Below are 72,089 nucleotides of genomic sequence, written 5' to 3' on the forward strand. Positions count from 1 at the left end.
AAAGTATGAAAATGTGGTTCCCACAGATGGCGCCAAACTGACAATGCGATAATCGTCAGTCGAGTAGGTTCATCCAGACAAGTCAGCAGCCTTATCCCTGTACCTGCAACTGTTATGAGAAGAATCCTCTTTGGGTGGTCACCGATGTAATGCCTACCACAGAGTCTCCGATGGTCAAGTCAGCATATAGAAGCTTTTAGATAATATGATAACTTAAGATATTCGAGCTACGGTGTATCTGTATATTAGAGTGTGTACCTTATTTGATTTTGAGGAGTGTTTATATATGGCTTCATTGCTTCTATCCGTTGTAACCTTTATTGTGGCTTTAGTGCCTTTTTGTAATGCCTCTGGGCTTAGTAATGTAGGCCTTGATGAGCTTCCAACGGTCTGATAGCTGGTTTTGTAACTACTCGAAGTACTGAATCCTTCATTTAATGGCTTGCCTTCCTTTGTCCATGACGTGGCAAGATGGACGAAGGTGTTTGATGGGTTCGTCTGGGCAAGAAGGTTAGTTAGTCTTATCATATCTTGTATCAAACATCAAAAAAAAAAAAATATTAAAAAAAAAAAAGAGAGAGAGAGAAAGAAAGAAGAAGAAGAAGGTATCATAGGAATAAAAATATGTTCTTTTTCTTTTACTCTAGATAGAAATACAATCTTTCTTAACAAAAAAAAAAGGATCAAAATAAAATAATCTTCTCAGGAAAAAAAAGAAAAGAAAACAAAGATAGAAATAAATAACATAAACTTTGTTATTTATTTATGAAAATAAGATAAACTTGATATGTAATTCTCTGCATGATGAGGCTAGGCCTTCAAGTTACGGGCGGACAGGCAGGAGTAAAAGCAATATATATATATATATATATATATATATATATATATATAACTATTAACAAAAGACAAAGACACAACAAAATGCTATTATTTTTTACTATATTAGAGCATTTGTATAAGCTAGTGCAAAATTTCTATCTATTTTAGTATAAGAACCTATTTTTTCTATTTTACATACTCACTTTTTAAAACATCCCCACATTTATTTTTTATTTTTTTTATTTTACACTACATTCCATTAAAATCTATTTTCTAATCAATTTTTTATTATCTCAAATCATATCTCTCTTTTCCTTAACCAAAACCACTTCACTCAATCTAAAGAATTACTAAATTATTCATTTGCATAACTACAATAATTGTGCAAATATCATTGCACAAATGTATTTTTGCACAATGATACATAAACTGATCTTAGTATATTTTGGGGTTAATTAGATAAATTTGGAGTTTTATAACATTTTACAACAACAAATGCAAATGCTCTTAAAATAAAATTAATGTAAAATTGTAGAGGAGATGGCCAAATATAAAATTGTAGGGAATATATATACCTACATCTTTTTTTCCTTAAGGTCAAGTGGGCTTGGCCCCATATTGGCTCCATTCTTGATTCTCTAATATTATTTTTAGTGTTAGATCTACTGTTAATATGAGTAGTTTATATATATATATATATATATGTAAGGTTGAATTTTATCAACCATCATGTTGGCTTTATTTTGTGCCAAATTTGTTTGTATTTTAGCAATTAGTAACCTTGTATTTATGTAGGAATCATGTAAGGGTAGTGTGTGAGAGAGTGTGAAGAAATGTTCAAGATTGTGTAAAGAAGCAGGGACTCGTGACTGGATCTCGTGAGTGGCTCGCGGCTTGCAAGCCGCTAGAAAGTTGCACAGGTGCTAAGCATGCCAAAAGCTGAAGAGTCGCACCAGCTGTTGCACTACAGAACAAAAGTCCCAGGCTGGCCAGGCCATTAGCTCGCGGCTTGAACTCGCGACTCAACCCAGTCGCGAGGTCAAGTCGCCAGAACACCCTGTTTGGGAAAAACTGACTTTTCACATTCCTTCTCACCCTACTATATATATACCTTTATACCCACGATATTGAGAGAGTTTCCAGAGAGAATTTTGAAAGAGAAACCCTAGAGAAAAATAAGATTGATTCATCCACAATTTTCACATAGAGACTCTTCAAATTCCTCTACTCTCTTCCTTTCTATTGTCAAATCCTTGAGAGGTACATTACCAAAACCTTTTCTCACCTTACCCATATCTGTGAGGAGGCCATTTGGTGTTTGGGAAGCAGTTAAGAAGGGACCAATTTCATATTAGTAGATGCTATGGTCAAGTAGCGGAATCTGGCAAGCTAAAAAAGAAATAGGTTTGGCGTAACCTCGTTGGAGTAGGAGCTTGGAGGGCTTAGGTACATTGGGTAGATTAGGCTTGGAGGGTCTTCTGCTGTTCATGTATCCCAACTACATTCTTTAGTGGATTGTTTACCGCTTGGAGGGCGACGGAGAGGTTTTAAGCCGAGGGCTTCGGTTTCCTCTTCGATAACACATCGAGTGTTGTCCTTGTGTTTGCATCTCTCTTCCCTTAATCCCTTCCATTTAATTTCTGCTGTAGATGTGATTTTATTTGGTTTAGATTGTTTATCAATTCTGTGTTAAGCTTATGTTCATTTTCCGCACATTAATTGTTTGATATTAAGCTTGAATTGGTAATTTGTAAATTGAGAGTCTAAATGTTCAAGGTGTTTTATACACTTATTGAACTTTCAATATATATTCAATCTATTTCTTCTTCCTAATTATTGACTTTTTTTTTTTTGCCTAACATGTTATATTTTATTTTTAAACTCTATGAATCTAATTGTTTCAGTTTGATCATTTAACTTTATTAAACGTTTGTTGAGGACCATTTTTTCAGCCCATGTGGCATTACTTTATTGGCAACCCATGTCACATCAACATATTATTGATTTTTCGGGTAAATCTATTTAAAACCCAAAATAAGCTCATATCTCATTCAACAACATGGATTGGGCTCACATGGCCCACGAAATCCTTATTTCAAGAGGCGAATTCATGGTCCACATTTCCTCTTCATCAATTGGGATCATAACCCCACGACATCATCAACATCAACATATGGATTGGGCTTAAGCAATGAATCAAAGCTCACTGCCCATATTACCTCTCTTACACTCATGGCAAGCGGCTTCTTCAACAAGAGTCCATATTTACACAAAATAACAACAAAACCCGAGGTACGTCATCTCATTTTCTGCTTATGACCTAAGCTCATAAGTCTCTTTGGGGAAACTTTAGGAGTCGTGGTTTGGAGGGCCAAGAGGTATGTTCAGTAAAATTCCAGTGGTTTAAAGTTGATAAAAGAAACATGTTGCTTGGCGTGTCTTCTCCAACTCCCTAAACTCTGACGAGTCCGTGTGTAGCGGGTAACATATGATAAGCATCTCTTATCACATAGCACTTTAAATGATAAAATTCCCCATTACTCTTTTCCTAAAACTTAATATTCATCATGTGACAAATACTCAATATCTCCAGCCATTTAATTGCTGGGTAACTGTTCATTCAATCCCTAGCTGTTGCTATAAAAATTTAGAAACTTCATTATATTATTCTACATAAATCTCATTCCTACTTTCAATTAAAATCCAACTCAAGCACATGACCTAATCTGATTGGCTATCTTTTATCTCAAACTATATACAAAATATTCATGATATCTTTTATACCTAGTTGCTGCCTGCCACAAGCAGACCATATATTTCTCTGCCAGCTGCCAGAGCAGAGCATTAAATACTCTTCTTGCTCACCAAGATTATGTCACAACCCAATGAGGCATTGACTAAATCTCTAAAGCTTCATTAACTTTCAACCTATCCTTCTATTACTTGCTAGAAATGTGTTGTAATGGAACCTTGTACCAAAAACACAAACACCCCAAAAAGGAAACATTTCCAATTAAACCCCAGCAGTGTATTCAGCACTTGACACCAGGCTGGAAGTCATATCATCAACCATTTAATACTGAAATCCCAGCAACCAGCTACTATACCTAAAATAGCAAGATACCCTTGAAAGAGATCTTACCATTTTTCAGCCAAATCCATGAAATGACCTCCCCAATAGTCTGAAATCACCCATTTGACCTCATTGGCTTCTGCCTAAAGCAAACAGTTGTCTTATGACAATTGTGACAACTTTTTCATGATAGTTATCTTAGCTTTTCCTAACAGTTGGGATAGCCTTTTCAGAACAGCTATGACAACTGACCCAGCAGCCTGAGCATTACTGATTTTTCCACATTTGGCTAAAACTAAAACTAACTATTGAAACTACCTTTCTCTTACTAAAATACCTTCCTTTTCTGTTGCTATTTCCCCAGTAGCTCTTACCCGAAACAACAAGAATACTTTAAAGCTAAACATACCTTTTTTGGCCAAATTTTAAGATGGATTCTCTGAAAATTTATTGCTATTTGGGACAAATTTTGGCTGATATTATTTGCTAAAATACCCCTTTAAACTCAGCTAAATGGAACCCTTCATCAACACCTCAAAGGGGGGACACCCATGGAGAAGACAACTCTCTCATAAGCTTCCCCATTATTTCTCCCTCTAAGGATCTTCTTAAGCTCTCAATGAAGTTCTAAGCTTCTGAGTTTTTTAGTTTCCAAATGAGGAACTAAATTCTTCAGCCTTTAACTCATAAATGCCTTCAGAAGCCTTCATACAATCCCAGCAGAAAATCCCAGCAACTTTGCTAAACACACTACAATACTATTACTCTCATATACTCATTATCTCACTCTCCATATTCTAAAAATACATATATCTTGCTGCCCATATTTCTAAACATCTCTTTCTTCACCTCTCTTACACAATCTCATACACACTTACTACACCATTACATATAACACACCACAACTCTTCTAAGCTCTATTTTCATTCTCTCTCACTCTGAAATTCTATTGTTTTGCTACCCATAAATACATCTCAATACTCTTATACATCTATCTTACTGCTCCTATCTCCAAATACCTAAACACATCTCCATTCTCTTCTCTTACAAAATCTTTTCTCTTGGAAAACAATCTCTACAACTTCTCCAGCGGTTATAATCTCATATTTTTACTATTTTTAACCTTCATATCTCTCATACTTCCATATATCATACATATTACAAATACTACATCCGACAAAACATCTCTATCTTTTACCATATCCACACTTCTCAAGAGATATCAAGCACTCATACTAAAAGCCCTTCTCATGGAACGCATGAACTTCTATTACTAAAGCCCTTCTCTTAGAAGGCACCAAAATCTCATATCAAAACCCTTCTCTTAGAAGGCACAACAACTTCTTACGTAAAACCCTTCACTTAGAAGGCACATATACTCCATACAAAAGCCCTTCTCATGGAAGGCAACACTATTCATAACTTCACAACAACTAAAAGAACATTGTCAAAGGGGAAACTCATTTAAGTGCATGATAAGAGGAGCAAGCTTAACCAGCCCCTACACACAGCTGGGCATACTCTCTCTCCCTCCAATTGCACCTATTTTTCCCCTTCAATCTTGAAGTTATCATGGCAAACTGCCTCTACCATTGGCATTCAGCTGGAATCCTATCAGCTCACTGACGCTATATAGCTAGGACTGTAAACCATTAGAGATAAGTGATTTTGCTTCCTTATCTTTAAATTTATATCATTGAATACATGATTACTTTACATTTAAATACATATTACTTTATTCCAACTACTATTACAACTATTGACCAAAGCTTAAACTCATTTAAATGCATGATAAGAGGAACAAGCTTGGCTAGCCTCTACCGCTGGCATTTTGCTGGAATCCTATCAACTCACTGAGACTACACAGCTGGAGTTATAAACCATACAAAGATAAGTGACTTTGCTTCCATATCTTTAAATTTACATCATTGAGTACATGATTACTTTATATCTAAGTAAATACTACTTTATTTCAACTGTTATTACAACTATTAATCAAAACTATTATATCAAACGCATATTACAAGGCTATCATATCAAACACATATTACATATTTATTCAACCATTATTGTGATTCTTAGACTTTGGCTTTAATAGTCTTGTAGGCTTAAAAATACGCCAGTAGCCGTTGGACCACGTGGCCCAATGTTGAGCTCCGGAGGAACTCCCCAAAAAGAATCCGGGCTTAGTAAGGTCATCCCTCCAACGGATCACACGTGGTTGGGCATCTGAAAAAGGCCCCCGAACAACGTTTCACACATAATAAGTGTACACGTTTTCTTTTCATCGTTTGTAACATTATTGGATTAATAGAATATTAAAATTAATTATCAAACTATAAATTTTTTTTGTCAGAATTATCAAACTATAAACTTAATTATTTATGTTTTATTCAACTTTTATTTTTAAATAAATTTTCTTCTTTTTTATTTGTGTTAAAAGAAGTACATAAAAATATTTGAAAAGTGCATTAAATTATTTTTCGGCTAAATTACAAATTATTGCATTTCATTCTTTTTAAGTTACGTCTGTTTCTAATTTGTTCTTTTTATTTGTATTGAAAGAAATATGAAAAAAAATATAGTTAATCTATTTTTTATTTTGGCGAAAAGCACCTTTTAGTCCCTACATTTTCAGGCGATTCCCATTTTAGTCCCCACATTTTATTTTTATCGCTTTTAATCCATATCCTGAAAAACGCTTCCCGTTTTGGTCCTTGCCGTTACATCAGAAATAGAGAAAACTGACGTAACAAACGACAAGAATAAATAATACTAAATTAATATCCACGTGGCCTAAATTAATAATAAAAAATATTTTTTGGCATTAAAAAATGTCACGTCAGTATCTAAATTAAAAAAAAAATTAATTTATTAATTTTAATTAAATAAAAAAATTAAAAACTAAAAATCATATGAATTTAGATCTAAGTGTGTCTTGAACAAAAACACAAACTTAAATTCAAGAACACAAATCCATAAATTTAAAAAAAAAAATAAAAAAAAAATAAAAAAAAACCAGTAAATCTTTGTCAGGGAGCTTTCGGGAACAATTATTGTAGACTCAGTCAAAGCGTGAACAATTATCAGAATCCCATGTGTCCACCATGTATCGGACACGGTCCCGGTTCGTGGCGATTTTGAAAAGCATAGTGGCGGCTGTGATTTGAGCTTCAACATAAATCGACGAATTGGGTTCGTTGCTGTTGGTGTTGTTGAGTAGTTTGAGAAGTGGCAGGACCCCACCTTCATCAGCAATGATGTTCTTGTTCTGATCCTTGTCTTTGGCTAGAGAAGCGAGCTTTTGAGAGTCACGTCGATTCGATCCTTCGACTGACCCATGTGAAGCATAGCAGTGTGGGCCCAAACCCACGACAGAATCAGGTTGTTGCTCGCTATCGGAGGCAGAGAAAGGTTGGTTCGGTTATCGGAATCGTAGATCAAGAGCAGCCACTCCATGTCGCCAATGGAAGACTCAAGAAGGTTCGAGACCTTGCGGAAGTCGGTCGTGGTGGTGATCGAGAACACTTGTCAAAGCACGCCACTGTGCTTGCATTTTCAAACCAAGGTTAGGGCTCGATTGAGATTCTTCGCCACGTTGGCGACAATTCAACGGATGGGCTGCTTGTACAGAGTTTGATGTGACTGTGCAACTGTCCACGGGAGTCGAACTGCGGCTCGAAAGCTCCCTGACAAAGATTTACTGTTTTTTTTTTTTTTTTTTTTTTTTTTTTTAATTTCGGGGTTTGTGTTCTTGGATCTGAATTTGTGTTCTTGTTCAAAACACACTTAGATCTCAATTCATATGATTTTTATTTTTTAATTATGTTTTTAATTTTTTTTATTTAGTTAAAATTAATAAATTAATTTTTTTTTAATTTAGATGTTCACGTGGCATTTTTTAATGTTAAAAAATATTTTTTATTATTAATTTAGGCCACGTGGATATTAATTTAGTATTATTTATTCATGTCGTTTGCTACATCAGGTTTCTTCGTTTCTGATGTAATGGTAAAGACCAAAATGGGAAGCGTTTTTTAGGATATGGACTAAAAGCAGTAAAAATAAAATATAAGAATTAAAATGGGAATCAACTGAAAATGTAGGAACTAAAAGGTGCTTTTCACCTTTTATTTTTTGACTAAATTAAAAATTCACTTGCTAATTTTGGCCTATTTTAATTTTTCATCCCTATAGTTTCATTTTTTTTTTTTCATTTAAATATTTTTACCTTATATATGTTTCCAATGTAGTACTTCCATCCATATTGCACCGTTAAATCGCACTAATCATCGTAGATTGCTATTGGAAATAGATGGTTTAATAGCAATGGAAGAAAATTTGAAAATATATTGGTTGAGATCTTGGTTTTATGAATTAAAATCTCAGAAAATACATTAAAAATATCAATTAAAACAACAACAAAAATCCTTAATCAAGAATATGATATTGATCTTTTGTATTTTTAAAACCACATTAACCATCGAAAAAATAGCCAATAACCTTTAGTTCCAATCACAAATCCATCCCATTAGTATTGGTGGTAGCCTGGAATGTGGTTAAAATCAAAGTTTTCGATTTTTTTCTAATGGCTATTTTGGTATGTCCATTGAAATGAAAATTTTCAAAACTGGTGTATTTTTGAGTTACCAAAAATTTATATATATATAATATGATTGTGTATAAAATTATGTGAGGAAAACTTAAGTGTGTGTATTAAACTCTTAAGTTTTCCTCACATAATTTTATACACAATCATATTATTGTTTATAAACCAAATAATAAACATTTTTAACAGTATTTTATATAATAAGGAGGATTATGATATGAACTACTAATATCTAAAACAACAATGAATCAATTAAATTCAGTAATCTAATATATTAGTATTGAATTTCAAATATCAAATCAAGAAAAAAAGACGTGTCATACTCATATGTAAGTAAAAAAAAAAAAAGTATAAAAAAATATTGCTTTTCAGTAATTAAAAAAAAAAAAATGTATTGCTTTTGTTGCTGGGCTAAAAGAACGAAAGCCGATTACTGCAATTTTTCTCTTTAGGTGACGGTAGAGGCTATGGCCCATTGAATAGCCATTTTCTCAAACAGCTTGACAGCGGTGTTTAGGTGTAAAGTAAAACCCAATACTCTGCCTACACATGGAGTTAACGAATCAAATTATGATTTTGTGGGAGCTTCCACGAGGGAAGAGAGAAACCAAGGTGAATAAGCCAAAAATACTAGTACACTTCTTTAGGACTTGGAATAAAAACCATTCTTTCATATAGCTTATTCGGTGTAAGCCAGGAGCTCCTGTCACATGACACAAGTTATCGTACGTTATGGCCCATATCCAATAATGGTTTTCCCTATGCACATATCCCTTGTTTCCATAATCCCCTTCAAACAGCTATTCTCGTGTTATTCCCATAATCAAGTCACGCCTAACCATAAGGAATAGCGTCTTGATCCCTGTCCAAGGTTAGGCTAGCATGTATGCTCATCTCTGCTAGGGGTCTTCCTTATGCTTAGATGGTTCAGACCTAATCTCATGCCTTCTAGCACGCAGGAAAGGGAACTCCATGGTCATTTCATGGTTCATTAAGGGAGGAACCAAGTGACCTTTAATTGGTGCTAGACTCTCCTCGTTTTGGCTGAGACCACCTAAAGGGAGATCTAATGCTATGTTTGGTTGGAGTGATTTAGGGAGTATGGGAAAAAAAAAGAAGAATATGAGAGAGAAAATGAATGAGAAGGGTGTTTATTAGTTTGAAGGGGAAGGGGGAGGGAGAGGGAAAATTGGTGGAGTCTTGCTGTTTTCTCTCTAGGCCTACTGAAAAATTGGGAAAAAAATGAGAGTGAAAATAAGGCTAGGCATTTTTGGACAAAATTATGCTCTTCATTTTGTACAGAATTTTGTCTATTTCTTCCTCGCTCCACTCTTCACCCATTACCCAACTACTTTACATTACTTTTTTTGTCTTTTCCTCTTTGTTTTTCACCCAATCATGTTCAAGAAATTATCTTATTATTATCAATATATATATATAAAACCGAAGCCTCCGAAGCTCCCACAATTTTCCACATCAGCACAATTAAAAAAAAAAAAAAAAACATAAGCGCAAAAAAAACCTATTCTAAAACCCAATAAACGCAAATATATATATTTGAAAACCCTAACCCAGCTCTGCCGTTCCTCTCTCTTCTCTATTCTCTACCTTCACCTTCCCCAAAACTCAACACTGAAAATCAATCATGCCAAGAAGCCATCCCCACACTGTCAGGTCCGAGATAGAAAGAAGGCATCACCGAACAAACCACTGTCCCAGCCGTGGCAGAGGGTATGTCTATTCTCTTCTCTATTCACTATTCTCTACTTTTTCCTTTTGGCATGATCTTTACTTCCCTGTATTGGTTCTTATATATGCTTCCAAATACGGTCAGTGCTTTTCAAAATTATCACTGTTGTTGACATGGAAGTTCTTCCTAATTTGAAATATGTAAAAATTCAATCTGTACGAAAGCTGTTTATAGCTGAGTGAGCTTTTGGTTTACATATCAGCCTCTGATTTATGACAAATGGGATTAGAATACATGATTAACTGGATTTGTACTGACTTTTTTTCATAATGTGATTAAGGAGCATTTGATGCAAACGTACATGACCATTGTGGCTGAGAAGGATGTTGCTGTCCAAGAACGTGATATGGCTAAAAATTGTGCCCTGTTTTTTATTTCTAAGTTTTTTGATATTTTTATTTATGATTTCTACAATTGAGTGGATTAGGATTGGTTAAATTTGTACTGACTTTTTTTCATAATGTGATTAAGGAGCATTTGATGCAAACGTACATGACCATTGTGGCTGCGAAGGATGTTGCTGTCCAAGAACGTGATATGGCTATCCAAGAACTAAAAATTGTGCCCTGTTTTTTATTTCTAAGTTTTTTGATATTTTTATTTATGATTTCTACAATTGGGTGGATTAGGATTGGTTAAATTTGTACTGACTTTTTTTCATAATGTGATTAAGGAGCATTTGATGCAAACGTACATGACCATTGTGGCTGAGAAGGATGTTGCTGTCCAAGAACGTGATATGGCTATCCAAGAACTAAAAATTGTGCCCTGTTTTTTATTTCTAAGTTTTTTGATATTTTTATTTATGATTTCTACAATTGGGTGGATTAGGATTGGTTAATTTGGTTGTGTCGATGATTAATTGATTTGTTCTAAATGGTGTTATTTATGATCTTTGCTTAGGGGGCGGTCTAATTCCTTTGTATTACATATTACATAATATTATTCCGTTTTGAATGCCTTCTCTTTTGGACAGGTAAATGATCCTGAAAGAGGGTTCAGTGTCCTTGGTAATGGACCTCTTGATATGTGAATGGATCCTCAGGTAACAATAAGGCTCTCCACAGATTTTTTATTTTTTATTTATTTTTTTCACTTTGTTATATTCAGCTGATAGGCCTCAAAGAAGTTTAGTGATGTACAATCAAAACAATTAAATGCATTAATGAAAACAAGAAAATACCAATAGTTGAATTTACTCTTTATTTATTTATTTACTTATTGATGAAATCATCAAATTGAAATTATTCCTTCAGACTAAAAAGGTAGAACTATGATTAGTTTTTTTTTTTTTTTTGGTTTTTGTTTTTGTTATTTGTTGGCTTATAAATTTTATTCAGCTCTTTTATGTGTTTCTCTACAGTTTTATAGGCTCTCTTTAGTACTGTTAGTGGAAGCAATTGGATTTGCTTGGTGATTTTGTTAAAGGAGCTTACAGGTATTGATATAAATTATTATTATCATTTAAAAATTTCCATCAATTATTAATATACAATGAATCATTGGATGCTATTAAAAGAGAATTGGATGTCAAATTGTAGAATAAATTGGGGTGGGGTTATTATGAAATTTATTGACATTATGAGTGTTTGGTTTTACATTTTAAATTTTTGATGAATTGGTATAATTTGGTGTTATACTTAATACTAATTTGGCGAAAAATTAAGTAGCTTGAAGAAGTTGAGAAAAGAGAAGAGTCTAAGAAATGGAGGAAATACATTCTTAAAAAGCATTGGATAAAGCTTGAAGATGTAAGCACAATTGTATATTTATTATATTTATTGGTTCTTTTGTAATACTTATTAAACCAAATGTAAGAGCACATTATGATTATTGTAATATATTACTTCATAATATTTGTATTTATCTCATTTTTAATATTACTTCATAATATTACATGTTTCATCTTATATTAGAGCCAATTTAGCTTTCAATAATTGAAATTTGAGAAATGTTTAAACATAAAGATGTTAACATTTGATTTAAAATAATCCCGTGCATCGCACGGGTTAGCGACTAGTTATTATTATTATTATTATTATTATTATTATTATTTGTTTCTTTTCACATTAGTTTAGTTTATTTTATTTATTTATTTATTTTTTTAAGAAATAGTTTTGGTTCTTGAACTTCTTGTGCCTTACTTTTTTAATGAATTATTCATTCATACACAAATTTTTAATAAAAATATAATGTGTTACTTTTTGTTTTATTTAATAGGGAAATAATAGTAAATTTCCACCAAATCTATTTCTATCCTCTCATTTTTCATTTTAACCAAATAAAAGAGTTTTTTTTTTGTTTTTTTGTTTTTATTTTTTATTTTTTTATCCCTCTACTTTTCCATCCCTCCAACGAAACACTTATGAGGGAAAGTAAATTTTTTCAATCCTCCTACTTTTCTATCCTCCTACTATTTTTTATCCTCTCACTTTTCCGTCTTTCCAAACAAATAGACAACCCTAATTGTCAAGACACACTCATTGGACGAATCTTAAATTAAGCTTGTTCATATACTTAATCGAAAACATCTTTATTTTAAGTATAGGATAACATTTGTTTACCGACTGAATTTAGTACAATTGCTCTAAATGGCCAAAAGGATTGAAATGTATTGAAATTTAAGTTGAGGTATAACATAATTGATCTGTATCAATTAAGAGCATTCACATCAATGGAGTTAAAAATTTTAGCTTTTAGCTCCTCAAAAACGGACTTTATCTATTTTACCACGTCACTTTACAAAACACCCAATATCAATAGTTTTATTTTAACATTTAACATATTAAAATAATATAAACAATATAATAAAATAATATATCCAACACAAGAAACAACAGGCACAACCACCATCACCACAGCGACAACCAACCATAACAACTACTGCCACAGCCACAGAAACCATCACAAAACCACAACCACAGAAACCATCACAAAACCACAACCACAGCCGCTGCCACCCATAATAGCAACACCCAACTATCACAATCCCTCCAAATTGCAACCCACCAAACCCAAAACAAAATAACCATCCAAAACCACCATCACTGCCACCCATAGGGGGCCACAAACCCTAAAAATCAAAACCCCCACCACCCAAATCAAATCACAAACCCCCCCAAAAACCCAGCAACACCTGTCAAAACCCATCACACACTTGCTGAACCACCGTGACACCCATGAATTGAGCATGGTTTTGAAACCCGGATAGTTCGTTGAACTGTAAAAGGGAGAGGTTCAAGGTTTTTGAGGTCGAACCAAGGTTGAACTGAGGTCGAAACGTGATGACATCATAATTAATTTAATAATTATTTTGAATATATATAAAAATATTAAATTAATAAAAAATAGAAAAATTAACTAAAATAGTCTAATTCAGTTAGAGATCTGTCTTTCAAATATTTATTATATCATAACTTTCACAAGACAAATAAGAAATTTCAAATCCTTAGCAAACATAAATATGAATTACTCAATCAATCCATAAAAGTACAAAGTAAAAATGCATAAACAAGCCTCCAAGTTACACATTGTTTCTTACAAAAATACATAAAACTTATTTCTAAAAAACAAAATAGAACTTCAAACTCCAAGTTACACACAGTGGCTTACAAAAAGACATAGAAATTATCTCTAAAATACAAAATAGAACTTCAAAGTTCAAACAGAATTATTATGATCATAAATCATCAATGTCATGAAAGTTATCATGCTCATCATCATTCTCTGGAAATCCAGGAGGAGGGCTTATTATTTGTCCAAATGTTCCCAAATCAACTCTTTCAACCTCACTGCTATCATCTACACACAAGTTCGAACAAAATAAAAAGAAAAATCATTATAATGTTTACACAAGTTTGAAAAAAATAAAAGAAAAATCATTATAGGTTATCAAATTGTTTACATATAAACTAACCTTCAATATTAAAAAAAGGCTCTGCACTAGCTGGATATGCACCCTCTTCATAAATTACATTCTCCAACTCTTTGTAGACACTCAATTTTACACCCATGATTTAATCAAGGAAGATAACTAGAATGACCATTCATATACTCGAAATTCATGATTGCATTAAATGCATTAATTTGTTCACTGCATATCATAAAAATGATCTTGAAATTCTACTAGTCACGATGGAATGCCCAGATTGAAAGATATAGCATGATCAAGTTTGCACAGTCAGCATGCTTTGTGTCTAAGTAAAATCAACCACGCATGATTAATTTAAATTAATTCTGATTGGCTAAACAATTAAAATTAATTAAATAATTTTGTGGTTGGTTGTTAGTGAGTGTCAAAAATAGGCTTGCTTGCATGGGAATAAAGGGGATAATTGGATAACAATAAAATTGAGGATAATCAAGACTTTTTAAAGTATTTATCTACAAGATAATTGTTGCTGAAAAGACCTAAATTATCTAGAAAAGAGTTTAATTTTTAGAATATGGATTAAAAACGCATCTAAGTGCAAGTCCCGACTCAAAAAATTTCAAAAAAGGAGTCCAAAATGGACTAGAAGTCAAAAGTGGGCCTGGCAACCATTCGGCACTTTTGGAGTGCCGATTGGCACAAACTCGGGCCTCAGCCTGAGGGCACTTAGATTGAGATAAAACTCATCCTTTTCGACTTTTTAGAGATAATGACACGTCCCAGTTCGTATTTTGATCATCTAGCTATTTTTTTGAGCCTACCAGCCTCTATAAATAGAGGCTGGATCTCAAAATTTAGTAGACTTTTTTCACGCTCTCTGATTTCCCCTTTTTCTGACTCTTCTTTCTATTATTTTCTCCCTTACGTTAAAGACGTTCTGGAGGCTCTAGCCTTAAGAATTTCTTTTTTGTAAGCAAGGTATTTTAGGTTTCAAAGATAAATGAACAAATTTCTTTGAACCCTAAAAATTCCCTCAAGAAGAAGAGTACGTCCATGCAAGAGGTGGTTCTTTCTTTACCCTTTTTTTTGTTTCTTTTATTTTGATGATGCATGAGTAAATCTTCTTTTAGTTTTAATTTCTAATACTCGTAACTTGTATGGTCAATATTTTTTCGTTGGAATATGTTCTCGATGTTTTTATTGTCATGATCTATTTTTTTAGTTTCAAAAATCTGGTTATCATTACATCTTTTTCAAAAACCATAAAACTGATTTGCATCTTCCTTAGATGTAAATCTGAATTTTTCAAAATAAAAGCTGATTTGCATCTTCCTTAGATGTAGATCTGAATTTTTTTAAAGTCAAAAACTGATTTGTATCTTCCTTAGAGGCAGATCTGAATTTTTTAAAATCAAAAACTGATTTGTATCTTCCTTAGATGCAAATCTGAATTTTTTTCAAATTAAAAACATATTTGTATCTTCCTTAGATGCAATCTGGATTTTTTTAACACAAAAACAGATTTATATCTTCTTTAGATATTGTTGAGGGGGAAATTGATGCCTTTGAATGAAATGTTGGGAAACCAAACCGAAACTCGACTATGGGCTCTTGAGATGCCACCCAAAGGCTTTCGGTGCGATGACAAGCCTATCCAAGCAAGAAAACAGAGGCTGCACTTAACAAAACAACAACAAAAGCCCAATGAAAAATACTTTACAATACTTAGTTAGTACATTTGTGGTCCTGTTCTAATAGTTCAAGAGAAATAAATTCTCCAATGGTAAGGGTGAAGTTACACGTAAGTCCAAAAAGATGAATTGTCCAGCGGTAAGGGTGAAATTACATAGTCCAACAATCAATAATTAGATAAATTTAAGAAAAAAGTTAACTCCTGGGGATCCTTGTATGTCTCGTTTAAGAGGAATTCATTGTACTTTCAGCCATTATTACATTAATGTGAGGGAAGAGTTCGACCGTTATGAATACTTCATATCCTTCAACAGTAAAATAAAAAAGTAAACATTAAAGGTTCCATAGGAAAAAAGAAAAAATGATTAATTGGCATGGTATGAAGGGAGAGAAAGATCCCTAGCTCAGTGCAGCAAGTATTAAGCTAAAATTTTAGTGAGTGTATATTCATAAGGCATGAATAAGATGAATGTGAGCTATTTTGAGTGAGTGAGATGGGACTGATACTGAGATTAAGGCTTTTTGTGTGTGGTGGCCTGTTTTTGACTAGTTAAGAGACATCTATGGACTGTGTTTGTGTGAAAGGGGAAGAGAACATCTAAGATTAGATGAGTGTGGGCTAAGGATGATGAGTGGTGAGCTTGAGGGGGCTAAACCACCAACAAGATAGCAAACAAAACTAGGATTTTAGAGAGGGTGTTTTTTTAGTGGGCTGAAGTGTGTATGTTTTTATAATGGAGCTTTAGAAGCATTAATTAGCAAGAATCCAAAAACATATGACTAGTCAAAGCTAGTGAATCAAGGTTAACTTTCCTAGGACTTTTTATCAGAAGTAGGAAAATCTACTTTAGGGGCTACCTTGCTTCTTTGGGTAATGATGAGATTTTAGAGTGTTTTACATTAAATGCTAGGATTTTGGGGCTGAGCTAATTATTGTGATTGAGGTGTGTATCAAGAGAGAATCCTAATGTTGCAACTGAGATTCGGACCCCTGAGAAGTAAGATTTAACACCCAAAGCCAGGTGTCAAGCTCTAGTCCACTTTAGACGGTTCCGTTGGAGATCCCTTTATGCCCTCCAAACCACATGTTCCTAATTTTTCCCCTTTAGGATTCATGGGCTTGGCACATGAATCACGTCTTGAACATTTTTAACATTTATAGCATCGATTTGTGGAAGTTTGGATAACTTGGTTTTAGCTCCCCTTTCGCTAGAGGTGCAGTCATGAGGAAGATGATGGAGTTCCATCATTTTTTAGACTTCAGCTGATATGACAGCCCTTGGGCACTATTCACGCCAGGCAAGGGGTGGTAGAAAACTGATGGGACAACCCCTAGTTTATCCTTAAAGGCTTGGTTCTCTTGTAGGGGTCTCTAGTTGCTTTTTGGTTAGGGATGAACAAGGGCTGGTTGCCCGTACTCAATCTTTTCCCTCCTGCTGGTGTCTTTTGGGTTGGGCTTGTATACATGGGCTGGTTCGTTTGGGCCAGGTTGTGTGCATCCTTCAAAATGGACATTAACAACACATGTTTGTCATGGGCTTTCATTCCTCGTAGGCTTTTGTTAGTGAATACTTTGGGTTCTTTTCATAGATACTTGCAATGGGCCTTTGGGCAATTAGTTGTAATATTTGAAACAATAGGACAAGCTTCAAAATGCTTTTGTAAATCATTTGCCGTGAATTCCATATTGTAAATAATGCTCGTGGTTTCTAATAACCGCATCATAATTAATGTAAATGTCGAGCTTTATGGGTTTGAATACTTACCATGAGTGTTGATGTTGTGACATAAAATGGTGACTTCACGAGTTTATCACATGAGATCATAATCTCCAAGATAACTCCCAATGAGTTTTTTTTTTAAGACGATTGTCTTAGCAATATTTGAGCAACGATTATACCATGATATATTTTTTTCCTTGCCAAGCGTTAATAATCTTGAGCTTTTTTTATAAAATAGTGCCAATGAAAATTGGGCTTTTGATATTGCCAGCGAGAACTGGGCTTTAAGATTGCCAATGAGAATTGGGCTTTAAATATTGCTAGCGAGAACTGGGCTTTGATGTTGCCAATGAGAATTGGGCTTTAAATATTACTAGTGAGAACTGGGCTTTGATGTTGCCAATGAGAATTGTGCAATATTGCTAGCAAGAACTGGGTTTTGATATTGCCAATGAAAATTGGACTTTTGATGTTGCCAATGAAAATTGGGCTTTGAATGTTGCCAATGAGAATTGGGCTTTTGAATAAATGAATTACCATGTGTTTAAACCATGGGCTTTGATTATGGATTTGAATTCCATAGATAAAATTGTTTTGCCATGGATTTGAATCATGGGCTTCTCAAATATTGCCAAGCATGAGTATTCTTAGGCTTTAGAAAAGATTAGTTTTTATCTCGCTTACTAAATAATTTGGACTTTTACGGGAAAATGTTGGGGTCCCATAACGTTTTGTATTTTGTAGCCCAGTTTTGTGATAGAGAGAAGAAAAGTTGTGGGCTAGTCATAGTAATAGTCAGAAAATATTTAGACATGCCCAATAATTTGTTTGTGACATTTGAAAATAAATAGGTGTTATTTAAATAACTTTAGGTGTAAAGAAATGTACCCTAACAAATATAGATCTGAAAATTTTAAATATAGCAGATTTTGAAATAAAAAGGTCATGAGTAATGTTTTGTTTGTTTTGTTATGCAAGTAGCGTAGGCTTATTTCATGAATGTAATTCTCTTCTTAAAAAATAAAAAAGATTTTTATTTTTTATTTCACATAAAAAACAGATCTGATTTTTTTCTAAGCTCTCTACAAATCTAGATTTTTTTTTATCTACAAAACGGATCTGATTTTTTTTACATACAAACCAAAAACCAATCTTTTCTTTTGTTCCCAAAATAGATCTTATACTTTTTAGCAAAAATTATTTTTTACTTAATAAAAAAGATCTAATATTTTTTCTTTCATCAAAAAAACTATTTTTTTTACTTATACAAAAACGGATCTGATATTTTTTTACGAATCAAACCAAAATTTTTTCACAACAACAGATCTGAATTTTTAACAAAGAAGAGGACACATTCATAAATAGACTTATGCTACTTAGTTTAGTTAAGTGTTTCATGTGTATAACATATCATTCATAACATGCATAAAGAGGTATATTAGTCATAAGAGTCTAGAAGACCAAACTCTGTCTGGGCAGAATGGGTGCCTAACACCTTTCCATTCTGTAACCTAGCCTCCGAATTTAGTGTTTTTGGATAGGTAGACCTAGGCTTTATCTTTGTTTTATTTTGGGTAGATTGTAACTAGGACAAAAAGCCATGTATCTTTGGTAGTTTGTAACTAGGTCCCAAAGCCATGTAATACTCAATTTATCAAGTTTGTATTTTCTTTATTCAATCAATGATAATGGAACATTTTAGTCATGTCAAGTTGTATTTAATTTTTTCTTATTTTTTTATTAAAAAAATAAGTGGCAACTCCACACCACTTACCCAAAAAGAGAGGTATCTTGAACAAGCACCCAAATCTCTTTTTTGAGGGCACCTTTGCGGTCTCTCACACTCTTCATATCCTAGATATGGGTCTTCCTCTTCCACAAATACCCAAAAATCAGTTTTGTCGATACTTGCATAATCAATGGGGTCAAAATTAAACTTTTTGTTGTAAAGCCTGCATCATAAAATGTCATCCTCATTATTGGAATTTGAACATAATTAGTAACTAACAATTACATTATATAAATGACTTTCTAAAAATTAATACAATGACAAGATATAGCATTTAGTTACCTATGTCTCAATCACAAGTTATGATGAACAAACACAAGATCATTGCGCATTTGATGCTCCAACCTATTTCTCCTCTTAGAATGTATTTGCTCAAATAAACTCCAATTATGCTCACATCCAGAAGAGGCGGAAGTTTGGCTAAGGATTCTAATTGCCAATTTTTGCAAGTTTGGAGCATCAGCCGCCCACAACTTCCATCATTCATCTGATTTTCATAACATAACATAAACTAATATTAATCAACATAAACAAACTAACTTTCAATTGAATAATCACTTTAGTTATCTAAACTATAGTGACAAAACTAACTTTCAACATAAACAAAAAAAACTAAGATTTGTTTATAGTATTAAAGTAAACTAATTACTTCTCACATGGATGAGTGGTCTTGCTTGTTGACAATGCAAGACTTCTATCAAAGCTCCCAATACGGTCTCGAAAATATTGGGTTTCCTTAATTACCTTTTCTTGGTCATCATCATATTTTTTCCCAATGTAGTTCAAAACAGCCATATTTATTGCTAGTTACCGACAAAAATTCTCCTCATCATATTGAAAAGCGGGATTTAACCAATATGAAGCAGCATGAAGATCTTTACGCAAATGTTTATCCCAACGGTTTTTTATAATTGAGGTATATGGCTTGTACAAGTGCTTCTCCATTCGGAAGTTCTTCTTGATTCCCAACCGTGCTCTATACATGCCCTTAAACACATATCCAATTGCAAGCCTTTGATCAGAATCAACAATCCGTAACAAACGAATGAGTGGCAATGAAATCTTGACAATAACATTAATATCATCCCAAAAAGAATTATCAAAATGATAGAAACTGCTTCTTTTGCCTTTAATTCTCTTGCTAATCTATTGTCCACAAAGAACTTGGTAGTCACTGAGGCTTACAAGTCATGCTTATGCACATGAATGCTTCCAAATGCAAGGAAAGTAGTAGCAAATCTTGTTGTTCCCATACGTACAATTTCTGTCCAACCAGGTCTATTCCTCGACCATGCAACCAAAGCCACATGATTATAAATAAAAACCGTAATTTTGGAAGCACCTTTTTTGAGTCTATCCACATGAGGCATTTCTTCCATATCCTTCAACCCAAGATTTAGGCAATGTGCTACACAAGGAGATCAACTAATAGTTTTATACTTTTCACACAATAATTTATTAGCAGATACATAATGGGCATTATCAGTAACCAACTGAACTGTGTTTTTTGGACCAACCCAAGTAACTACTTTATCAAACAATTAAACAAGTTTCTAGAACTCTTCACAACCTCTGAAGCATCAACTGATTTTACAAATACCATTCCCCTAGGACAATAAACAAGGAAATTGATCAATGACCTATGTTTAGTATCTGTCAAACCACCAGTCATAAGTGTACATCCAACTTTTGCCCAATGCCTACGTTGTGAGTCAACTAACAACTGAACCTCTTTCTTTTGATCCCTGAACAAAGGGACCCGTATAGCATGATAAGTTCGACCTTTGTAACCAGGACCAATGGCAACTACGGCACCAATCATCCATTGGTAGTACACTCAATTCACAGCATTAAAAGGAATACAAGTGTCATACATCCACCTTGCAATAGCCATATCAATTTGCCTCACATTTTCTTTGCTTTAGAACACACTTTTAAGAGACGGTTGAGCTCCTAGAGTAGTTCTTGGAGCAAAGTAATTTTCCATTGGCTTTGTTCCCTTTCTTTTACCTAAAACAGTTTTTTTAGGCAACCCACTACTAAATACTTCTTGAACATCTTCATCTTCTTGCATATCACTATTTGTGGAAGGCACATTAAACATTTCTTCTTGACATTGTTTGGAAGCTTTTTTCTTCAATTCAAACTCCTTCAAATATTCCAACATTTGGTATCTCACATCCAAAAACCGTTTTACATGATCCAATATCACCTTTTATCCCTACAAGGTGTAGTTTCATCCTATTAATACGCTCACCTTTATATGTTTGCCTACAATACACACATGTAAAAGTATTCCGTCCCTTCTCATCCATCCAAAGGCTAAAATATTCCCAAGCCGAATCAACCTTTTCCCTTACTTTTGAGCTAGACTCCACTACATTGGAATCAACTTCATGTGATGGAGTAGACTCAGTCTCTGTTTCCATTTTAATCTAAAAGACTAAACAACTAGTCAAACACTCATAGACCCATCAATATTTGAAATACAGAGAGTCAAAGAATCACAACTTCATACATAGAGTCAAATTAACAAACTAATGTGCACAGAGTCATAAAGTCAAAGAATTATAAATTCACAACTTCATACAATTTCTGAAATTCACCAATTTTTTACAACAGACCCATCGCCCAAATATCCAAATACACAGTTGACAGTCCACATATAGCTATATATATTCACAAACACAAACACACACACACACACACACACACACATATATATATATACTCTCACATGCAATTATCACATAATATAATTGATCTTGTAAATTAAACTCAATGCAAGTTTAAGGAAATGAATTAATGACCATCAGTAGCAAATATCGCAAATATCTTACACTCAATGCAAAGGCAAATTTTGTGTATCTATAACATATTTAAATTACCAAACTTATGTACTTTGATGTTCACAGATTTAGCTAGAAAAAACAAGAATAAATCACAACATTCACATGTAAAAGATTTATTATTATTTTACCTAATCAACTTTCATAGATGAGAGTGCGGTGGACGACAGCAATGAGGGAGAGAGGCAGAGATGAGAGTGAGGTGAGCTATGAGCCTGCGAGCTACGATCTAGGCTGAGGACTGTGGTGGTCAATGACAACGAGGGAGAGAGGAAGAGATGTAATGAGGGTGAGAAAGAGGCAGAGAGCTCAAAGAGTGATTGAGAGTGAGGCGAGCTATGAGGGTTTCTATTTTGACCCTTTGAGGATCCAATTCCAAACGACGCCATATAGGAAAAAAAAAATGAAGAAGAAGACAATGCTTTGGAGACAAAATGGTGCCATTTAAGGCTTGAAATAAGGGACCCATATGAACTGCCTGATCCGCTCACGATTCACAGAACCGGGCAATCGAACCGCAGTTCGTACGAGTCCCTGCTTTTTTTGCAGGAACGGTTCTTGATGTTAAACAGACTGTAAAAATGAACGGTTTGAGGTTTTCCTAGTCGAACCATACAGACCGGTCTAGGTTTCAAAATCATGGAATTGAGACACCAACACCGTCATTGACTCAACCTCCACGACACGCCCACATTGTCATTGATCTCTATCGTCCTAATTTTGAGTCAAAAGAAGTAGGAGAGATATAGAGATGCTATAGAGAAAAAGAAAGGCAAGAGAGAAGGAGGAGGAGGAGGAGGAAAAAAAAAAGAAAGAGAGAGAGAGAGAGACAAGGAGATGCTTACGAGAAAAGAAAGGCAAGATAAGAGGAGAAGAAGAAAGAGGAGGAAAAAAAAAAGAGAAGAAAGGGAGAGATTGCACAGATATACAGAAGAGAAAAAGAAAGAAAGAGAAAAAATATTTTAAAGGGAAGAAATAAAATATTAGTTTTTCTTTATAATTTTAGAGTTACAGGAAAGTGTCAAAGATGACCTTTCACTATAGCTTGGTTGCTAAAATTTTTAGTTTTAACATCATTGATATAACTTGTTTTTTTGTGTTTTGGTGGCTCTAACATATGCGTACCAAAATTTTTGTAGCTGTGTCGACCAGAACGAAGCAAAATGAACAAGTTAGATCAAATTCCCTTCACCAAAAAAAAAAAGGGGGTAAGGTCATCAAGTCAACAAGAATCGCACACCTTTCTCACACCGTTTCCACGCTATCCTCGTGTCAGAACACGAAGATAGCAAAGTCTTAATACAACCACACTCTTTTCAATTTTCGTGAAAAACACTCTTCACACCGTACACCCAATTGCCCTGTTACAAATTACAACCTTCAAAGTTCAAAGTTCAAACATCATTGGAACTGTATAACATATATTCCAGTACCACTATAAAGCGCGTGAGATTAAAATCCTCGTTCATACCCAAAATTTATCTATTTTGTCTGGTCATAGACCTCATTGTCCTATGGGTACTAAAATCCTCTCATTCTCTCTTAAACTTAAGTGTTGGTCAAAGTTCAAAGTTCACACCCTCTCACCAACTCTCTCCGTGTGTTCCATGTTCAAAGCCTCTCTCTCTGTCTCTCAAACTAGGTCTATTTCTCTTCAACATATCTCTCTCTTTTTCTGATGGATATCCCACAAAAATTAAATGACAAGCCAGCAATACAAGAGCTTTCTCAACTGAGTCTTGGACCAACAATTACTACCCATGATAGTTTTAGGTTAGCTCCAACAGAGCAAGTGAAATTAGCTGCCACTGCTATCAGCCTCAACATACGGTTGAGATCATCTGACATGCCCCTCCACATGCAAGAACGTGCCTTGAACTACACCAGATCACTCCTTGACGATTCAGATTCAGCCCCAAAATCACTCCCTAAGTTCAACCCCACCCACCTAGCTCGAGCTCTCAAAAAGGTACACGTTCTATATATCAATCTATTTTTGTGTGTTTTTACTTTTTACTAGGAAAATTGTTTTTCAATACTCCTTCACGTCCAATATTTCACAAACATAATCTAATAAAAGTGAATGACAAAAGAAAATTCTGAAACATGTATGTGAGAAGATCAAAACCCTGCTGTAAATTAAAGTCGGTGTCATTTTACTATATATAGGAGTTTGACACTTTGTACGGACCGGCGTGGCACTGTGTGGTGGGGACGAGTTTCGGGTCATTCGTGACTCACTCACCGGGCGGCTTCGTCTACTTCTCCATTGACTCGCTTTCAGTTCTGCTTTTCAAGACAGAGGTTCTGTTGGTCAAGGAACCAGGCGCATAAACTTTAGTATATTGCTATTTTCCCACATAGCACAGAGGAAATCAGAGTACGAGACCTGTCCAATTATACTTTCCCTGTGCCATCTAAATTCTCCATCAAATTTGTTCTGGTCTTTATTTTTTTCAACTTTTATTTTAGAAAAAAATTAATTAATTGTTATGTCCTGATTGGAAAATGCAACCACTCCTGAATGGATCAAGGGAAGAACCATGGTTAGAGAGAAAAATCCATGTATTCATGATTATATGATATTCAATGGAAAAAAAAAAGGCTAAAATGTGTCCTGTTAATATATGGCATTAAAATTTGCTTAGAAACTTTTAGCTCAATTAAAATTTATTAGTGTTTCTAAGAGAAAGGTCCAAGTTTTTAAATCCTCTTTCTGAATTATAAAATTATTAAAAGAAATATATATGGCTTAATATATTTAACTATTTTTGGTCCAATATTTTTGTTATAATAAGAAATAAGTCCTGTTTTTACTCATCATTATATGCTGAATGCTCATTATTATTAGAAGCTAACAAGAAACTATTGAGTATAGAACTGAGTGACTTTCAAATATATGACATAGGACAACATTATCATTGGTGTAATTTTTATAAGGATAATTTTGTTCAATATTTAATATAATATGATAAATTATTATGAATGCTAAAAAAATATATGCCAAGCTTTCTTTGACTCACCACCATTATAATTTATAAACACAGTTTTCAATCCCAACAAATTAAGAAAAAATAATAATAAATTTATTTCTGTGGACCAATTCATCATCATTGTATCTAAATCTGTTCATTATGAATAATGGTGTGGGATTTGTGGTATTGTTAAGAGAATAGCAATCATTGTTTAAACAAAAATAATGAATAAGATTGCTTTAAGAATAACAATCATTTTAACTCGTGAAGTAATCATGATCATAGATATACATTCATTTTAGATACATAATCAATTCAAGTCTCATAATCACATTATTATTATTATTTATATATAGTTTTTTATTAAAAAAATTGATAATTGAGAGAGGGTATATAGCAGTTCAAAATATCATTAATTACCGTATGATCTACAAGTACCTGAGATAAAGATGTTACATGATCAATTTCTGCTTGTCCTAAAAATTGATTGATGATAAAAATCAAAACTATAAAAGAAGGGACTCCAAAATTTGAAACTTTAAATAAATTAAAAATATATATATATATTACATGATCAATTCAAATTTCATAGTCATGTAGTTATTTCATTTTCTCGGTTACTGTGGTTTAGTGTTTGTGAGCGTACAGTGTGATTTACAGATGGACAATAGATTAAGTTGGTTCCAGTGAAAAGCCTAGACACTGTCTTTCTGTATTGGTAGGACAAAATCACAAAACGTCTTCTGCTAGATGGGCTGCTAAGCGGTATTATTATAACTATCTGTGTTCCATAAGCACACGCAAACATACCTTCAGAATACCAACAGTGGATATCTGTTCGGATTAGGTGGCTCTTTGAGAGAGAGGCTTTGTCTTTTGTATTCATTCCCCCGAGATTGAAGCATGGTTTCATTTGGTGCCGTATTTCACTGATACATCTTACGTTTGGTGCTTGACCAATGACAAGTCTTTTTAATTGTCTCCTCTCAATCAATGTTCTGAATTTGTCTTAGTACACGCTATTCTCATTAAATTATAATTTTCACCCTTAAAATTTAAAGTTTTTTTTTTTTACTCTTTACTTTTTGACATTTTTGTTTTTGACTCATCATGTTTGATTCTGTTTTCATGGTAATTATCCTATTTATTTTTATTAGTAATTTGATTATTAAGTGTCAAATAAATGGATTTCATTAAAAACATGTTATCCGTATAATATCAAATGTAACTTAATCAATAAAAGTAGACAATATGGTCGCCATAAAAAATAAAAAAAATTTGAACATGAATAACTAAAATGAAAATTTATCTAAACAAAAATTTGAAACATAAATGGCCCTAGGTAGCACCATCATAACTCTTGGAGGCAAGAAGTGTTTGAACTTTGAACAATTAGGAAAGGTGTAATTGTGTAAGATGTTCATAAGTAGTAACACTATGGTTAGTCGGATTGGGATCTGGTACAATAGTTAGGGAGCTGTTGCATCATGCAATTCCTCTCAAATGAATTTCACTTTTTCAAAATTATTAACTTCTTTTTTAACTCTTTAACTTTTTTACTTTTTAACTTCCTTGATCCAATAGTTGATATCAAAAGTTAACTTTTTAACTTTTGGTCTGAATCGTTGAGAAGGTATTGCATGGTGCAATAGCCCTAACTATTGTACCAAATCTTAATCCTATTAATCATCTAACTTTCAGTAAATGAAAGCTATTCACTTGTAGTGTTGAATGTATTTAATGACAATGTTAGGAGGTGTCAAGTAGCATTATTTTCACCACCATTACATTTTGAACATAACCCATACAGTGGTGGAGATAGGATTTTGTTCTTGGGGATATTATATATATATATATATATATATATATAATTATTAGAGCATTAATATTGGAAGGTGTAAAAAATTTGTTGCTATTTTAGCAACCAAGACACTAAAAGAGGGCTTTGCCCAGGTATGGGTACTTAAAATTTTTTGCCACTTATAAACAATAAGGTTGTATATATACAATACAATCATATTGTTCATGAGTTGTAAAAATAAAAACACATTTTAATGGAATAGGAGAGGAAGAGAGGAAAAGAGGAAAGAGAGAGATGGGAGAGAAGAGAGAGAATTGATTTGTTTATATTATTTTAATAAGTTGGATGTAAAAACAGAAAATAAGATGTTAAGTTAGTTGTAAAATGAGATGGTAAAAGTAAAATAGATAAAGTATGTTTTAGGAGGTATAATATACACTTTTTGGCAGCCTAATGATCTATGTCTTCTATATTTCCTACTCCTATTGTAGTATAAAACAATTTAAAAGGGCTAAGACATCCTTTAGTATTATGGCACCTCCCTAGGTACTACCTAGAGAAGAGTGGGGTCTCCGGTTCAAGATGGGGGTTGGGGTGGTGTAGATTATTAATATATTTCTAACCAGGACAAAAAATAAATAATAAAAAAACAAAGAAGCAATTTAGGAAACAAATTAGATATTTTTTTATTAAAGTAAATTCGATACATTGTAACCCAATATGTGTACTACAAAAAAAATATATATATATATATATATATTAACAAAATTATTTGCTATTTGTAATGAACAATTATTTAGATACTTAAAAAAAGTACATAAAAAAACAGTATGCAAAAGCTAAACATTTTTATTTAAATTACAATAAGTTATAAAGTGTAATGACTAAAAAGGCATTATTTGCTTTCCCTTTGTTGTTCCAAATAATTGTTAGGATAACTACATGTTCATTCTATCCAATTAAATTAAGTAATCTTTACATACGACTCATCATATGAAAAAAACTTGTGACCATATTTAAATGAATACAAATAACTTTAAACATTTTAAAATTTAATTTAATTTATAAATATACATAAATTTAATTGAGGTTTAGGTGTCATACCTAAGAATTTTTTTTCAAAAAAATTGTAGCGATGATTCCCCACAAGGGCCACAACATTGCAAGAGGGGAAGGTAGTACATGAGCGACCTAATTTCCCTTATCCTTACTTTTAACATTTAATTAATAGACAAATTAGTTAGGATTGAGAAAGAGAATCTCTGAGCACATGCTTGTAAAGACAAGTCATCTAATCAAATCATCAAAGCGAGTAAATAGTTGCAATTCATACCCATCTGAAGTGACCATATTTTCTAAGGAGCATTGGATTTGCTTGCATGCCAAGTGTATCAAATTATTCATTACAAATATTTAACAATTCCTTAATCAATATACCAATTCACAAAACTCAATCACAAGGAAAGTCCCAAAAAAAAAAATCTCATTGACATTTAACTTTAAAATTTAACCTATCTGTCATGGGTGAAACAAGATCTGCAATCTATGACTGAATCACATAGCTCTACAATATGAAGGAAAGTGGCTCATAAATAAATCTATATCCTATTTAACATGATTTTCTCCCCTTTGGACCAAGCATTTCGTACGCTGAAGAATGCCAATGAATACTATTTGAAATGAATCACAATGATAATGGTAATTGTGAGCACATATGAAGTTATGAACTGGAATCCTTGTCATTGTCAGATATATCTAAGACAAGTTCCTTTCACGCATGTAAGATTCTATCTTTTCTACATCTTCTGGAGCGTCAACACCATGAGCCTCATGGTCTACCTTTATCACCTGCAAAAATAGCATTCAGCAAGAAAATCGCATCAACCTCATATGCACCCATTCCCCCATACCAAAATATTTGGAAAATTAAAAAACTACTGAAAAAGAAAAGATTACATAGAAGAGCAAAAAGTAAAGAGAAAGCAAGTTCATTATTGGCAGGCATATCTGCTATTAAGATTAGGTCAGTCCACTGTAGTATAGATTTTATTCAATTGTGGTGACTGCTTCATTTCCATAAGCTGTCCAGAAACCCCTCTATGTTCACTTTTGTAGCCACAAAACCTCTATCTAATGAAGCCAAGAACATTTAGTAATAGATGCTCTTGCTAGTTAAAGCTCCTATATCTCCAATCAGCAATTTTGCATTTATACCAAAGAGAGAGTTTTTGGACACTTGACCCAAAATATAATGCTAAATTAATTTGATCCTTTTGAAACTACTGGACGATGACATTTCCATTTATAAATTTCTGCACCAAATTAACAAAATCCCACATTTAAAATACAGTATGGAGAAATAAAGCCAATTTGGTAGTGAAGGAAAGGAAAACAAGGTTGACAACTCTCCTGTAAGTTCTTTGCTTCAAATAATTGCAATTAAAAGAGAATAAAATGACTTCATTTCCTAAATGATTCCCAACACCAAAAAAATCTTCAAGGAAGCAGTGAGTGGGAAATGAACAAGCTAGTCAAAAGAAAAAAGAATGGTCAAATTTTAATACCTTCATTTTATACCCATTCTCAAGGACTTTAAGCTGTTCCAGATCCTCTTCTAGTTGCAGTGGCGTAGGTTGAAGCTCTGGATATATCTTCAAAAACTTTGAATCATAGCTCTGGCCAGACATAGAAAACAAAGAACTGTGAACCCACAAAGTGAAAAATAGTGTAGGCAATAGAAATTTCGAACGTTGATGCCACCAATAGCTCTAATAAAAGGAAAGAAGAAGCCAATTTGATACCTGAATTCCAAGATGAAGCAAGTATGGAAATTGTGGATTAACTTCTCCTGACCTGTACCAGGTAAGGAGTACACATTCATCAAGTCTTACTGAGCACTAAATAGGTGTAATATTGCAATCACTTATAATATGTGATGGCGCAGTGATTGCATGGATGGAGAAGCAAAATCCTCTTATTTATTTTGATAAATCCTCTTTGAAAGTCTGCTTAAGGCAAAACCCAAGAATAAGTGTCCATTGTAATTAACTAGTTACTAGGGTTTTCTGTTTTATTTAGTTATTCTACTGTCAAAGTTATTATAGTAATTCTACAATAGTTGAGTATGGGCCATAGTTATGGGTCTTGGGGTTTATTTTATATTTTTAATTAATAAGTCAGTCTTAGTTTATGGGTCTTTATGTGTAGGCTTTACTTTACTAGTTAAAGTAGAGGTCCTACCGTACTAGAAGAAGTTAAGAGTAGGGTCTATATAAGTGTCTTACTGTACTCAAACAAGTTAGAGATGATCTATAAAATATTGAGGCTTTTGAGTATTGAGGCACATTGGCTATATTGTTCTTTTTGTTCTCTTCTTTCTCTTCTTTCTTTTCTTCTTTTATTTCTTCCTTGTATTTTTCACAGATACTATGAACTGTTCACAGATATAACCAAAAACATTCTATTATATTTCTTTCCCTTCTCTTTTCAACCATAAATCAAATTTTTACTCTTTTGAACCCTAACCCTTCTAAAAAGTTTCTAAACTCAAAATCCCCATCTCCCAACCCTAAACCCACCACAGGCACACTCATATGCAAAGTTCTCAAATTTTCCTACTCAATATAGTTTCCAGGAAGCAAAATTTTATTAAAAAAAATAACCATGCAAAATCAACATGAAAAGAGAGAGGGTAAAGAAAAATCCCAGTCATACAAAATCCATAAACTCACTTGTTAAACGGAATCAGCCCCCTTGAAAAATAAATGGCATAACCTCTATTATCCACCACACATTTCACTCGATTTGGATCAAACGCATCTTCAGGTTTTAAAGATGTAACTGCAGTGCTAAACACTGCATCTGGTGCTGCCTGTAGCACACAAACAATTCCCACATGACTCAGAGAAATAAACTTAACAATGAGAGATACCCGAAAACAACAACTTTATTTCAACATGACTTAATAGACACAAAATGTAACAGGGCATCATCTATTATGGACGAGATTTTCAAATGAACTTTTAGTACAAACTAAAGGTATATCCGTACAATGCATGGATTAAGTAAAATTATATGTAAATTTAAAATAGTTTACTCACTAATAATAGTAAACCGATAATAAAAATAAAAGAACAAAGTTATCCCAACTCACAGGTGTTCTGATCTGACCCTTGATGAAAGTAGATTTCTTTCTGAGGATGAATTTGGGATTGCATGAAAGAAGTACATTGTGTAAGAATAAAATTAAGTTTTTATTTGAAAAAAAAAATTATGGTAAAAAAATTTAGAATAAATAATGAAATTTATTTTAAATTTCTTAAAATTTTTTGTTGTAAATTTTAATTGAAATAGTATTTTAAACTTCTTGAAACTTTTATGATAGAGTTTCACTTAAGGCAAACTATCTTAACAATTAGAGAGTCACATGGCAAAAGCATTTTCACAACCTATAACATTTATGTTAAATCACATAGCATAAGCAGGAAGTGAAACTAATTTAAAACAATACAGAAGTTATTTAAAAAATTTTGAAACTTTTGGAAACAAAATTTTACTTAAAGTAGTATTTTAACATTTTTGAAAATTTAGTAATAGAGTTTCACATAAAATAAACTCTCTTAATAATTTTAATATATTTATAGTAAGCCACATGACAGAAGCACGTTATATATGACAATCTGAAGTGTTAAACATAAAGGGGTAAAATGACAGACATCCATTTGGCAAAAAAAAAGGGTATCCACTTAGTGCAACTGCAACATATGTAACACAAATTTTGAAATATAATATATGATTTGAACTCAATGAAGGCTGACATGAATTCTCAGTTCCATGAGGTGGCAATAACAATATATGAGCCAAAAGTTGTTCAAGGAATACAAATTTACCTGCAGGGCTTTAACAACCCCATCTATGATCTCAGGTTCAATAAGAGGCTCATCTCCCTGAATATTGACAACAATGTCATATTTCTTTTCAAGCTTCTGAAGAGCTTCATTGCATCGCTCAGTACCTGTAAATTTATCCGACAATATGATCTATTAGAACAGTTATAATATAAAATTTGCAAGAAATTCAAAACCAAGCTGACTACCATTTCGGCAAGATTCTGATGTCATTATGACATGGGCACCAAATCCTCGACAGCATTCTGCAATCTTGTCATCATCCGTGGCCACAACTATACCAAGAAGACATGAAAGAGACATTCAAACACCAAGCAATCAACAGAGAGAGAGAGAGAGTAAAAGTAAAAAAGAAAACTTATGCTGCAAACGTTTTCTCTCAAGATGATGTTCCATATTTTTTTTATAGGTAATGTTCTTTGTATGACCAAAGCCAATTCTGTTTCATTCTAACATGGTATCTATACATATCTCCTCCCCAAGTCCCCCCCCCCCCCCCCCCCCCCCAAAAAAAAAAAAAAAGACTTAGACATACTTGTCCACCAATACTACCCCAGATTTGATGCTCACAACTTTGTCAAAAGCCACAATCCAAAAAGAAAGGTAACATGAGCTGTTCAACAGCAACATTGAGCAACTTCTCACCTAAGAAATTGCGAGAGAGAGGAAATGGTGCACCTCATAGTTTATCCTTTGTTAATCCTCTTCAGATCCCTAGTTACACGAATATTTTAATTCAAATAAAAGGAAATAAGAAAACTATAATGTGATCCACAGCAAGGCAAAGTTCAATACCAGTTCTATGACATGAGATATGCAAGAACAAGTTTAACTCTTAAAGCAAGATTAACCTTCTAGGAAAATCACCAAATTTAGAGCCATTAGGCACACACCTCTGTGCATCACATTAAGATGCCTCAGAATATATGTAAAGAGGACAAATGCAAAGTGGAATTTTAGTTTAAGACTACAGCAAGTGGTCCAGAGTCACCCTCCTCAGGGATGTTCTTTATGAAAACATCACAAAAAGCCAAGAATCTTAGCCATAACAGCATAGCAAATTATGGGAAACTCCAGTGACTAGACATACCAATATGGTCTAAAGTAGCCGCCAGTTTTGCCCTTTCCCATGTTCTCTGTAGAAAGCCAATACATAAGATATCCTCAGTCCATTAAAGATGACATAATCCATTGGAAATTTAGACAAAGGAAAAATTTACAAAAAAAACTTTCAAAGAAAAGAAGAACAATTCCTATACTTAAACATGGGAAAGCAAATCCTTTCAAATTCTATGTATTTCTTAGAAATGTGTAAGGCAGAGTGCTGCAAGTGCAACAGTTTGCATATGTAAATAGAACCTGTTCTGAAGCTTCCAATCAGAACTCAATGAGAGTTCAGAGATGCAGCCATTAAAGATTTATTTGTCTATTCAGGATTTTTTTTATGGGGCCCATGTGTAAAGTTCAATTGAAGTGATAGTCATTTGGTTTTAAGGATCCAATTTTATGTCCTAGGGTTAAAAAGGTTTTTACTTTGGGCTTTTATTTAAAAAGCTATGGTCATCTGTATTCAAACTAATATTTTAATTTCTGCAAACCCTATGATTTAAGGGTATTTTGGTGGTTTAGTTGAGTTTAGAATTTTCTAGTGAATCTAAGATATCTTATATTTCATTTTCTTTGAGCCCAACTTAGTCTTTTATTAGGTATTTTGTTTAATAGTCACATTAGGAGTCCTAATACTACTTGAGTAACAAAACAGGGGTTTTAAATATATTTGTGTTCATGTACTCAAAAGGCTAGATGAAGATGATTATTTATATTGACTTTTTAAGCATTGAGGCATGTTGGCTGTAGTGCCTTCTTTTTCTCCCTTTCTCTTCTCTTCTCTGTCTTCTCTTTCTCATGATCCAAATAACTAGTACTATTCATATAGCCCCAAAACACCATAAAATCTATTTTCCTTCTTCCATGTAACCCCAAATCAAGCTCTTTCTTTTACCTATCAAAAAACCCTACAGCCCCACATACATTCTTCGACCAAATAGCAATCAAATAATTTATCAACCCACCTTTTAACTCCTGACACAGGCCCATAACACTTCCAACAATTCAAAACCCTAAATCTACAAATTCTCCTAACCACCACAAATAAATTTAGACAAATTCCCCCAATTGTTTCTACATCAATTTGATATAAGAGACAAAATTCTACCACAAGTCCTTTGTTGAAATTCTCTTTACCAACATCTTAATGAAATTTCTCATTGAAGATGGTGGTCAACAATGCGGAACTAAATTTAAGGTTTCAGCTTTTACTCAAGATTTTGTCCAAGCAAAATTTTTACCAATTGAATGAAAGAGCGTGTTTCATAGAAGCAAAGCTAGAAGATTTTCTTACTATGCAATAAACTTTGGATAAGCTGCTAGTTGCTAATTTGGAAAAATATCCTGCTAGAACAACAGCTGATCAAGAATTTAGATATTCTAAGTTAGACCCTAGTTTATCCCTATTTTTGTTGGCAAACATTGCACCAGTTACTCTTTCAAAATCTAATGTATACGGCCCTACCAATTTGCTGCCACATAAGCTTTAATTGCATATAGGCTCAATGCCTCAAGGCATGGCAGTAAAGAGAGAAACTCAGCCTTAAGATTAACCGCAGCACATCCAACTTCAAGAACAACCAGGGGAATACATTACACTAAGTTGCACGGACACGGGGATACGGCAACTTTTGAAAAATAAGGACACGACACGGCGGGGACACGGCGGTTAAATAATTAATTATATTTTATATTTCGGCATATTGTTGTATACTGTTTCAGGCTTACCACTATTTTATATACATATATATATATATATATATATATATATATTATTGATAAAAAAAATCCATATAATAAATATTGAAGGTTTTAAAGTTATAAGTATATAATTTTTTTCATCAATCACAATTTATCACATCACAATTGTAACAAAAAGTTGTAAAAAATTTTATAGTCCTATACTTTTTCTAATTTTAGTGACTATGGAATCAAAAGGTTGAAAGTTTCTTTTTTATTACTAGTCACGTGAGGTACACAAAAACAAAACAAAGCAAAAAAAAATGTTAATTAAATTCAAACGGACAAAACAAAAGAGCCTGGAAGGAATATCACGTGGGGCTCACAAACACCACAAAACAAAGAAAATATCTAAAGCCTAAAGACTCTAAAGTCTGAACTCTAAACACAAGTGGATGACAGCCAAGACACAAATAAAGAAGAAGAGGTCGTCAGGTAGACCGAAACCAAAAGAAGAAAAAGAAGAAGATGAGGAAGAAGAAGAGACCGAAATTAAGAAGAAGAAGAGGAGGAAGAAAAGCACGAAACCCAGAAGGAGGTAGGATTTTGATTTTTTATTTTATTTTATTTTATTTTTTTCTAGTCAAAATCTTGTATCGGACGAAATTTTCATTTCGGCCGAAATAGCCAGAATGACCCCAAATATGCCGAAATTTTCTTTTTTTCTTCACTGCTGGCGTGTCAGACGCGTCAGAGCCGAGTTGGCGCCGCGTCGGAGCCGTGTCGGCGCGTGTCGGAGAAACGAAAAAAAAAAAAAAAAAAAAAGAGGACACTCGCCGGACACTGGAATCCGGCTAGTCGTCCCCGTTCCGGTGTCCGACACGTGTCCGACACTGACACGACGCCAAAAATGGCGTGTCCGTGCAACCTAGACATTACAAGGGCAATGGAGATCACAAAAGAGCAAGATGAGCATAAGGTTGCTCATGGAAAAGTCAATACCAAGGAAGATTTGATGTTACTTATTATGGATCAATTCAAGAAGGATTTTAAACGATGAAAAACCTTCCAAGCATTGATTTTATTATTCCAAAGGAATTTAACAATATGGTGGGAAAGAAAGAGTCTTTTTCTAATTATCTTTAAGAATGTGTGCAAGTTTCAAGTTCAACAGTTATGATTCTTCAGCACTACAAAACATTTTTTTGATAAGTAATAATATTTTTTTGAAATTGAATATAACTTATTGTTCATGATGAGGAACACAAAGTATCTTTAAAAATTACAAAAAATAATACCGGAAATTGAAGAGACTCTTGGAACTCAAAAATGGAATTACAATGTGTAAAACCCTATGCATAAGACCAAACAAGCAAGGTACGAATTAACAAGTATTTCAATTGATCAAGAAGTCTCTCAATATTCTCAAAATTTAAGGCTGAATTTGTTTATTTATTTATTTTCCAAATGGGGGAGAATGATGCATATATGAAAGATTGATTTGTTACTACATAGCAAATTTGCCTATTCAAGATTTTTTTTTATGGGCCCAAGTGTGAAATCCAATTAAAGCAAAAAAAAAAGCAAAAGGTCTTGTGGTTTTAAAGATCTAATTAGATACCTATACATGTCCTAAAGCTAAAATAATTTTTAATTTGAGTTTTATTTAAAAATTTATGGTCAATTTTGTATTTAAAGGTGAAATTGTAATATCTGCAATCCCTGCAACTTAAGAATTTTGGTAGACTAGCAAAGTCTAGAATTTTCTAATAGATCCTAAGTATCTTAGATTTTATTTTACTTCAGTTCATGTTTATACTTATTTCTTAGTTTACCAGTCAAACTATGAGTCCTAATACTACTAGTATAAGAAATTGTCTTTATATCTATTTGTGCTCAATGTACTAGAAGATTAGAAGGAATTGATTAATAAAAATATTGAGTGTTTTGAGCATTGAGTCATATTTGCCTTGTGTGTTCTCTCTCTCTCTCTCTCTCTCTCTCTCTCTCTCTCTCTCATGGTACTCCCCTAAACGCTATAAAGTCCTCTCTTTTCCTTCTTCCACACAACCCTAAATCATGTATTTTCCTTCACCTATCAAAATCCTAAAACCCCACATCCTTTCTTCGACCAAATAGCCATCAACTAACTTATCAAACCACCTTTTCTATTCCCAAGACAACCCTATAAATTGTTACCTACAAAGCAAAGCACAGAAACATGATTCTTTTTCATAAATTGTTACCCGCCAGCTACCACTAGTTGCGCTTAAAAAAAAAATTGGTTTATAAATTCAAAATTCTCAAATTCTAAAGAAGTTCGATGTCACACCTTTATTGACTAAATAAAACTATAGAAACCCAAATCAGATCTTGCATTAAAGATATGAAATTTAAAGATAGACATAGAGAAATGAAGTAATTGGGTACCTGAATCATGGGCTTTCCGAGAATATGAACGAGAGGCTTGCCGTGGAACCTGGATGAGGCGAAACGGGCGGGTATGATGCCGACGACCCGACTCCGGAACTTCCCAAATCGACCCAGATAGGCGCGAGCGCCTACCGCCACCGCGATTGCCACTCCGGCGACAATGCCATGCACTATCCAAGCCTTGGTGTTGCTCGAAGACCCATCTGAAGAAGAAGAAGATGATGAACAAACTGACGGGGCAACCATGTTGTTTATGGATCTCTCTCTGTGTCTTTGACTGTGGATCGCTCACACTAAATCTCTAACTTTTTCTTTTCTTTTCTTTTCTTATTTTATGAACTGTCTCTAAGGTAAGGTTGGAAGAAGACTTCGTGTCGTGAGCTTTGTAAAGTTACATTTGTGTATATATATATATTTTGGTGCGAAATCATCATTTTGGTCATTTGTAAAGTTTACGTTTAGTTTAAATATCACTTATTTGGTTGGAAATTGAAAATATTGTAATAAAATAATTTCTAAATGTGTGAATAATGTCATAAAATCTATTTTTAATAAAAGTTTTGTTAAAAAAAGAAGTTTGTGGAAATCATGTTGTTTATGAATCTCTCTCTGTGTCTTTGACTGTAGATCGCTCACTCTAAATCTCTAACTTTTCTTTTCTTTTCTTATTTTACGAACTGTCTCTAAGGTAAGGTTGGAAGAAGACTTCGTGTCGTGAGCTTTGTAAAGTTACATTTGTATAATTTTTATTTTTTTTTTTTTGGTGCGAAATCATCATTTTGGTCATTTGTAAAGTCCATGTTTAGTTTGAATATCACTTATTTTGTTGAAAATTAAAAATATTGTAGTAAAATAATTTTTAAATGTGTGAATAATGCCATGAAATCTATTTTTAATGAAAGTTTTGTTTAAAAAAGAAGTTTGTGGAAATCGTGAATAGCATACGGGACCCATTGGAAAAGTTGAAACATGCTTCTTTAAAAAAATAAAAAAATACAAACGCAGACGCGTAAAAGCTGTATCCAAACATTACCTTAGTCCTAGTTTTTTAAACAGTCAATTTATTCTTGTTAATTTTAACTTACAATCAATTTAGTCCTTACCAATAAATTTTATTAACGAAAAATAATTACGTAGTAAATAGTTCACACAGTTGGCACACATATGGCTAATAAATAAATAAAAAGTCACATCAACATATTCTTGTCAAAAATGGTCATATCATATCATTAAATCATTGACCTAGTTTTATGTTGTAAAATGCAAAAACCATATCACTGTGAAATATGGGAACCTTTATTATTTAATAAGAATGTAAGAATTGGGATTACTCAACAAAGAATTAACGTTGCTTTGCACTTGTGGTTAGAAATTTGTTCATGGGTAGCAATCGAATATTTATGATTGAAGCTATGAGATACCAAGTCAAATGCAACATCAAAAATTAAAACCTTATATCTACTCTATTTTCTTTTTTCTCACCACCCAAATATAAAATTTATCATAAAACTAAAATTCATCACAACCCAAAGCAAACCCAGCAACCCAAATCCATCGCAACCTAGATCCACTATGTCAAGACACATGCTGCACTAGTTGAAAAGAAATCCAGAAAAGCTGCATTAGTTGTAGAATTGTAGAACTTTCCAGAAATGACATGTAGCTTATTATTAGAGATGTAAACTGTATGTAGTTTAGTATAAGGCTAAGAGGTTCAGTTAGTTACACTGGCCAAAATTGGAAATTAACCCTGTTTGCCAAACAATATAATTAGTGGGCACTGTTACAAAACTATATTTTTTTACTAATATCTCGAGTTTGAAAGGCTCGATTTAGGGATTATAAATTGAGTCTCAAAGACTCAGTTTCAGTGTTCTGATCACGTCTGATTTGACATTTTTTTCACGTGGCGTCCACCTAGAAATTGAGTGTCTAAGACTCGATTTATAAGCTGACCCTTTACAAAACAAGTAAAATGTTTTAAGCCTACATCTTCAGCCTCCTTTACACATGTGTCTCGATGCAAAGATCGAAAACTCTACATGAAAGAGGCAATGTCTGTGCATAACACCTTCGTCGCCCTGCACTCTTCTTACGCCACGTATCTCAAGAACACTGACGCTGCCCTCAGCAACTACGTTCACGACGAGGTTTCTCACCACCACCACCACTCGCACTCGGCCCCTTCTTTGTCTGCTGCTTCTCCTCCTCATCCTCCTCCACCGCTCACGATGAGGTTCCAATTCGACTTTTAGGGTCATGGGTTTTTGGATTTTCTTGCAAAGAACCCCGATCAAAAAGCCAAACGGGTCATGAGTTTTGGGGGTTTTATTTTTTTAATCTAGATTTTAGGTGGTTGTTGGGGGTGGATTTGTGCTGAATTGTTGGATTAATGCTCAAATTTGTGGGTTGATAATGGCTAGTCTGTGCTTGTATTTGGTGGTGGTTGGTGGTGGCTGATCTGTGTTTTGTACTCCAAACACTTGAAATCTTTTTTTATAGATATAAATCGAGTCTTTAAGACTGGATTTCCAGGTGGACGCCACGTGGAAAAGTGCTAGCTCAAATCAGATTAGAACATGAAAACCGAGTTTTGAGACTCAATTTATAGGCCCTAAATCGAGTCTTTTAGACTCGAAATGTTAGTGTGAAATATACTTTCAAAACAGTGCCTACTAATTATAGATCAAGAATGAAGAAGCCGTGTCTTGATGCAAAGATCAAAAGCTCTACATGAAAGAGGTAGTGTCTGCATGCAACGCCTTCCCCGCCGCGCACTCTTCTTATGCCACGTATCTTAAGAACACCGGCGCCACCCTCAGCGACTACGCTCACGGCGAGGTTTCTCACCACCACCACCACTCGCACTCGGCCCCTTCTTTGTCTGCTGCTTCTCCTCCTCATCCTCCTCCACCGTTCACGGTAAGGTTTCAATCCGACTTTTAGGGTCACAGGTTTTTGGATTTTCTTGTAAAGAACCCTGATCAGCAAGCCAAACAGGTCGTGGGTTTTAGGGTTTTCATTTTTTTAATCTGGATTTTAGGTGGTTGTTGGGGGTGGATTTGGTTGGATTTATGCTGAATTGTTGGATTAATGCTCGAATTTGTGGGTTGACAGTGACTGGTCTGTGCTTGTATTTGGTGGTGGTTGATGGTGGTTGATCTGTGTTTTGTACTCTAAACACTTGAAATCTATTTTTACAGATATAAATCGAGTCCCTAAGACTCGATTTCCAGGTGGACGCCACGTGGAAAAGCGCCAACTTAGATCAGATCAAAACATGAAAACCAAGTCTTTGAGACTCGATTTATAGGCACTAAATCGAGTCTTTTAGACTCTAGATGTTAGTATGAAATATACTTTTAAAACAATGCCTACTAATTATATTGTTTGGCAAACAGGGTTAATTCCCAATTTTGGACTAGTTACACTAGTAGTCCATGTGTTCCAAATCTATTGGACACTGAGAATTCTGCTTCATTTTACTCTTTTGTGCTCTATCACTACCAGATCGCAAACCCATCAACAAACCCCATCACTCCTAATCGTAACCTTCAGAGCAAAACTAAAGTAATCTACCCACCTCCATTGCTTAAAGGGAAAGCACATATGAGTGAAACCAAAAATAGGATGCTTAGTATAAGTTTGTATCCCTGAAATAGTTGCGTTTTTTCCCCCTGTTCAACCAATGTTTAAGCAGGGTAATACTTGTTTGTATATTGTTGGTTATATCAATAAAATCCTATCTTCTATCTCAAAAAAAAAAAAAAAAAAAAAAAAAAAAAAAAAGGGAAAAAGAGTTAACTGAGAAATTTTGTGGTGTGGGTCAAAGATTGAAGGGTAGAAAAGATCAGACCGTTGTTGTTTTGTATGATTTGATTTTTGGGGATTTGGGTCTAAAAGAGATAGTTGATTTACAAACATATCTTGTTGTGGAAGGCCAACCAAAATAAGCAAACTGAGAGATGGCCATGGAGGTGGTGATTGGCAGGTCACGAAAGTTCAAGATCTTTTTTTTTTTTTTTTTGGTCTCTAAATTGCGGTGTTTGGTTACTAAGAAAGTTGGGAAAAAAATTAATTCTTTAAGTTCATCCAAAAATTTAATTTTATTTTTTTGACATGGATTTTTTATTTTTCAAATTGCTTATGTGGCCTTTTTCTTTAGTAACAATTAATTTTTTTTTTTTCTTAGTAGCCACATGTGTGCTAACCATGCAAACTGTTTGCCACATAGATATTTTCTGTTAGTGACTTAATGGTAAGGACCAAATTGATTGTAAGTTGTCGGGGGCGGTTTTTGTGCGTAGCCACATGTCTTCCATTGGAGGTATGACTTTGCTAGACCTGGATTTGTTTTGGAGAGTCCAATCCGAAACTCGACATTGGGCCATATAGACCAATGGCTTCTGGTGCATTTTAAGTCTACAAAATAAATAAAGCCCAAAATCTTAGAAGCATGATAATGGTTGAAATAAATGAATAATATATTTAATTGAATAGCTTTTATTAAATGATTAGTTAAACATAATTAATATGTTTATTAAGTGATGTCCAATATTAGAAAGTAATTAATTAAGTGTCATATATCTAGTAATGGGATGAGTCCAAAATAGTCCATATCCAGCTACGATTCATGGTTCATGTTCAACATAATAAGGTATGTCTAACAATGGTCTATGTCCAAATAATATATGTCAAATAGTTTGTATCCAGTCGTGGTTTTTGTCCGAATAATATATGTTAATTAATTGATCCAACTGTGATTCATGTCCAAATAATATATGTCCAACAGTAGTTCATGTCCAAATGGTATATGTCCAGCGATGGTTTCATGTCCGAATAATATATGTCTAATAGTGACATGGATTCAATATATATATATATAAATATATATGTTTATGTATGTATTTATATTTATATATGTTTATTAATGAAACGTTAGTGAATCCATGTTTCTTGAATAGTGAGGTAATATTGAAGTAATTTGCATCCAACGGTACAATGATAATGAGTTAACATATATTTAATAATATAATTTCAAAGATGGAGAAAACATTGACTTATTTTTTATGTTTCTAACTCTAGTGGTATAGCTTCACTTTATTCTTTATATGATTTGTGGCTCCAACTATATAGCGTTAGTGAGCTGATGACATTCCAGTGGTATAATGACATTAGTCAAGTAGTATAATGATAATGAATAAGATATACTTAATAATATAAATTTGAAGATAAAAATATAATCACTTATCTTCATAGTTTGTAGTTCCAGCCGTATAACAGCAGTGGACTTATAACATTTTAGCAGCAAGATAAAATGAGTCCAGCGGTACAATATGATATTATGAGTTCTTTCATGATGAATTCGTGATTGAAAGGGAAAAATGGGTACAACTAGAGGGAGAGAGAATATGTCCAGCTGTGTGCATAGGTTGGTTAAGTTCATCCCCTTTATCATGCACTTAAATGATTTTTCCCATGTAATACTCTTTTAGTTTTTAGTCAAGTATGAGTGACATTACCTTCCATAAGAAGGGCTTTTAATGTTATAAGTTTGTGTCTTTCATAAGAATAGTTTTAATTATTAGAAATGTATGTCTTCAATTCAACTTTAATATGAAGTCTTTGTGCCTTTTAGGAGAAGGGCCTTAGTATTGAAGTTCATGAGAAGGGCTTTTGTAATATGTTCTTGGAAGAGTGTTTGGTATCTTTTAAGATGTATGGAGATAGTAAGAAATATATATATTTTGTGAGATATGGTGTTTGTAAGATAAATTAGAAATATATGTGAGAAGTATGTATGGATAGTTTGTGAGGAATGTATTTGTAAAATATATAGAAGTATCAAATAGATAATATGAAGGTTAAATAAAGTAAATACATGAGATTATAGCTACTGCTGGAGTGATTTTTTGTGTTATGTCATGGGTTATGTTGTTTTCTAAGAAGAGAGATTTTGTATGAGAAATAAAGGAGTGGAGATGTGTTTTTGGATAGCAAAATAATGAAGTTTTAGAATATTAAAGTGTGGGAGAGATGGGTGGTAGTGTGTGTAATAGGCGTTATCTAAGAAAATAAATTTTGTAAGAGAGATGAAGAAAGATATAGAGATGTTTAGAGATATGGCGGAAAAGTGAATGAAATTTCAGAATATTGAGGATGAGAGAGGGATGGATAGTGTATAATGGAGTGGTGAGTTGTGTGTTGCTTAATACTCTTTATATAGAACCAAGTATGTAACTAAGTTTAAATCAGTTGAAGGGAAAAATCAGCAAATAAGGAAAGGTTTTTAGCAAAACAAGTGATTCCTTAGTTGGTTTTTAGTTTTAGCCAAAAGAAGAAATTCTAAGACTTTAATACTACTGGAGCTACTGTTACAATTGTCAGTCACAGTTGTCAGCTCTATAGCAGTAGCTGCTGCAACAACTGACATTGTTGGATGATGTCATCTGAATGATATCTTCTGCTGGAGGAAAATATTTAGCATTAAATTCATGGTTTGGCTAAAAATGGTAAGATAACATTTATGGGACCTTCCTATTACTGGTACTATAACTGGAGGCTAAGGGATCCTTCTTTTGGTACAGTAAGTAGTTGCTAGGATTGACCATTAATGGGAAGTGATGTCATTTTAGGACATGTGTCAACTACCTAAGCTTCTGCTGAAGCTATTGCAGCAGTTGCTGGAGCTACTGCAACTTCTGCTAGAACTATTGCTGTTTCTGCTGGAGCTGTTGTAGCTTCTGCTAGAGTTAGTGCAATTTCTACTGGAACTATTGCTGGAATTTTTCGGCTAAGTTGCCTCTTTTGGAAAATTATATGTTTAGTTCATGATTTTATTATAATATAATTTTGGTAAGTAATAAACTAGTTGGTTGATATTTGATGAAGTTTTAGAGATATAATTATGGTCTCTTTGTGTTTTGACCAGATCTTGAAGAGCAAGGAGAGCATTTAATGTTAGATATGAGAAATTAATATAGATTTAGCCATGTTATTGGGATTGATTTAAACGAAAATAATAATATTATTTGTATGAAATAATATAATTGCATTTTTAAACTTATATTATATGATGAACATTAATTTTTATATAAAGAACATGGAGAGTTTTATCATTTTAAGTGTTATGCATTATAAGAGGCTTACCAGATGCTACCTATTGCATATTGACCCATCAGAGTTCAGGGAATTGGGGAAGACATGCCAAGTAACATGTTTTCTTTTATCAACTTTGAACCACTAGAGCTTTACTGAACATACTTCTTGGCCCTCCAAACCATGACTCCTAAAATTCCCCCAATGAGACTCATGAGCCAAAATTGAGATGATGTGTTATGAGCTTGAACCATGGGCTTTGACGCATTTTTGTGTAAAAATGGGCTCTTTTGGGCTTTAAAAGAGATTATCCCAAAATTCATGAGAATGTTGATGTGGTGTGGGTTGCCAATGAAATAAAACCATGTGGCATGAAAAATTTGTCCTCAACATTCAGCCCCCCGAGTGCATAGACTTGCTTTGCAAGGGCTTGTCTCACAAGGGCTTGCTTTGCAAGGGCATGCACGAGTGAAGACATTACTTGGAGACTTTGTGAATGACCAAATCCAAGGTTGTTGGCCGTTGGAGATGATGTGCTAGATTTGATAGGAACTTGCTGATAGTACTACTGGAATAATAAGATAGGTGCTGCTGGACATGTGGGCTGTATTGGCTGTCTTATAGGGTACAACAGTCGCAGACTAATGTAGCTGAAACTTCCATAGATGGAGCAATAGTTTTTATTGAATATTTAGTTGTAGCCCCCAGAATTGGAATCCTTTGGATCATAAATCAAGCCCCCAAGTGTAGAGAGGTGTTGGATGAACGTAGATTTGGTTGAAGAGCGTCATCATTTTCTTGTAGCAAATAGATGAGTTAAAATCTTCCAATGATGATAATGAATAAGATGCTGGATATTGAAATCAATAATCTAAATATCTCCTCCAACCGGCAAAGAGATGTTGTGAACGGCTAGAGTTTATTCTGTTTGTCCAGGCAGGCTACTAGATATGTTATCATTTACTGCTGGAGCTAGCTTTTCTTGGGTTGAATAAGTGGTTCCTCATTCTTGGTGGCTTTGTGAATTGCTAAATGTAATGATAATAATTGGGAGCACCGGATCTCCATCTCTTTGTTGGAAGCTTCTAGAAAAGTATGGCTGATATGAGTTCTAGTGATAAAATAGTATGAGCTAGATTTGCTACAAGTATCATTGTTGAACCGTTGGCTATTTCTTCTTAGCTGCATGAGCTTTGTTAAATAATTTGCCATGGGCTTGAACCATGGGCTTTTATTATGGGATTGAATATACCATTGATATAATAACTTTACCATGGACTTGAATCATGAGCTTTTAAAATATTGCCAAGTTGTATTGGACTTTTGATAAGATATTGCCAAGCATTATTGGGCTTGGGCTTTGATAAATAATTTGCCATGGGCTTGAACCATGGACTTTGATTATGGGATTAAATTCCATTGATAAAATAGTTTTGCAATGGACTTGAATCATAGGCTTTTATTATTTAGTATAATTATAGAATAAATAATTAGTCTAACAATATAGTTTTCCATGGGCTTTTGACAAATGTGTGCCATGGGTTTGTAAAATAAATGTAATACCCATAGGTCTCAAATATGACTTATATGGCCTTTAAATGTTAGTAGTAACACAAGTTCATAATTGCCATGGGGTTTAAGATAATTATCATGGGATTTTGATTATTATAATCATTGAATAAGTAATTACTTTCATAATATAATTTTCCATGGATTTTTATAAATATTTTTCATGGGTTTGTAAAATAAATAAAATTGCCATGGGTTTTGAATATAATTTCTATGGGCCTAATTATTAGTGACACACACTCACATTTCTCCATGGGCTTGATATATGTTTGCCATGGATTTTGGAAAAATGAATGGTATTATTACATAAGATAGATAATATGGTATAAATATTTGTCATGATTCATTAGCTTATATACTTGTTAGGAAATTTAATTTGTCAAAGGTTATTAGCTTTGGACTTTAAGTATAATGCGTCTGTTAAAAAAAAAAAAAAAAAAATCTATTTTGCCAAAGATTATTAACTTTGGACTTTGAGTAAGATATGATATTTTTGTAAAGTGATTTTGGATTTTTTGAAATGATGGTTTTGCCAAAAATAATACTTGGGCTCTTTGTATACTGTAATATTTTCCAAGTATTAATAACCTTGGGTTTTTGATAAAATAGAGCTAAGTAGTTAGCTTAGACTTTTGATAAAATAGTTCCAAGTAGTTAGTTTGGGGTTTTGATGTTGCTAATAAGAATTAAGCTTTTTTGATGTTGCCAGCGAGAACTGGACTTTTGATATTGCCAATGAGAATTGGGTTTTTATTGTTACTAGCAAGAATTGTGCTTTTGATATTGCCAATGAGAATTGGGCTTTTTTTGATGCTATTAGCGAGAACTAGGCTTTTGATAAATAAATTGACATGGGTTTAAATCATGGGCTTTAATTATGGATTTGAATTCCATTGATAAAATAAATTCGCCATGGGTTTAAACCATGTGTTTTGATTATGGGATTGAATCCCATTGATAAAATAGTTTTGCCATGAACTTGACACATGGGCTTTTTAAATAGTGCCAAGTATACGTTGTCTTGGGCTTTGAAGGGAAGAGATTTGTGCATTGGGCTCATAGGGCCAGTTTTGAGCTTTGCCAAGCATTGAAGAAAAAATAGGGCAAAATATATGGTTTTTGGGCTTAATGTTAATGGTTTATATCGTGACCCAATTTGGTAATGAGATAGTAAATATTTGTGGACTAATTTGGTGATGGGATGAGAAATATTTATGGGGGCTATTTGAGTATTTTGGTGAGTGGATAAATAGGATCAAATAGGCATGTGTATATTTTTATGCTATTGGATAGGAATAATTTAGGAGGGCATTAAGTGTTTTTGTTGGAAATTTATCTGATTGAACCGCTAGAGAAGAAAATTGATTGTCTAACAATAGGAATGATTTCAGTTGAAGCGGTCCCTCTTTTTATACTGAAGTGATGGATACAAATGGGCTTGTTTGGTAGCATGATGGTTTACTACTTACAAGGTCACCTATTGTAGAAAAGATAAATATGTCCAACGGTAAGAGAAGTTTCTACTGCTGGAGCCCCCTATGCCTAGGATAATGGGTAATAATAAATTATTCCAACAAAAAGAGGGGTTTCTAGCCTTCTGCTGTTGATGTCATTTATGGCTGGAGAAATGAATATGTCCAGCGGTAAGCGGGGTTTCTACCGCTGGAGCCCCTTGTGGCTGGGATTATTGATAATAATAATAATTTATTCCACCAAAAGGTGATGTTTATGTTGATGAGAAACTCTATGGTAGAGCTTTGAACCTCTTTTATTTATTTATTTATTTTTTTTTGCTGCTACCATTGGATCTTTTTTTAGGGATAAGAGCTTTTTTCTTTTCTTCACCTCATAGGGGCTATAAGCTTAGAATAAGAGGGTTGCAAGCCTTGGGGTAGCTCAAATAGTTGAGAGATAGGTGGCTTGGCATTTCAAAAAACATCTTGAACATAATAATGTCATGACTCAGCTCCGTGAGCTACTGGATCAAGAGATATTGAGCGTGTGATATGTCGGAGTTGAGATCTCTATCATGAAATGTGATTCTAGACTCTTGGAGGCATGATAAGGCTACACTTTATGACTCCTCAGTGGAGTTGCCAGAATGTCGAAGGTGGTTTTTGCACGTAGCCACATGTCTTCCACTAGAGGTGTGACTTTGCTAGACCTAGATTTGTTTTGGGGATTCCAATCCGGAACTCGACATTGGGCCGCATAAACCAATGGCTTCTGGTGCATTTTAAGCCTACAAACTTAAAAGCATGATAATGGTTGAAATAAATGAATAATATATTTAATTGAATAGCTTTTATTAAATGTTTAGTTAAACATCATTATTATGTTTATTAAGTGATGTCCAATATTAGAAAGTAATTAATTAAGTGTCATATATCCAATAATGGGATGGGTCCAAAATAATCCATATCCAACTGCGGTTCATGATTCATGTTCAACATAATAAGGTATGTCTAGCAATGGTCTATATCCAAATAATGTATATCAAATAGTTTGTATCCAGTCATGGTTTATGTCCGAATAATATATGTTAATTAGTTGGTCCAGCTGTGATTCATGTCCAAATAATATATATCCAGTGGTAGTTCATGTCCAAATGGTATATGTCCAGTGGTGGTTTTATGTCCGAATAATATATGTCTGATAGTGACATGGATTCAATTTATTAATATATATGTTTATTAATGAAGTATTAGTGAATCCATGTTTACTGAATAGTGAGGTAATATTGAAGTAATTTGCATCCAGCGGTACAATGATAATGAGCTAACATATACTTAATAATGTAATTTCAAAGATGAAGAAAACATTGACTTATCTTTTATGTTTCTGACTCCAGTTGTACAACATCACTTTATTCTTTATATGATTTGTGGCTCCAGCCGTATAACATTAGATAGCTAATGACATTCCAGCGATATAATGACATTAGTCGAGTGGTATAATGATAATGAATAAGATATACTTAATAATATAAATTTGAAGATAAAAATATAATCACTTATCTTCACAGTTTGTAGCTCCAGCAGTGTAACAGCAGTAGACTTATAACATTTCAATAGCATGATAAAATGAGTTCAACGGTATAATATAATATTATGAGTCCTTTCATAATATATATCCAGTGGTAGTTCATGTCCAAATGGTATATGTCCAGTGGTGGTTTTATGTCCGAATAATATATGTCTGATAGTGACATGGATTCAATTTATTAATATATATGTTTATTAATGAAGTATTAGTGAATCCATGTTTACTGAATAGTGAGGTAATATTGAAGTAATTTGCATCCAGCGGTACAATGATAATGAGTTAACATATACTCAATAATGTAATTTCAAAGATGAAGAAAACATTGACTTATCTTTTATGTTTCTGACTCCAGTTGTACAACATCACTTTATTCTTTATATGATTTGTGGCTCCAGCCGTATAACATTAGATAGCTAATGACATTCCAGCGATATAATGACATTAGTCGAGTGGTATAATGATAATGAATAAGATATACTTAATAATATAAATTTGAAGATAAAAATATAATCACTTATCTTCACAGTTTGTAGCTCCAGCAGTGTAACAGCAGTAGACTTATAACATTTCAATAGCATGATAAAATGAGTTCAACGGTATAATATGATATTATGAGTCCTTTCATGATGAATTCATGATTGAAGGAGAAAAATGGGTGCAACTAGAGAGAGAGAGAATATGTCCAGCCGTGTGCATAGGTTGGTTAAGTTCATCCCCTTTATTATGCACTTAAATGATTTTCCCCATGTAATGCTCTTTTAGTTTTTAGTCAAGTATAAGTGATATTACCTTCCATAAGAAGGGCTTTTAATTTTATAAGTTTGTGCCTTTCATAAGAATAGGTTTAAGTATTAGAAATGTATGTCTTCAATGAGAATGACTTTAATATAAAGTCTTTGTGCCTTTTAGGAGAAGGGCCTTAGTATTGAAGTTCATATGTCTTTCATGAGAAGGGCTTTTGTAATATGTTCTTGGAAGAGTGTTTGGTGTCTTTTAAGATGTATGGAGATAGTAAGAAATATATATATATATATATATATATGTGTGTGTGTGTGTGTGTGTGTGTGTGTGTGTGTTTTATGAGCTATGGTGTTTGTAAGATAAATTAGAAATATATGTGAGAAGTATGTATGGATAGTTTGTGAGGAATGTATTTGTAAAATATATGGAAGTATGAGATAGATAATATGAAGGTAAAATATAGTAAATACATGAGATTATAACTACTGTTGGAGTGGTTTTTTGTGTTATATCATAGGTTATGTTGCTTTCTAAGAATGGAGATTTTGTATTAGAAATAAAGAAGGAGATGGAGATGTGTTTTTGGCCAGCAAAATGATGAAGTTTCAGAATATTAAAGTGTGGGAGAGATGGGTAGTAGTGTGTGTAATAGGTGTTATCTAAGCAGATAGATTTTGTAAGAGAGATGAAGAAAGATATGGAGATGTTTAGAGATATGGCGGCAAAGTGAATGAAGTTTCAGAATATTGATGATGAGAGAGGGATGGATAGTGTATAATGGTGTGGTGAGTGGTGTGTTGCTTGGTTCTCTTTATATAGAGCCAAGTATGTAACTATGTTTGAATTAGTTGAAGGGAAAAATCAGCAAATAATGAAAGGTTTTTGGCAAAACAAGTGATTTCCTTAGTTGGTTTTTAATTTTAGCCAAAAGAAGAAATTCTGAGACTTTAATGCTGCTGGAGCTGCTGTTACAGTTGTCAGTCACAGCTATCAGCTTAACAGTAGTAGCTACTACAGCAGCTGACATTGCTGGATGATGTCATTTGAATGATATCTTCCGCTAGAGGAAAATATTTAGTATTAAATTCATGGTTTGGATGAAAATGGTAAGATAACCTTTATGGGACCTTCCTATTACTAGTACTGCAGCTAGAGGCTAAAGATCTTAGCTTAAAATTGTAGAATTTTTTTTATGGGATCCTTACTTCTTTTGGTACAGCAAGTAGTTGCTGGGATTGACTATTAATGGGGAAGCGATGTCATTTTAGGACATGTGTCAACTACCTAAGCTGCTACTGGAGCTATTGTAGCTGTTGTTGGAGCTACTGCAGCTTTTGTTAGAGTTGTTGCTATTTCTGTTGGAGCTGTTGCAGCTTCTGCTGGAGTTAGGGCAATTTCTGCTGGAACTATTGCTGGAATTTTTTGGCTAAGTTGCCTCTTTTGGAAAATTATATGTTTAGTTCTTGGTTTTATTACACTATAATTTTAGTAAGTAATAGACTAGTTGATTGATATTTGATGAAATTTTAGAGATGCAATTATGGTCTCTTTGTGTTTTGACCAAATCTTTGAGAGAAAGGAGAGTACTTAATGCTAGATATGAGATATTAATATAGATTTAGCCATATGCTTGGGATTGATTTAAATGAAAATAATAATATTATTTATATGAAATAATATAATTGCATTTTTAAACTTATATTATATGATGAACATTAATTTTTATGTAAAGAGTATGGAGAGATTTATCATTTTAAGTGTTATGTGATATGAGAGGCTTACTAGATGCTACCTATTACACACTAACCCGTCAGAGTTCAGGGAATTGAGGAAGACATGCCAAACAACATGTTTTCCTTTATCAACTTTGAACCACTAGAGCTTTACTGAATATACTTTTTGGCCCTCCAAACCACGACTCCCGAAATTCCCCTGATGAGCTTGGATCATGAGCCAAAAATGAGATGATGTGCTATGAGCTTGAACCATAGGCTTTGACGCATTTTTGTGTAAATATGGGCTCTTTTGGGCTTTAAAAGAGATTATCCCAAAATTCATGATAATGTTGATGTGGTGCAAGTTGCTAATGAAATAAAGTTATGTGGCGTGAAAAATTTGTCCTCAACACAATTTAAAAGTAACATGGACCAAATTGACTGTTACCAAAATGTAGGAATCAAATTGACTATTACCCCAAAATATAGAGACCAAAATAGTATTTTCGCCTAATTTTTTTTAGCTCTGAAAATGGATTTTGAAAATTTTCCATTATAAAGAAAAGAAATAAAAATAACGAGAAAATTTTCAATAAATTTACAGAGTGAAGAGGAGGGTTACGGCTAAATCCAGAATTATTTTTTAAATTAAGAATAATTTTCAATAAAAAATTAAAAAAAGAAAAATAATATAATTAGAATTAAATAGTTTAAGGCATAATCAATTATGTATAATTTTTCCAATAGGTTCTCCAATAGAATTCACACAATAAAATACAATTTGTATTTTCTTTTTAAAAAACAAATAAATTCAATTCAAGTAAGTGTTATCTATGTGGAAGCCTTTTTGTATTACCTAGCCGGGAAAATTCTTAGGTATTTTTGAAGTACAAAAAAATGATACTCTTACCTCTCACATTTACGGTTTTATGGTGGATCTCACTATAAATTTAATTAGTAGACTTCACCATGAATGAAAAAACAAAGCACTATTTTCTATGCCCCAAAAGTACTTAAGAATTATCTTTTAGCCGATGGTATTGTACTCAAGTTTTACCCAATAAATTAACTTATAGTTTTAAATGTAACAAATTAATCATAGTCCTCCATTATCTACTCATAAAAAACTATATGCTTGAAATAATAATATATATATATATATATATATTAGTGTTATAATATTTAAAAGTGATATATAAATAAGTGTTTGTATTTTTTCTTAAAGAAAGAAGTAAGGTAATGTGTAATAATATTTAAAATGAGACAGAGATAGTATCTTAAGTTTTAGGCTCAATGGAGAAGAGAAAGAAAAAGCCTAAAACTTAAGAACATTAAATTACTCTTTTAACCAGGCTGTAAATTACTTTTTTTAACTAGTTTATGTTTTTTAAATTAAAATTATTTAACTAAAATATAATGGTATTTTAGAGAGTTTAAAAATTTGTATGAGAGTATTTTAGTACGCAAAATATTAAAATCCAAACAAAGAATCATAATGGTATAGATAGAGTAACAAATTAAATCATATATATATGAGTGGGGCAATGGGCACTTCATTTAAAATTAAATAAAATAAAGAGTACAAGAAATTTAAGAACCTAAAATTGTTTTCTATAAAACCAAAAAAAAAAAAAAAAAATTCAAAAAGAAGGGAGAAAAGAAAAAGAAACACATTAACACCTTTAAAAATAAATTAAAAAATTAAAAAAACTAAACTAAACTAAACCAATGAAAAAAAAAAAAAAAAAAAGGTCTTTTTTTACGGGAAAAATTAAAGGAAAAAAAGGGCAGAAAAAAGAAAAAAGAAAAAAAAGCTTCATGTTATTAATGTTGGCAGTGACCAATGGTCATTTTAGTCCAAATTTTTACAGTCCATTTTCTCTCCATTTTGGGGAGATTGAGTTTTGATGGGTCTAAAGAGAAAACAGTCGAGTCTCACCATTTTCTTCCCATTTTACCAAACACCCCTCCCACCTATTTTCTCTCTTATTTTACACACTACTTTTTCCATCTTCCCCTAAATCATCCCAACTAAATATACCCTAAACTATGGAGCAACCTAGACAGCCTCCACCGAGATCCGAGATTACATTTACAAAACAAGGGGGCCTAAAACCTAGAATGAAACTTCCAATGATAGGGTATTTACAATACCACTTTGCACATGAGCAACATGCCTAGCTTCGCGATTAACCTAACTCAAAGAAACACTCTCATGAGAATTAGATACAAGCCTAACCGAGTTACAAAATTACAAAGTTTTCAAGGAATCTGGTTTGCCCAAGATTTGATGGCCTCAATGCAGATTTTGGAATCTCTCAATGACTAATCTCTAGGCTAAATTGCTGGTTGTTAATTGAGCCCAAAGGATGGTATTAGCCTTTGCTTGAACAGAGATGATGATGTATACTTTGATCATGCAAACACTAAGTCCCTCTCCAATTACCAATCCCTGGCTACCACCGCCATGCAAAAAAAATTGTCAACAATTGCATCACAATTAATTATGAAATTTGTTGTGAAATTGATGTTAAATTGTTCGGAACATAGCAATTCTCATGTTCAATATAAATTATGGAACCGGCTTTAGGTTGAATGCATGGGAGCACTAGATCCATTCAGAGTATAGGAGGGAGAAAAAAAATCAGATGTGCACTCCTTGCTTCGAAAACCAAATTACAACTGCTTGAAGTATCTAGTCATTTTGCAAAATAAATTTCCTGAAGAATCATAAAAGGCACCATATTAATGAAGACAAACATTTAGAAATTTAAAAGAATATTAATCTAATATATATATATATATATATATATATATCTTATCCTCCATTACTCGAGTTAAACTACAGGGGCCTACAAAAGGTGATTAATCAGCATTCTTGCCCCCATTTCGCTTGGGAAGGAAAATATTTCCATCTCCCCAAGGTTCAACGTCTCTCCATTACACCAGTTTTTTAGCAGAAATAAAATGAAAGAGTTTATTATTTAACAGCACATATTACATTACTGAAACTGTTTTAACAGTTACAGACTTCCGTCAAATTCCATTATTTGACGTCAACTTTGTCCAGGTGACAGGATTAGCCCATAATTCAGAATAGCTACAGGCTCAGTTTGCACCTTTGACTGCGGCGGACATGAATTCATCCTTGAGTTCAGCCCCAAATAGTGTTGATGTTGTGTTCTCTACAGTTGCCGCAAAAGTCAACTAATTGACATTCACAGCTCATCAAACATTTGGAGGATTGCAATGAACCACTTGCAGTGGATGTAAAAACCAGATTTTGCAGGACCTTCCAGAGATAAAAGCATGAAAAAAATTTCTATCTACTCCATGGAGACCCACCAACATAATGGCCATAACCATTGGAGCTCCTACCAACGACAGAATGAGACGAATCACGGTTATGCCTCCAACGTTTCTTCTTCACCCCTTTCTCTTTCCTTGAGCCATTTTCTTCATATCTGACCTTCCCCAATTCACCCCCATTCTCTTTTGCCTTCTTATTAGTCTTCTCTTTTGAAGAAGCTTTCCTCTTCTTTCCTGAGGAACGTGAACTTTCCCCAGCCATGTAATTTCCCCGTGGCAGCGGTTCTTCTTCATCACCTAATTGCCAATTGCACAAAATCTCTTGCTGCTCTCCATATTGGTGTTGTAATGGCTCGCCAGCTCCAGGAAGCAGACTGTTAAAGGTTACATCCCCATTAGACCCTCCTTTGCGCTCCAGCAAGACAGGGTCTGGTCTAATTATAGTACCAAGAATGCTTCTGTTAGGGCCTAGGTCCATGATGATCTTAGGATTTGTCAATGTTGAGAAAGCCATTGCAAAAGCCGATCGAATCTGTGACAGTGGTTTTCAATCAGAATCTTGATATGCCAACTTTTATTATTTTTTTTTTTTCCTTTTCTTCTATTCTATATATCTGTTGTACATGTATATATGTATGTGCCTGTGTGTGTATTGTCCAACTTAAAGCCCCAGTAATAGATCATAAAACAGAAGGTATATAAAAAAAGGGAATATAATGACTGTAGGAAACAAATCAATTAGATGGGTTTTCCTTAGTTACATGCCCTAATAGTTAAGCCTTGGGAAAAGAGATTAAAATACAGGATTGCCATATCCAACAGATCATATTTAGTCCAACTATCTTAAGATGCTTATCATTATATGTCCACGTGAACAAAAGAGGCCAATTACGTTTACAAGTTTCCTGCAACTTGCAGGTGGATACCTGCTATATGAACTGTGGTGGGACCAAAGGGGTGGTTTGGTTTTTAAGTGTCAATTTTGGATTTGCAAATGTCCTTTGTGGGAATCACATTAATGCTATTCCACATAGTCATTCCAATTTTTTTAGCTATCTGGCTGACTCAACACAATTAAACATACAAGAAGACTGCAAACAGTCGAAAGGAAATTGGACTAGAAGATGCACTTATGGCTCTTGCCCCAAAGCTTCAAGTGGTGCTAACCAACATATCTCCTCACACATCCCAGGGCTCTATGGCAAAGAGCAATATACATGACCAAGGAAGTTCACAGTCTGAAGATGTGCCCATACACAAACTTTTTTTGTTTCTTTTTATTGGTAAATTACAACCCAATGACAATGAGTTTTAAAACCAGGACCTCACCCTTCAACTAATTATTAGAGCATTCACAATGAACTCAAAAAGCCAAAAATTTCCATATTTTGATCAGCCAAATCCATTTTTCAGTCTCCAACCAACTTTAGCAATTCAATAGATTATTGAAAAGCTAAAGTAACTCAACAGCATTGTTCAGTACTGTAACTTTGCTAAATAATTTTCCACCCATTTTCTATTTCCTTCAAGAGAAAGATCTCTCTCTCTCTCTCTCTCTCTCTCTCTCTCTCTCTCTCTACATACATACATACATTCTCTCTCTCTCTACATACATACATACATACATATATATATATATATATATATTAATCAAGCGCCACTACAAGGAGCACCACCACCGCATGCTTGAGGCTAGGGGTGGCAAAATAAGCCCAAACCCATTTGCCCACCTAAACCCGCCCACTCTAATTGAACCCAAACCCACCCAATTATTAGTTGGGTTAAATGGGCACCAACCCAATTAAACCCAATAATTATTGGGTTTTAACTAAAAACCCATCGAGCCCCATTTTTAACCCAAATTCAACCTACCCTTTCCATAAAAATAAATAAATAAATAAATTAAAAACTCCAGACATTGTTTTCATTTTCTTGGCTTCCAAACACTTCTCTCTCAAACCCATTCAAACCAAAACCCTCTCTTTCTCTCTCCGCTCCTACATCCATGTCGTCCTTCAAACCCCAACCACCAAAACCACAACCAGAACAAGAAGAAGAAGAAGAAGATGAATCCTCCAAACCTCAGAGCAAGAAAGCCGCGAAGCTTGAGAAGCTAAAAAGCCGCCAGGAAGCCGCCGTGGCCTCTGGCGTTCAATCGCTTTCGATGGAGGATCTGCTCGCCGACAATTACGGTGACGTTCCAATTTTGGACCTCCAGTCGAAGGTCGCTCCCAGTACCAGGGTCTGGACCGAGATCTGCAAGTTGGCTGAGCAGTTGAACGAACAATAGCTTCTTGTTCTTCGTTCTCCGATCAACATCAAAATCAAACTTCTTTGATAGGGTTTGTGATTTGTTTTCTTTTTCTCTTCTTTTTTCCTCTTAAAAGCAATCTCTCTCTCTCTCTCTCTCTCTCTCTCTCTTAATTCTTTACTTTAGCTATGGATTTCGGTGTGGTTTCAAAATCGAAAACTGAGGTTGGTGAGGTTGTGGAGAAAGATCCGACTGGATGATACGTTTGGGTATGAGATTCACAATCTCTTTTTGCTGTTTGTTTGCCAAGAAAATTAGGTGCAAAAGATTTTTTATTTTTTATTTTTTGAGAAACAGGTGCAAAATATTGAACGTAGAAATTTGAGTTTTTCACTTTAGGGCATTTTGATAATTTTGATAATTGGGTGGGTTGGGTTGAGTTTGGATTAGAAGTAATTAGTTAAATGAGTTTTAATTGGGTAAATGAGTTTTAAATACCCAACCCAATTATGCCCACCCCAAACCCACCCATTTGACACCCCTACTCGAGGCGCAGATTGCCACTGAAGCCACCAGTGTAAATGATGGATTGAAATGGCACTTTGATGATTATGAAGACAACAATGCCAATGGCTTAGAAGCCACAGCTGCTGCCAAGAATGGCAAGGCAAGCTGAAGGTGACCATGGTTGAAGCTGCAGCGAGGATTGAGGATTTGGGCGCAGCGCATGTGCCTGTGGTTGAAGCTGGCCTTTCTCTCTCTGAATTCCAAGGGGGCTTGCTTGAAGGTGGAAAAAAAAGGGCTTGGACGAATCTGTTTAGTATTTGGCTGAATTTGTGTAGCTAAGATTCTTGAGTTTTGGTCTTTGTTTGGGGCTTTTGTATTTGATTAGTAAATGGATTCGATGATTTGTGTTTAAGTTTTGTATTTTGGAATTTTGGGATGAGATTCCATGGGTGAGTTTGGATGGAGCTGGTGAAGAAAATTGTGGATATGCAAATAATATTACTTTTTGGTAAAGAAAGAATAAAAAATAAAATTTTAGTAGTATAGATAAATAATAGAATTTGTTGGGGAGTGTATTTAAAAAGGTAGGTAGATAAAGTATAAAAAAATGACTTCAATGAAAAAATTTAGCTAGAAATTTGTTTAGTTCATTTGGAATGCTCTTACAAAAGAGGCATCAGTTGAGCTATAGCTCATTGGCTACACACAACAGAAACGCAGTAAATTTAAGTACTCCCACCAATCCACAACTTTTAGAAAAATTACACAAGGAGACTGAATGCAGGCTAACATTGAAATAATCATATAAAACCCAGTGAGACCTTGAGATTTGTTGTGCTATTTTTCTCCTATATACATATAGAAATTTTCAGAACAAAACTAGTGGATTCTCTTTTGCCTATCGGCTGGCTTTATTTGTGGCAAGAGAACTAGAATCCTACCCTGAGATTAGATCTTATGCTAATACAACTGAAAACAGGCTGTACATTAAACAACAAAATTTTTATTTAATGCACTCAGCTGCAAAAGCACCAGGAATACGGAATACCACATGAACATTGAGTAAGCCAAGGAAGAAGACATTAACGATTTGTGGAACAAACCTGGAAGTAGTTAAAGGAGTTCTTCCCAATATCATTCTCAGGTGCCTACATTTCAAAAGAAAATAAAATCCAGTCAATTAAACTACAGAGGTAAAAAAATGGAATCTATACAACAAGGGCCATGTCTAGTTTTTTATTTAATAGTTGTTCTGAACCCCATTACAGCATTTTGCAACAGGATACAGAAACGCGAGACCATCATTGCACTGAAGAAGCAAAATGACTCAGATTATTCTTTGGTAGTCAAACACACTCCTTTGGGGAAAAAAGTGTAAAATTAGGGCCATGGTGAACCCAGTTTTTCCTGAGGTCTGTTCAGGAAATTCAAACAAGCATTAGGGCATAAACACCCAATCTACCAAAAGCAGTGAAACCGCAAATCAAGAAAAATCACAATGATGCACAGTTCTTTATTTGGCTATGCTTTTTGACTTCCCAAACAGCCCTTGCATTATTAACATAAACAAATCAGAATCTGCAAAACAACCTGTGGGTCCTCAATTGCGAGTAGAAATGGCCGTCCTTTATTTGTGAACCTAATCAAAGAGAGGAAAAATTCAAATACTTATTAATATTGTTGCCATTGTAACTTGAGAAGGAATATAAAACTCGCTTCACCACGAAGGCCCTTATTCAATTTAGTGCACGTTTCGATAGCATTTATGGCTGGTGTTTGTGCATTTTACTGAAAAAATGTGGGTCCCATGGCACTATTCACAGACCCACAAAAGTCATCCAAACACTGCACTATTCACATATTTAAAAATTATTTTGCTAAATGTTTTCAGTTTTCAGCAAATAAGCGGTATCTAAACATACCCTTACCCTTTGTTACTCTTCAAGAAAAAGGTTTCTGCCCCTTTGCAAGATACACCAACATCTGAAGTGTTCAATTTGCGTCCATAGAAATCAAAAAAGTGTACCTAGTTTCCATAAAAAAAAAATACATATGAGAAAATAGAAATGCACAAGGTTTCACTTTTCTTTTCTTTTCTTTTTTTTTTTTTTGGGGGGGGGGGGGGGGGGGATGTCCCTAAAAGGCTAAAATGAAGGTCCAATCCACAAAATATAAACCACGGGTATGATATACAAAAAAGCAATCCATCTGAGGACCTAAATTACATTTTTCACATAGCGAATACAAGTAACTGTAGCAGCCCAAACTAGTTAGGATAAGGGCAAACTGAGCTGACTTGAGCACACAATACAAGAACAGGACCCTGAAAAATAAAAGACGAATATAAAAATAGCTTCTCTAGAAATACATACCAAAAGGATTCCCAAGTTGTGTTCTGGAGCAGCTTGGGACTTGGGGAGAGACTATAGCACAAAATGTAGATGTAGTCAAAACAACAGCATAATTAATTAGGGGTAAAAAAATAAAAGACATTTAATGAAATATCATAGTGCTGAACATTAAATAGGAATTAGAGCATTCACAGCAGTGTAGTTATAATGCTATATTGCTAAAATTTAGCTCCACAAACACAAAAAAAAGCTTACAGCAGTGGAGCCATAGTTAAAAAATTTAGATGAATTGCTACAGTGCACATCTATAGATAGATGTGCACTGTAGCTTGGAGCAAAAAAAAAATTAATTTTTTATTTTACATTCACACTACTTTATCTATTTTTTATTCTTTCTTGCTTTTCTTCTCTCTCCGTGTCTCTCTCCCTCTCCATCTCTTCTTTCTTCCTGCTAGAACATTCTCAAGCCCTCTCTCTCTGGCCTCCATGGATGAAACCTTCAAGTAGTGCCTCCTTCTCTCATGGCCACAGTCGCCACCACCAACAGCGGTGGTGATTTCTTATCTTTCTATCTCTCAAACCCAGACCCAAATGGCTCGATCTCCTCTCTAAACCGTCAGTCCTGAAAAGCTAAAGCCAAGGACACCAACAGCGGTGGTTTCCTCCTATTCTACTACAACGAGAAAAGGATTATCAAAAAAAAGAAAAGAAAAGAGTACAATGAGAAAGTAATTTACCCCTTTTATTAATCTGTTCTCCGAATCTGCAACAGTGGGATTTTGGGTCTGTTGGTTCTTCTGGGTTTCACTTTTGCTGTGTTTTCCGATTTGGTTGTGTTGATTTTTCTGCTTTTTTTTTTTTTTTTCTTCTTCACTGGGTTTGATGGGCACGACGGGGTTGTGGTTGTACAGTGATTTTTATGGGATTGATGGCTGTTGCGGTTGTGTGTTGGTAGTTGAATGAAATATTATTTTATTGTAGATGTTTTTGTGGTTAGTGTGATATATTATTTTATTGTAAGACATATATTATTTTATTGTAATGTTTATATTATTTTATTGTGTTAAAAGCTAAAATAGATCTACTGCTGCAGCATGTGTATAGGTAAAATAAATAAAGTAACTTTTGGTGGAGCTAAATTGCTAAAAATTTAGCTCCACTGCTGTGGATGCTCTTAATACTTTACAAGGGAACAGTGCATATAATGGTTTTCATCTATGGCATGATGCAAGCCAAAAACATAAGTCATTTGGGGGAGGGAAGGGGAGGACAAAGAAAGATACACATGGAAAGGTATTTGATGAAATTGAATAATTCTGAGCACTAGAAAGCAATTTCTGTAGCACAATGCCTATAATAATTTTTTCTGCCCTGGGTGAAGAGAGAAAATGGTGTGGGGTGGGGAGTGCATTTCCAAAAACGGAACAGGTAAATCATATGCAGCACAACTCAGCAGAAACAAGATGACAATGAATGTACAGAATTGTAAATAGCAAAGGTTCTTGATAACAATTCTTAAATGTTGTCCATGCATCTCACAAATCAAGCTAATAGTTGTAAATAGCATGCTTTCAAAGCTACAATATTATTGAACATTTTAATGCAGATTTTGGATGAACTCACCTGCAACATTGCCATGAGCATAGCAAGGAGTGCATAAGAACCTATTCCTCCAGAATATACCTGCACACTTAAGAGGATACTTAACATGGGTAGACTAGAAAGGAAGATCATTTTGACCCAAAAAAATGATATTATGCTCCATTTGTTTTCTTGTGTTTGCCTGCGACTTTAAAAATGATCCCAAACACTTTTTGTTATTTTCCATTCACAGAAAATCATTGATATCATGTAGGCACAGTAGTGGCAAAGGTGGTGGTGGTTACAATGGTGGCAGTAACAGCGGGTGGTGGCGACAACTTGGTGTGGTGGTGATAATGGTTGCAGTGATAGTTGTGCCAATAGTGGTAATGGAGGCGGCACTAAGGAATGGAGGGGGGTTATGGGCACAAATGGATGGCAGAAAACAGTCTATTGATTAAGATTTTATGTCATGCCAAACACCAGAAAATGAAAACATTTTCAGGAAAATGTTTTCCACCAAACAAATGGAGTGTTACAATTACAAGACAACAGTAGAAAATCATACCTCATTCAGTTCCCGTTGTTGCAAAAATACTTTCAAGATCAAACACAACGGCCTTAACGGAGGACACTTTGACAAGGCATCCTAGATCAAACACAACGGCAAACAGCCACAAGCGTGCGTTACATTTTCCAAAATAACATACTTCATGAGCACTGCCTTCTATAAAAGAATATCAATTGACCTCATAATAAACATAGCATCACTAATTGCAATTAAGAATGGATGTTAGGACTGAAGATGTCACATAATGCAACCAACCTTAATAAATACAGCAGCTAAAGGTCCATTTTGCACATCAAAACTGCAGACCAAGAGAGAATTGATTTAAAATCATCATGATTGCAAATTTCTAGTAAAATCTGTCATTATAAGATGAGTACAATGGGAAATATGGTGAATATGCTTTATACCACAGTCTCATTGTTATTCAAAATCAATAGTAGATTTTTACAATTAATGCAAATTACCCTACTTAAAGCTCATAACAGTTGTTTCCATTTGATAATTCTCAAATCTCTTTCAGCTAGAAGTCCAAAAAGATATTTTTCTCCTTTCTTTTATCTACACAAATAATTAAATTCAAATAATAGAATTACATGAGTAGAAGTAGTAGAGAACAATTAGGGAGACTACAAAGTATGGTTTTAGATAGGATATAATGGCCAAAAATACCACATATGGCTAAACCTGTTTAGTTGATGAAGATTAATAGCCGGCCACAATCTGATCAGAATTTAGGCTTAGATGAGTAGAGTTGTAATTAAATTCATATGTCCACATGTAATTAGTTATAACTAGCCATGGTCCCACGCGATGTGCGGATAATGATTTAAGCTGTTATATGAAAAACTTATATAGAATATCCAAAATATTTTAAAGTAATAACATGAAGAGATTTTTGTTAAATTAATGATGTAATACAAAATTAAGGGGATGGAGAATTTAAACAATAGGGAAAAAGTTACATAAATTAGAAATTAGTTATTATGTGGTGTAATATCTTCTCCAAAAAAAAAAAAAAAGTGGCGTAATAAGTTGATTGTTTGTTTAATCATTTATTTTTTTGCTGAAATTTTTAATCATAATTTTTGTTTCTACATTGGCTTGGAGTTAGCATAAAAAATTTGTAATTTCATGTAAATGTTTTTTTTTTTTTTTTTTTGAGAAAAATGTAAATGTTTAGTTGGTTTTGGAAATATCATCTAAAATTTATGATGTCACATTTATGTTATTGAAGCATGATAATGGTAAATTAAACACTTAGTGAAAATAGTGATATCCTATTAATAGAATTTTATTATAATCCAAATATGTAAAGAAGTTGAGGTATAAAGCTAAATGAAAATTACTCTTACAAAGCGCCACATGACAAAATCACATGGTCTCTCACATGATATTTTTTCTTATATATATATATATATATTTTAAAAAAACCATATAAAATTCTTATATATCTATATATATATGATTAGTGCACACTTATAAATAATTAATGTGTATTCACTTCATTAACACATTCAATGAATTAAAAGTTTTACATAAATATAAACTTTGATGAGGTGGAAGCCTAAATGAGAGAAGCTCAACGAATGTGTCACTTGGTAGAATCTTATGTTCTCCCACATGAGGTCTCTACTTTTATATATATATATATATATATATATATTGATTTAGTGATAGAAGATTTTATTTATTAGAAATTCATCTATGTTAATAGATTTCTCTTTCCTATGATTCATGGCTTCAAAGTTGTATCCTATTTTAAGTCCCTCTCTCAACAACATAATGATATCCCCACCAAAAACTTAAACACATAAGAAAATTCTGCAATACATAAAGTAATAATTAACAAATAAATAACCTGAACAGTAGCTAAAATTTGGTTTAAGCAAAAAACTTTAATATGTGTCAAGCAGAACAGAAAATTATAAATCAAATATGACACTAGTATAAAACCTTAATTCGGACTTATCCCCCCCCCCCCCCCCCCCCAAAAAAAAAAAAACCCTTAATTTGGAAAGAAGCATATAAAAATATACTATGCTTTACTTATCAAAAAACAAAACAAACAAAAAAAAAGTGTATATATATACATGCACAAAAACACACTATGCCTTACTAAAACTTAAAACAATTCATTTACAATCAGCACTAGTATAAAACCCCAATTAAACAGCCAACCCCAAATATGAAGCAATTATCATGTGTAACAAATTTGGAAATTCAACTCCAACGCAAAAGGTAGACAGAAAAACCTTATATCAAATGCGACACCACTTTTCTTTTCAACAAATTTGACAATTGGCACACGAGCCTTCCCAATAACCTGAGAAATTTAACGAACATTTTAAATAATAAACTTTCATGCTAAAGTAACCAAACATATTCCAATCATCACAAAGCACACCTGTATATTTTTTGCCAGGCCCCTCTGTGACAATGCCCTAGAAAGAGCCACCAAACCTTTTTGTGGGATTTGAAGACCTGACCCCAGAATCACAACCTACAAGAGATAGCATCCAGGGAAATGTCTAAATTTTGTTGACAAGTTAAAGCGTTCATTGTCCAAATATAGATAACACTTCAATATCCTGATACATAGTTTAATTCAGCTTGCAAGCCAGCAAAAGAAAATTTGTAAACATCTACCATTTAATGTTAAGACATTAACAAGGTGCACAGAAAATGACTTGGTATCTTTCAAAGAAAAATAGATTCTAGGTTAAAAGCTACTAAAAGGTGTTGAGATCCAAGAGTAACCAATATTGGCCATGGAATAGCACTTGGAAAGTATGAGCTCCACCACAAGTCAAGGGATTTGAAGGGGAGGGAAATGTTAGGAACCCCTATAGGTATATAAATAATAATAGTTGTAATATTGCATTTAGTTAGTTAGTTGGTTAGTTAGTTACAGTTCTAAGCATGTTAATCACATTTAACACATGTTGGAATTATTAATATACATGGGAGAATAATAGGACCATTAGGATAAGGCCATGGGGGCCAATAGAATAGTTTTATGGTTCTATAAATACCTACTTGTAATCATATTTCCATCATGGAAGAATAAACCAATTTCTTAGTGCATTAGTGCATCTTTCTCTCTAAATCTCTTTCTTTCTTTATGGAGGGTGACTACCTCGAATTAAGTCAATTTCCCTACAATTCTCATCAATTCCCCTATAATTCCTATCCATCCCCATTAGGAACCATTGGGTTCCTAACAGTTTGGAAGTCAGTTCCATTGTGCACATTTTCAGAAAAATGAATAGGCATACTTTTAAGGAAAAGGAGCATTTGGTAGTGCAGCATAGATTTTTCCAGCCCCCTTTATGAGTCAATGTTGACTTCTACTTCTTTAACCACCTCCAATCTTATTGACTTCACAACTGATTTGAACTTTAGTTAAAACTATTGTATTTTTTTTTTTTTCTCTTTTTACATTTTGGCTCTTCCTTTTATGCTTCTGGTGATTGCATACCTTTTAGTAATTTCTTTTAATGAAATCACATAATTATCAACAACGAAAAAAGACATTAATAATGAGACTGTTCACACTTTCAGGTAGAAGCAATGCAGCTAATTGAATAAATTTTCCAAAAACTGTTCTCAAAAACTTGTTTTCAAGAATGAGAACAGAAGAGTGTTTCCTTTTTTTTTTTATACCATAAGTTTTTTTGGAAAGATGCAACTTAAAAACATATTTTTGAAAAAAAAAAAATTTGTTTGGATAATACCAATTTAAACAAATAAAAACTAAATGAGTGAGGTTTAGACACAAGATATAGGCCTCCAATTATGCAAAACTATGAATGAAGCCTACCATTAATTGGGGTTAAGAGCATTGGTATCAGCTACCCTAAAATAGGGTAAGGGAGCAATTATGGAGAAAACTCAAAAAAAAAACATCTCGCATCAGCCTCTCTATCTGTTCCCCATTTTAGACTTTTGCTACAGTTTGGAAGGGAGGGAGGTCTGTATTTGAACTTAAGAGGCTGATCGAGTTTAGTTGAATCAGAGTCTCAATATTACGATTTTGTCATTAGGTAGACTTCCTTTTTTTTACAATTTTTGCCATAAATGAAGCAGTGTTTTCAGTCTGTTCTCCATGTTTTCAATGTAATCTGAGAACAATGAGGTAGAAAACATCTCATAAAATCTTTTTGGTGTTCTCGTAAAACAAGGATTTTGAGTTACATTGCCCAAAAAAATGAAAAAAAAAAAAGAAAGTCTTTTGAGACCAATCCAACCAGGCACAATTACTTTCAGCTTGTGAGCTACTAAAGGCAATCTAATATTTAATTTAAGCTGAATTGTAATGTACAAGTAGCCAGACTAGGGATTCAAAATAGAGAAAAATGGTGGTACCAAAAATAAAATAGAGAAAAATAAATCAGATGCCAGAGTAGCTGGGACCTTTATTAAGTACAAAAAAATGCCTCACAGAACATTACATCTTACAAGCATGGAACTTAAAAAATTCTATGAAGGTACATGTTTATTAGAGATAAGAGGAACAGTGTACTTACATCAATATCACTAGATGGAAGATAGAGCCCTGTCTTGAATGATCCAAAAACTTCTACCTAAAAAGCAACAGTCATAACACAACATTGCAACATTTCAATCTTCTATATAATTGAAAAGTCTGAAATTGAAGAGAGAGACAGAGAGCCAATCACACCTTCGAGTGGGGCCATATATGTTTGACAACATCAAAGACACGTTCTACTGCTGTATTACGAGCAGCTTGCTCTTCTGGTGTTGGAGATAGAAAGTCGCAAAAATCCACAATCTCTGTAATATCAACCAACAGCAAATAAGTTACAAAACGATTTACAATGTCAGAACATAATCAAATTTAGTTCTAAATGTTCATGAGAGGATCCCAAGCACATCTTTTTCCCTTTCAAAAATAACCGGACTTTAGAGGATTTAGAAAGAAGTTTGCATGATCTCAAATTATTTTTCTTTAGAACTTTGTTGGATTGGATATCAGTTTCCCATAGTAATTCCATATGTAGTTCAGTTAGTGATCTGATAGATCTATGTAATTTGAGTGATTGATTGTATGGTCCCCAATTGTATACTCCATGTATTATACTTGGGTGACTTTATTTTTGTGACATTAATAAAACTTCATTATATATATATATATATATATATAAATTAGCATAACAAAAGCTCCTTTTTTTTAATTGGTAAGCTACACACGCACCCCAATGGGGGTTGAACCCACAACCTTGCCCTCCACCTAAAACTTGTAGCAAGAGGAGGTGCTAATTGAGCTATAGCTCATTGGCATAGCAAAAGCTAAAACATTCCAAAATGGAACTCAAAAGGCTTATATCATTCTACCTAATCTAGTGTTAAACTTAATGCAACATTAATATCGATGCTCTCTCTCTCTCATTGGCCCAAAAGGCATGTATATGCAGATGGTTGAACACTGCATCATCAAATTACAAACCTGCATACAAATATTACGTACAAAGATAATAATATATGCAAGTTCATCAACATTTTTTTATTATAATTTATATCCACGTGTATGACCTGTCATTAATATTTGACTGACACAGCAATCATCAACACTTTAAGAGAGCAAAGTTTCAACAAATAATATATTTTCAGAGTAGCTTTCACTTTCAACTTTATCAATCCCTGACTCGTACTAGAACCCAATAAGAAAAATAAAATCAAACATGCATTGCATGCAATGCTTAGAAGTAACCAATAGAGCTAACCATTAACTGGGATTTACTCAAAATTAGTCAAAAACTAAATATTCAAAAATAAAAAGTTTAAATATTCCCATTAAAAAAAGAAAAGAAAAGAAAAGACTAATTTTGGTGAAACTAGGCAAAACCCAAATCTTATAAAGCAGAAAAAACACCAAATAAAATTAAAAATACCTTTATGGAGCTTAAGCATGGGGCTTTTGAAAGTACAATTCCCACGGAACCAGGCAGTCTCGAGTCTCGGTGTGGCGGCTTCGCGAGCTGGCGTCTTCGGCTCACGCGCCGGCGTAGATGCACTTGGCTCGGCAGCGCCAGCGACATCAAGGGAGAAGAAATCCTGTGCGGCAGTCTGATGAGAGTCGGGATTGAGTACGGAAAGAGAGATTTCGTTGCGGAAGACGCAGTAAGGCTTGGCTTCATCGTCAGACGGTGGGGATTGGTAGGCGGTGGTGGTGGTGGTTGAGTAAGAGAGCGGACTCAGGGTTTCGTAGAGATAGTTTTGGGCTTCTGAGGTCCCCTCCTCCATTGAAGAAACAGAGAGAGAGAGAGAGAGAGAGAGAAAAGGGTTTTGGTGATGAGAGGAACTATATGCAGAAGTGAGGAGTGAAAGTGTGAATTTTAGGTAGTCCTAGGTTGCCTTTCAAATTCTAACTTTATGTCTGGTCGTTTATGAGAGAAAAAAAATAATTCTCACCTGTAACCTTTGCCTCTCTTATTCAGGTTTTCCTTTTCGCTTTTTATTTTTATTAATTTTAGCGTTTACTTTTTTTCTTTTTCTTTTTTGGTATAAATTTGAAGTGTTTACTACATAATTAGCATTTATTGTCAATGTGCAATTAGGGTATGTTTCCGGAATAAGAGAGGCAAAGGTTACAGGTGAGAATTATTTTTTTTCTTTAATTTTTACACATATATATAAGAATTATTTTTTTTGTTTTCTTTATTATTGAGGTTTTAGCTTCTTCTCTTTCTCAAAAAAAAAAAAAAAAAAGTTTTTGTTTTTTTTTTTTTTTTTAAATTATGATACTATAAGTCTGTTGGGAATCTGTTTATTTTGTTGAAACTAAAAACCTTTTACTGAAAGTACTATAGATAAAGGTAAAAGTTAATTGAAATAGTATAATGAGGCTTATGAATAGTATCAAAAATAAGCTAAATAGTAAATTAAGTTGGCAAAAAATAAGCTATTCAAACAGACACTATATATACAATTAATATTTATAATTTATGTAAATCTAAAAGAATCAAATATAATCAAGTGGCAAATTCTTTTTTTTTTTTTTTAGAGAAAACCATACTCATCGATATGCTTTTATTAAACTAGAAAGTCTTTAAACACAAATTGAAAAACATCTAATGGAACATCCTCCATCCAAACTAACAAAGGAAAAAAAAGCCTAGCTCTCTGTGCTAAAGCATAGACTACATAATTACCCTGCCTCTTGACATGAGAGAAGAAGTGGGAACGACACAAACCCAAAATAGACTTAAAGCCTTTTACTAGATGACAAAAACTTGGGAAGGCCGAATATCCTTTAGTAAGCACCTTGATAATGCCTTCGAAATTGCCTTTGAAAACAACCTGTGGAAAGCCAAGTTTCATTGTGAACTAAGCTGCGCGCCTTGCTGCCAGCATGTCCAAGATATCCACAGATGGTGGCTAGGCAATCTTCTCTAAAAGGACGGTCATAACCTCCCCTTTATCATTCCAAATAATCACTCCAATCCCTGCATTGTTAGACTCCGCAAACATGGCACCATTAAAGTTTACCTTAACTGTGGAAGAAGAGGGGGGTTTCCACTTTGCTTTCACTGGATTAGGGCAATGATCTTGACCATGTAGCGAGCTTTGGAATTCAAGGAGGTAAAACCGAGCAAAATCCAGCACTTTGTCAAGTGGCAGGCATCGTTCATTACATTTAGCCTTATTACGACGACTCCATACTATCCAGGCCACCATCGTAAATGACTCAAGCTTGCTTGATTTCGAGTCTACTACAGATGCCAGATCCAAGAAAGAGTGAAGGTGAGGAATCTCAATTTCACCCAACCAAAATCACGATCCCAGATTTGAGGAAGAGCCCCACATTCCCACAAAGCATGCAATACCATTTCAAGACAATCCTAACACTAACTACAAACAGAATTGACAACAACCTTTCTTTCCTCTAGGTTCACTTTCATTGGTAATGCATCAGAACAAGCTTGCCACAAAAATTTTTTTTACCTTATTTAGGACCCATAATTTCCATATTCTATTCCAGAAGGACTTCTAAGCTAAGGAGTCCGATATAGTTGCTTTGTCAGACTACTCCAATTCATATAGAACCTAATAAGCTATTTTGACTAAATAACAACTAATGATGCACAAAAATCGTCAGTAAGTTAATCGTCCACACACGTGCCAATGGATGTACCTGAAGAACAAAAGAGAAGAACCAATCAAACGGCACCGATGGGGTACCAGCCAGAGAGTCAGTAATAGAAGACTCTTTAAGAACTCAAGAGTGCAAGAGCTAGGGAAGATTCACATACCTCAAGAAAGGTAAGGTTTGTGGTTTATATAGTGGTAAAGAGTTTACCCAAATTCCATGATACGTGGGAATTTCCTTGTAGAGAGAAGGGTCCCAAGATACATGGGATCACCTTTTCATATATAAGAGATCTGATTGCATGGTAGGGCCTTTGGTAGTGATGTGTAAGTAATTTCTATGCACTATGCAAGGATGTGTGAGTAGGCCCAAGGTAAGCCCCATGGAAACCCTAGGGGATGGGTTGTCAAGATCAAGGATTACATGATCCTTCGGCCCATGGGTTGATCGTCCTTTTCAGAGGTTAATCTTCCCTTTCAGGGGTTGATCATCCCCTTTAAGGGTGGTCTTCCCTTTTAGGGTTGATCTTCCCTTTCAGGGGTTAGTCATCCCTTTTAAGGGTGGTCATCCCTTTTGGGGTTGGTCATCCATTTTAGGATTGATCATCCCTTTTGGGGTTGGTCATCCCTTTTGGGATCAATCATCCTTTTCGAGGGTCGGTCATCTCTTTTGAGATTGATCATCAGTCATCCCTTTTGGGATTAATCATCCCTTTCAGGGTTGGTCATCCCTTTTGGGATTGATAATCTCTTTCTTTAGGGATTGATTATCCCTTTTTGGGGTTGGTCATCCCTTTTGGGATTGATCATCCCTTTCGGGGTTTGGTCATCCCTTTTGGGATTGATCATCGGTCATTCCTTTTTGGATTGATCATCCTTTTCTTTTGGGATTGATCATCCCTTTCAAGATTGGTCATCCCTTTCGAGGTTGGGCATCCTTTTTGGGATCGATCATCCCTTTTGGGATTGGTCATCCCTTTTGGGCACCCCCATACCGATCAATCAAAAATTATCCTTATCAGCTGCCCCTTACTCCGTGAGTCATCGGGGTGATGTAGACACTCAATTTTGCACCCATGATTTAATCAAAGAAAATCACTTGAATGACCAATTCATGTACCCCAAAAATCATAAGTGCATTACATGCATCAATTTGTTCTTTCATTACATGCATCATTTTGTCTTTACATTACATGCATTAATTCATTCATTACATATCGTAAAAATGATCTTGAGATTCTAACAGTCGCAGCAGTGTTTCCAGTTATCAAATCAGACTATTGGATCAAAAGATATCGCATGATCAAGTTTACTTGGTCAACATGCATTGTGTCTAGGTAGAATCGACCACACATGATCAATTTAAATTAATTTTGATTGGTTAAAATGAATTAAATAATTTTGTGATTGGTTGAAAATTAGTGTTTAAAATAGGGATGCATGCATGGGAATAAAATGGATGATTGGATAACGATAAAATCATGGATAATCTGAACTTTATCAAGATTTATTTTAGGGTATTTATCTATAAGATAATTATTCTTAAATATCCTAAATTATCCAAAAAAAAGAGATGAAAAATCATAGGCGGAGGATGAAAACGCGTCTAGGTACAAAAACTGGCCAAAAAACCCTAGAAGAGAAGTCCAAACAGCACCCGAACACGAAACTACATTCGGAGCCACAGGGCCAATGTTCAGCACTCTAAAAGGGCCGAATTTCCATGTATTGGGCTTTGGCCCAACAGCCTTTGGGTGACGATAATGCATACCCTTTTCGATCTTTTCGCAAAAGATGCGTCTAGATTCAAACCCTAATCGTCTGTACCTATTTTTTAGAGTCTTCTATCCTCTATAAATAGAGAATGAATATCATAATTCAACACCTTTTTTTACGCTCTGAGAGGCATACGTTTTTAACTCTCGAACCACCCATATTTTCTAATCCCCTCTCTGAGTGTTGTTGCTTAAATTAAGGTTTTTAGGTTTCAAAGAAAATTGAACAAATTTTTTTGAATCCTAAAACATCCTCTCAAGAACAAAGTGTGCTCATGCAAGAGGTTGTTTCCTTCATCCTTTTTCTTGTAATGTGATGATGTATTTTATATCTCTTTCTTTTTCAAATATCCATAACATGAATTTTAAATTGTTGTTTTGTTAAAGCATG

General features: G+C 33.9%; 3 protein-coding genes and 1 long non-coding RNA gene across 7 annotated transcripts; 2 read left to right on the forward strand and 2 right to left on the reverse strand.

Annotated features, from left to right (window-relative positions):
• The first annotated feature begins 10,034 nt into the window (after window positions 1-10,034).
• LOC115957896 lies at window positions 10,035-12,067 on the forward strand. 3 transcript variants are annotated; one of them, XR_004084420.1, is made up of 4 exons: window positions 10,035-10,232; window positions 10,532-11,296; window positions 11,615-11,689; window positions 11,919-12,067. It is a non-coding gene; the product is annotated as an uncharacterized LOC115957896 (long non-coding RNA). The 3 variants fall into 3 exon arrangements; XR_004084419.1 differs by having other exon boundaries at window positions 11,922-12,067; XR_004084418.1 differs by lacking the exon at window positions 11,919-12,067 and having other exon boundaries at window positions 11,615-11,873.
• Window positions 12,068-23,668: 11,601 nt separating this feature from the next.
• On the forward strand, window positions 23,669-24,799 carry LOC115955106 (dynein light chain LC6, flagellar outer arm-like). Its single transcript, XM_031073158.1, has 2 exons — window positions 23,669-24,142; window positions 24,343-24,799. The coding sequence occupies exons 1-2, from the start codon at window positions 23,852-23,854 to the stop codon at window positions 24,505-24,507; spliced, it is 456 nt and encodes a 151-aa protein (XP_030929018.1). The 5' UTR covers window positions 23,669-23,851; the 3' UTR covers window positions 24,508-24,799.
• Window positions 24,800-28,348: 3,549 nt separating this feature from the next.
• LOC115955105 (3-deoxy-manno-octulosonate cytidylyltransferase, mitochondrial) lies at window positions 28,349-37,461 on the reverse strand. 2 transcript variants are annotated; one of them, XM_031073157.1, is made up of 8 exons: window positions 37,074-37,461; window positions 32,947-32,992; window positions 32,045-32,119; window positions 31,839-31,963; window positions 30,681-30,820; window positions 29,751-29,802; window positions 29,514-29,624; window positions 28,349-28,797 (listed from the first exon to the last, which is right to left on the reverse strand). In XM_031073157.1, the coding sequence occupies exons 1-8, from the start codon at window positions 37,320-37,322 to the stop codon at window positions 28,705-28,707; spliced, it is 891 nt and encodes a 296-aa protein (XP_030929017.1). In that variant the 5' UTR covers window positions 37,323-37,461; the 3' UTR covers window positions 28,349-28,704. The 2 variants fall into 2 exon arrangements, with proteins under 2 accessions (XP_030929017.1, XP_030929016.1); XM_031073156.1 differs by having other exon boundaries at window positions 32,045-32,131; window positions 37,074-37,460.
• A 16,643-nt stretch (window positions 37,462-54,104) lies between these two features.
• On the reverse strand, window positions 54,105-68,223 carry LOC115955104 (terminal nucleotidyltransferase 4B). The gene is made up of 13 exons (XM_031073155.1): window positions 67,727-68,223; window positions 66,496-66,608; window positions 66,341-66,397; window positions 64,219-64,314; window positions 64,067-64,137; window positions 62,070-62,112; window positions 61,812-61,892; window positions 61,286-61,345; window positions 59,684-59,734; window positions 59,240-59,337; window positions 58,902-58,950; window positions 58,415-58,459; window positions 54,105-55,085 (listed from the first exon to the last, which is right to left on the reverse strand). Exons 1-13 carry the CDS (start codon window positions 68,076-68,078, stop codon window positions 54,567-54,569), a joined length of 1,635 nt encoding a protein of 544 aa, XP_030929015.1. The 5' UTR covers window positions 68,079-68,223; the 3' UTR covers window positions 54,105-54,566.
• Window positions 68,224-72,089: the final 3,866 nt, after the last annotated feature.

This window comes from Quercus lobata, chromosome 8 (genome assembly GCF_001633185.2).
Source record: "Quercus lobata isolate SW786 chromosome 8, ValleyOak3.0 Primary Assembly, whole genome shotgun sequence".
Lineage (NCBI taxonomy): Eukaryota > Viridiplantae > Streptophyta > Magnoliopsida > Fagales > Fagaceae > Quercus > Quercus lobata.

Coding starts and splice junctions, on each gene's coding strand:
- LOC115955106 (XM_031073158.1), top strand. CDS start 23,852: ATGGATATCCCACAAAAATTAAATGACAAGCCAGCAATACAAGAGCTT. Junction 24,143..24,342: donor TAGCTCGAGCTCTCAAAAAG/GTACACGTTCTA, acceptor TACTATATATAG/GAGTTTGACACTTTGTACGG.
- LOC115955105 (XM_031073156.1), bottom strand. CDS start 37,322: ATGGTTGCCCCGTCAGTTTGTTCATCATCTTCTTCTTCTTCAGATGGG. Junction 32,993..37,073: donor TCGGAAAGCCCATGATTCAG/GTACCCAATTAC, acceptor GGCTTTCTACAG/AGAACATGGGAAAGGGCAAA. Junction 32,132..32,946: donor GGCTACTTTAGACCATATTG/GTATGTCTAGTC, acceptor TTCTTGGTATAG/TTGTGGCCACGGATGATGAC.
- LOC115955104 (XM_031073155.1), bottom strand. CDS start 68,078: ATGGAGGAGGGGACCTCAGAAGCCCAAAACTATCTCTACGAAACCCTG. Junction 61,346..61,811: donor AACAACGGGAACTGAATGAG/GTATGATTTTCT, acceptor TTAAGTGTGCAG/GTATATTCTGGAGGAATAGG. Junction 55,086..58,414: donor ACTCCTTTAACTACTTCCAG/GTTTGTTCCACA, acceptor CCACTGTCACAG/ATTCGATCGGCTTTTGCAAT.